The sequence below is a fragment of the Carassius auratus genome, chromosome 18 (genome assembly GCF_003368295.1).
Source record: "Carassius auratus strain Wakin chromosome 18, ASM336829v1, whole genome shotgun sequence".
NCBI lineage: Eukaryota > Metazoa > Chordata > Actinopteri > Cypriniformes > Cyprinidae > Carassius > Carassius auratus.
Genome location: NC_039260.1, coordinates 14,742,274 through 14,814,362, shown reverse-complemented (window position 1 = coordinate 14,814,362; position 72,089 = coordinate 14,742,274). Strand labels below are relative to the sequence as shown.

At 38.8% G+C, this 72,089-nt stretch overlaps 1 protein-coding gene, 1 long non-coding RNA gene and 1 pseudogene across 5 annotated transcripts; all 3 read left to right on the top strand.

Moving 5' to 3' along the window:
- The first annotated feature begins 2,526 nt into the window (after positions 1 to 2,526).
- On the top strand, positions 2,527 to 6,723 carry LOC113118817 (extracellular calcium-sensing receptor-like; annotated as a pseudogene).
- A 13,814-nt stretch (positions 6,724 to 20,537) lies between these two features.
- Positions 20,538 to 26,459, top strand: LOC113118815 (uncharacterized). Of its 4 annotated transcripts, XR_003294378.1 has the most exons (5): positions 20,538 to 20,694; positions 22,966 to 23,092; positions 25,383 to 25,562; positions 25,637 to 25,749; positions 25,985 to 26,459. It is a non-coding gene; the product is annotated as an uncharacterized LOC113118815 (long non-coding RNA). The 4 variants fall into 4 exon arrangements; XR_003294377.1 differs by having other exon boundaries at positions 25,383 to 25,749; XR_003294380.1 differs by having other exon boundaries at positions 25,383 to 25,753.
- A 16,830-nt stretch (positions 26,460 to 43,289) lies between these two features.
- On the top strand, positions 43,290 to 47,117 carry LOC113118814 (extracellular calcium-sensing receptor). The gene is made up of 6 exons (XM_026288224.1): positions 43,290 to 43,534; positions 43,655 to 43,946; positions 44,117 to 44,908; positions 45,109 to 45,336; positions 45,416 to 45,539; positions 45,984 to 47,117. The coding sequence occupies exons 1-6, from the start codon at positions 43,320 to 43,322 to the stop codon at positions 46,877 to 46,879; spliced, it is 2,547 nt and encodes an 848-aa protein (XP_026144009.1). The 5' UTR covers positions 43,290 to 43,319; the 3' UTR covers positions 46,880 to 47,117.
- The last annotated feature ends 24,972 nt before the right edge of the window (positions 47,118 to 72,089 follow it).

Below are 72,089 nucleotides of genomic sequence, written 5' to 3'. Positions count from 1 at the left end.
AAGCTGAGGAAAATGGGTCGTTCAAGACATTGTTCAGAAGAACAGCGTACTTTGATTAAAAAGTTGATTAGAGAGGGGAAAACCTATAAAGAGGTGCAAAAAATGATAGGCTGTTCAGCTAAAATGATCTCCAATGCCTTAAAATGGAGAGCAAAACCAGAGAGACGTGGAAGAAAACGGAAGACAAACATCAAAATGGATAGAAGAATAACCAGAATGGCAAAGGCTCAGCCAATGATCACCTCCAGGATGATCAAAGACAGTCTGGAGTTACCTGTAAGTACTGTGACAGTTAGAAGACGTCTGTGTGAAGCTAATCTATTTTCAAGAATCCCCCGCAAAGTCCCTCTGTTAAAAAAAAGGCATGTGCAGAAGAGGTTACAATTTGCCAAAGAACACATCAACTGGCCTAAAGAGAAATGGAGGAACATTTTGTGGACTGATGAGAGTAAAATTGTTCTTTTTGGGTCCAAGGGCCACAGGCAGTTTGTGAGACGACCCCCAAACTCTGAATTCAAGCCACAGTACACAGTGAAGACAGTGAAGCATGGAGGTGCAAGCATCATGATATGGGCATGTTTCTCCTACTATGGTGTTGGGCCTATTTATCGCATACCAGGGATCATGGATCAGTTTGCATATGTTAAAATACTTGAAGAGGTCATGTTGCCCTATGCTGAAGAGGACATGCCCTTGAAATGGTTGTTTCAACAAGACAATGACCCAAAACACACTAGTAAACGGGCAAAGTCTTGGTTCCAAACCAACAAAATTAATGTTATGGAGTGGCCAGCCCAATCTCCAGACCTTAATCCAATTGAGAACTTGTGGGGTGATATCAAAAATGCTGTTTCTGAAGCAAAACCAAGAAATGTGAATGAATTGTGGAATGTTGTTAAAGAATCATGGAGTGGAATAACAGCTGAGAGGTGCCACAAGTTGGTTGACTCCATGCCACACAGATGTCAAGCAGTTTTAAAAAACTGTGGTCATACAACTAAATATTAGTTTAGTGATTCACAGGATTGCTAAATCCCAGAAAAAAAAAATGTTTGTACAAAATAGTTTTGAGTTTGTACAGTCAAAGGTAGACACTGCTATTTTTTTGAACACACCCCTTTCAACTAATTGCCCAATTGCACAGCCTTAAGAGCATGCATATCATGAATGCTGGGTCTTGTTTGTTTTCTGACAATCTACTGAACCTACTGGTAACTTGTTTGCCACGTAGCAATAAAAAATATACTAAAACCTTGATTATTCTGGTTAGTCACATTGTACTGCTATTATTTTGAACAATACTATATATGTATATATATATATATATATATATATATATATATATATATATATATATATATATATATATATATATATATATATATATATATTTATTTATTTATTATTATAAATTAATATTATTATTAATATTATAATAATATTATAATAAATTATTTATTTGTGTTGTTGCAAATATAAGAATATAAGAAGTGTAGAATGAGCTGATGTGTAGGCTACATGTGTACCCCCTGTATTTCAAATATGGTCACTATAGCCCACTTTCTACCGCTATGTCTCTGATGTGGCTTTCTAGGCCAGTCAATTGAAAGTGTGTTGTTTCCACTTCGGTCCTGAAACTTTGATGGTCAGGAAACAGGAACCGGATACTTTATTGCAGAACCAATTACTTTGTAAAATGATTTACTGCTTCAAAGGACAGTGGGGACCTCTGCTGGTTAAAGCTGCTGAAAGGCAAGAATATTCCTTAGCATGTTCACTGTATTGTAAAAAATACTGTAAATGACATACTTTTCTATACAGTATTTATTCTTCTGTTCTATGTATACTTATACAGATACAGGTTCTATACAGACAAAATGGCAAGCATTCTATAGAAGAGTTTACTCAACTTTTATCAACTTAACTAAGTAAATGTATTTAGTAAATAAATAAAAAATAAAAATCAGTTCCAACACATTAAATACTGGCTCATATGTTCACTTGACATTGCTGCCACCTAACATTAAACCATAGTTTGATTGAATAAAGCATAGTTTGCTTAAGTTATTTTACTTTCAGAAAATGAAAAAAAGGGTGCTTGTTAGAATTCTATTGTCCCTGTCTGATGCCCCATTGACAAGTTGTTGTATACATTTTATAATTTTCTTTTTTCTTTCTTTTTCAGTGTTGATGAGCTTAAGAAATTCTCTAAAGCACTTATTTTAAACAAAGGTTTGTAAAAAGCCCTTTGTGAGCATCTTTCAAGTAGTGTTGCATGCTTTTGCTTGTCTCATCTGTAATATACTACTTGTATTAGCTAGTTTAATTAAAGATGGTATGATAATGGTGGTTTAAAGTTAACATCACACTCTGCATGTTTAAACAGATTTTTAACTATATAAATAATGCAGCTATATTATCATTTACAAATAATCCAGCTGTTACTTGTTTAGTATTTTAAGCTGCATATTCATTTTATTTCTCTGTGGTTTTGCAATTACTGATGTATAAGGAGGTTTGGGATTGGACCCATGAAGAACAAAGTTTATTGAACTATTTTTCTGTCAGTCATCTTAATTGCTTGTATTATTGGCCAGGGATGGTAAACATGCATTATATGAGGCAAAATGTTATAAACTGGGTTATACATCAACCAGTTGTATTCATCAACACAGGCTCAACTTCAGAAAGGCATTTACAGTATGTACTGCAGAGTCATGTTGTTGCTTGCAGCCATTATGATGATTATCACCTGCACTGTAAGTGCTGCACAACCAAAATGTAAAGCTTATGGGACAGATGAACTTCTTCATTTCTCAAAGGAAGGTGATATCTCTATTGGAGGCATTTTTTCATTCCACCAAATTCCAGTTGGTGTAAATCCAAAGCTCATGACCAATCCAGGAAGCATCCAGTGTAAAGGGTAAGATAGTGACAATACACTCATTTTATATGTGAAACTGGACTACAAAACAAAATTTTCAAATGATTTATTTACTGAAGAAATAAGCTTTCCACTGATGCGTGGTTTGTTACTATAGGACAATATTTGGCTGAGATAAAACTATTTGAATATCTGGAATCTGAGGGTGCGAAAAAAAAATCTAAACACTGAGAGAATCGCCTTTAAAGTTGTCCGAATGAAGTTCTTAACAATGTATATTACCAATCCAAAATTAAGTTTTTATATATTTATGATAAGAGATTTACAATATATCTTAATGGAACATGATCTTTACTTAATATCCTAATGATTTTTGGCATAAGAGAAAAATCGATAATTTTTCATACAACGTTTTTTTGGCTATGGCTTTTTTTGGCAGGGTCACATATTACCTAAAAAGAAATGCTAATTTACGAAGATTTTAATTTAATATAATGTAAGAATAACAAATAATGTGATGATTGACTTTGATGTAAAAAAAAAAAAAAAAATATATATATATATATATATATATATATATATATATATATATATATATATATATATATATATATATATATTATACAATTGTCACTTTTCAGACTTGATCCTGGAGAGTTACAGTATGCAATGACAATGATTTTTGCCATTGAGGAAATAAACAACAGCACAGATATTCTTCCTGGCTTTGTGCTGGGTTACCGTGTCTATGGCTCTTGCCCAAGCGTCCCTCTTTCTGTTGGAGCATCACTAGCTCTGATGAATGGGCAAATGGAAGCAGAGGATAGCTGTGTAAGTCCCTCTACTGTGCAGGCTGTGATTGGAGAAACTACATCAACATCCACCATAGACATTGCAAGGACCATGGGTCCATTTAAAATCCCTGTGGTAAAGTCAAATGTTTAATGTGTATTTATTATTATTATTATTATTATTAAATAAAGCATAGCAAAATCAGTTGGATGCAGTGATGTTTGAGACATTTCTTGAAATAGTAACAATTTACTGTGTTTATGTGTTTAAATTAGTGTTTATTTATTATTGTTTTATAATGATGTAATTGTTATTCTTAGTCTCCAGTATTCAATTATGTTAATCTTTATCCATGTTGAAATACCATAAACATTGCTGTCTTAAAAAAGCATCAAAAGCAGTTTTTATTCTACTTGTCTAGTTTCAGACATGCTTCCAGAGTTTCAATGGAAGCTTAATAATTTCAATTTCAATTTAAGTTATTATTATTGTTGTTTCTTCTTCTTCTTCTTTTTCAGCTTAGCCATTCAGCAACTTGTGCATGTCTCAGTAATAGACAACAGTATCCATCCTTCTTCAGGACTATCCCCAGTGATCATTATCAGAGCAGAGCTCTAGCTAAACTGGTCAAGTATTTTGGCTGGACCTGGGTTGGGGCTGTGAGAAGCAGGGGGGACTACGGCAACAATGGAATGGCCACTTTTATAGAAGCAGCCGAGAAAGAGGGCATCTGTGTCGAATACTCAGTGGCCATTTACAGAACCGATCCCAGAGAAAAGTTTTTGGAAGTCATAGAAATTATTAAAAAATCAACATCTAATGTCATAGTGGCTTTTGCAGATGGCAATGATTTGGATATTCTCATAAAAGAGCTTTACTACCAAAATGTAACTGGTTATCAGTGGGTTGGAAGTGAAGGTTGGATCACATACAGGTATGTAGCGACCCCAATTAATTATGTTGTGGTAGGGGGAGCAATAGGCTTTGCTGTGCCAAATGCATATATTCCTGGATTGAAGGAATTTATTGCGAGTAGCCGTCCCTCCTTGAGACCAGGTAACACAGGACTGGTTGAGCTGTGGGAAAATGTGTTTAACTGCATTTTAAATCCAAACACACACAATGCCTCCAAGATATGCAATGGAGAGGAATCTCTAGCAAACACAAACATACGTTTCACAGATGTGTCTGATTCTAGTCTGCTAAACAATGTCTACAAGGCAGTGTATGCTGTCGCCCATGCTATAGAAGGACTGCTGACTTGTGACAAAGGGAAGGGGCCATTCCCCAACAAGACATGTGCAGAAAAAGGGGAAATACAGCCTTGGCAGGTGTGTTCTTTTCAGATTCTGATCTTAAATTTTTTGTAATTTAAAACTGATATTAAGAGACCATGGGTATTATTATATCATTATTCTGTATAGGTGCTGCATTATCTCACTCAAGTGAACTTTACAACTAAAAATGGAGAAAACGTTTACTTTGATGAGAGTGGTGACCCAGTTGCACGTTACACTTTGGTTAATTGGCAGATAAACTATGAAGGAATAATAACATTTAACTCAATTGGCTTGTATGATGCATCCAGACCAGAAGGACAACAGATTCAAATGAAAGATAACATTGATCCAGTCTGGGCAGGAAATCAGAAAAATGTATGTATTTAGCTACATTATGTATGTATGTATTTAAATAAATAAATGCATACATATGTAAATATAGCAAGCTTTTGATTAATAGTTTTGTGCACACTAGTTCTTCTCAGACTGTTTATGTATAGTTATGCTTTGTGTGTGTGTGTGTGTGTGTGTGTGTGTGTATTTAAGGTCCCTCGTTCTGTATGCAGCAAGACCTGCTTTGCAGGCACTCGCAGAGCCTTTCTGAAAGGAAAACCTATGTGTTGCTTTGACTGCATTAACTGTGCGGATGGAGAGTTCAGCAACACCACAAGTGAGATGGAGAGTCCTCTATTATTAACAGTGACACCCATCATGCTTCTGTCTTGTCAGCCCAAAATCTGTGTGGTTTTGGGTAGACTGTAAGGCAATGTCTTAAAATAATTTTGTTTCCTCTTGTGAAATTGTCTGTGCTTTCAGATGCAGTAACATGTGTTCCATGCCCACTTGAGTACAAATCTAATGGAAACAGAACACGGTGTGAACTCAAAAACACTGAATTCCTGACATTTAAAGAAGTAATGGGTAATGTACTAGTGACATTCTCTTTGTGTGGTGGATGTCTCACAGTCACAGTTGGGTTGATTTTCTTCTACCACAGACATACGCCAATAGTAAGAGCCAACAACTCAGAGCTGAGCTTCCTGCTGCTCTTCTCACTCACGTTGTGTTTTCTCTGTTCTCTTACTTTTATTGGTCAGCCCACTGAGTGGTCATGTATGTTGCGTCACACAGCATTTGGGATCACTTTTGTTCTCTGTATCTCCTGTGTTTTGGGGAAAACAATTGTTGTGTTAATGGCCTTCAGGGCTACACTTCCAGGAAGCAGTGTCATGAAATGGTTTGGGCCTCCTCAACAGAGACTCAGTGTTTTTGCTTTTACCCTTATACAAGTGCTTATTTGTATGATTTGGTTAATAATATCACCCCCATTTTCCTACAAAAACATAAATAATTACGAAGACAAAATTATTCTTGAGTGTAATCCAGGTTCAGCTGTTGGTTTCTGGGCTGTACTGGGTTATATTGGCCTACTGGCAGTCTTGTGCTTTATTCTGGCTTTCCTGGCTCGAAAGCTGCCTGATAACTTCAATGAAGCAAAATTCATCACATTCAGTATGATCATATTCTGTGCTGTATGGATCACATTTATCCCAGCCTATCTAAGTTCTCCTGGAAAATTCACTGTAGCAGTGGAGATATTTGCTATTTTAGCATCAAGTTATGGTATGTTGTTTTGTATATTTATTCCTAAGTGTTACATAATTTTACTAAAACCAGACATGAATTCTAAAAAACTTTTGATGGGCAAAGCTTCTTCAAGGGTTCTCTGATTAAAATGACTATTTATTATTACATGTTGACATAGTAAAAAATATCCATGGACAAAACATAATAAATTGACGTTCTAAAATGCATAAAATATGAGCTGTCAGTGGTTGAAATTTCTTGTGAATCCACAGTTTGATTGAAAAAAGAATTAACATAATATTATTTACAATGAGATGTAAAATAAATTTTATATATATATATATATATATATATATATATGTATGTATATATCATGGTTTCTACGATATATATATATATATATATATATATATATATATATATATATATATATATACATATATATATATATATCGTAGAAACCATGATATATATATATATATATATATATATATATATATATATATATATATATATATATCGTAGAAACCATGATCAAGAAGGTGTGTCACCCTCAATTACTAAAGTTATTTATTAATTATTTATGGGTGCCCACTTTTAAGGAGTTTTTTTTTTTTTAAACCACTTAACTTTGATGAATCAAGTCTTATAAATGAGACTCAATTCGAAAATAAATAAATAAAAAATAAAGAATAAACTTTTTGTCCTTTATGGGGAAAAAAATGGACACCCTTACAAAATTTATTTGAAATACTATGTATAATTCAGAGCAATAAATCCAACACTATGCAGATTGTAAATACATACCTGAAGTGGTGAGCCAATATTTTCAATGTGGTAAACACTCATACTCCCACTCAGACACACACATACACATACACACCGAAAATCAAAGCATTATTTATTTACAAAAACTGTCAATGGCTGCATCCAAAACCAAATATTTCCCTCAAATTCAGTAGGCAAAAAGCAGTAGGAAAAGATTATGTATGAAAGAATCCTTAGTATTCATAAAATAGAAGGTGATGATTACCTGCATTGAGTACTAATGTTCGCAAGATTCGGACGTATGTATATTTAAGTATCTGAATATGCCTACTTACATTTACATTCAGTCATTTAGCAGACACTTTTATCCAAAGCGACTTACAATGAGAACGATGTACACGTGCTATATCAAGTCTCAGTTAACGTAACACAGTACACATAGCAAGGTTTTATTTAAATAATATAATAAATAAAAAGAAAACAGATAGAATAGAAAAAGAATAGAGCATGCTAGTGTAAGAGGACTTTTTTGCTTCTGTAAATTGTATAATAAATTAAAAGAAAACAGATAGAATACAAAATATATATCATTTTTAAATAATAGAATTAGAATAAAGAATCTAGCCATGGGGGTCAAAGTCCAGTGACTTCTGTGCCGGTCCCAAGCCCGGATAAATAGAGAGGGTTGCGTCAGGAAGGGCATCCGGCATAAAACATTGCCAAATCTAACCATGCGAATCATCAGTACGAATTGCATACCGGATCGGTCGAGGCCCGGGTTAACAACGACTGCCATCGGTGCCGTTGACCTACAGGGTGCTGGTGGAAATTGGGCTACTGTTGGTCGAAAAAGTAGAGAAGGGAGGAGAGTGCACAGACAGAGAGAGAAGAGGAAAGGTAAGAGTGTAGGACTGAGAATAGGAACTCTAAATGTTGGTACCATGACAGGGAAAGGTAGAGAGCTGGCTGATATGATGGAGAGAAGGAAGGTGGATATACTGTGTGTACAGGAGACAATGTGGAAGGGTAGCAAGGCTCGTAGTATAGGAGCAGGATTCAAGCTGTTTTATTATGGTGTGGATAGTAAGAGAAATGGGGTAGGTGTGGTCCTGAAGGAGGAGTTTGTGAGGAATGTCCTGGAGGTGAAGAGAGTGTCAGACAGAGTGATGAGTCTGAAGTTAGAGATTGAAGGGGTGATGTTGAATGTTGTTAGTGGTTATTCCCCACAGGTAGGTTGTGAATTAGATGAGAAAGAGAGATTCTGGAATGAATTAGATGAGGTGATGGAGAGTATTCCCATGGGTGAAAGAGTGGTGATAGGAGCGGATTTTAATGGACATGTTGGTGAGGGGAACAGAGGGGATGAGGAGGTGATGGGCAAGTTTGGAGTTAAGGAAAGGAACCTTGAAGGGCAGATGATAGTGGACTTTGCTAAGAGGATTGACATGGCTGTGGTTAACACTTATTTTCAGAAGAGGGAGGAGCATAGAGTGACTTAAAAGAGTGGAGGTAGGAGAACACAGGTAGACTACATCCTGTGTAGAAGAGGCAATCTGAAAGAGATTAGTGACTGTAAAGTGGTAGTGGGAGAGAGTGTAGCCAGAAAGCATAGGATGGTGGTGTGTAAGATGACTTTGTTTGTCTGTAAGAAGAAGAGGTCAAAAATAGAGAAGAAAACCAAGTGGTGGAAGCTGAAAAAGGAGGAATGTTGTGAGGAATTTAGACAGAAGTTGAGACAGGCTCTGGGTGGTCAGGTAGTCCTGCCAGATGACTGGGAATATACAGCAGAAGTAATCAGGGAGACAGGGAGAAAGGTGCTGGGTGTGTCATCCGGAAGGAGGAAAGAAGATAAGGAGACTTGGTGGTGGAATGAAGAAGTTCAGGATAGTATCCAGAGGAAGAGGTTAGCCAAGAAGAAGTGGGACATGGACAGGACTGAAGAGAATAGACAGGAATACAAGGAGTTACAGCGCAGAGTGAAGAGGGAGGTGTCTAAGGCCAAGCAGAAGGCATATGACGAGTTATACACAAGGTTAGACACTAGAGAAGGAGAGAAGGACTTGTACAGGTTAGCTAGGCAGAGGGATCGAGATGGGAAGGATGTGCAGCAAGTTAGAGTTATTAAGGATAGAGATGGAAGGGTGCTCACAAGTGCGGAGAGTGTACAGAGGAGATGGAAGGAGTACTTTGAAGAGCTGATGAATGAGGAAAATGAGAGGGAAAAAAGAGTAGAAGGGGTGAACTCTGTGGAACAGAAAGTAGATAAGATTGGAAAGGATGAAGTCAGGAAGGCTTTGAAGAGGATGAAAAGTGGAAAGGCAGTTGGTCCTGACGACATCCCGGTGGAGGTCTGGAAATGTCTAGGAGAGGTAGCTGTGGAATTTTTGACTAGTTTGTTCAACAGGGTTTTAGAGCGTGAGAGGATGCCTGAGGAATGGAGAAGAAGTGTGTTAGTGCCGATCTTTAAGAATAAGGGTGATGTACAGAGTTGCAGCAACTATAGCGGGATAAAGTTGATGAGCCATACAATGAAGCTATGGGAAAGAGTAGTGGAAGCTAGGTTAAGGAAGGTAGTGGAAATTTGTGAGCAGCAGTATGGCTTCATGCCCAGAAAGAGCACAACAGATGCAATTTTTGCTCTGAGAATTTTGATGGAGAAGTATAGGGATGGTCAGAGGGAGTTGCACTGTGTGTTTGTAGACTTGGAGAAAGCGTATGACAGGGTGCCAAGAGAAGAGCTGTGGTACTGTATGAGGAAGTCAGGAGTAGCAGAGAAGTATGTCAGAGTGGTGCAGGACATGTATGAGAGGAGCCGGACAGTGGTGAGCTGTGCTGTAGGTCAGACAGAGGAGTTCAAAGTGGAGGTGGGACTGCATCAGGGATCAGCTCTGAGCCCCTTCCTGTTTGCTATAGTGATGGACCAGTTGTCAAAGGAGGTCAGACAGGAGTCTCCTTGGACAATGATGTTTGCAGATGACATTGTGATCTGTAGTGAGAGCAGGGAGCAGGTGGAGGAAAACCTGGAGAGGTGGAGGTTTGCGCTGGAGAGAAGAGGAATGAAAGTCAGTCGTAGTAAGACTGAGTACATGTGTGTAAATGAAAGGGAGGGAAGTGGAACAGTAAGGTTACAGGGTGAAGAGGTGAAGAAGGTACAGGAATTTAAGTACTTGGGGTCAACAGTCCAGAGTAATGGAGAGTGTGCGAAAGAGGTAAAGAAGCGAGTGCAGGCAGGTTGGAATGGGTGGAGAAAGGTGTCGGGAGTTCTGTGTGATAGGAAAATATCAGCGAGAATCAAGGGGAAGGTGTACAGGACAGTGGTGAGACCAGCTATGTTGTATGGTTTAGAGACAGTGGCACTGAGGAAGAGACAGTAATCAGAGCTAGAGGTAGCAGAGCTGAAAATGTTGAGGTTCTCTTTGGGAGTGACAAGATTGGACAGGATTAGGAACAAGTACATCAGAGGGACAGCTCATGTTGGACGTTTGGGAGACAAAGTTAGGGAGGCCAGATTAAGATGGTTTGGACATGTTCAGAGGAGGGAGAGTGAATATATTGGTAGGAGAATGTTGGACATGGAGCTGCCAGGCAGGAGGCAAAGAGGAAGACCAAAGAGTAGGTATATAGATGGAATTAATGAGGATTTGAAGCTAGTGGGTGAAAGTGTTGAGGATGCAGAAGATAGGGATAGGTGGACAGAGATGATTCACTGTGGCGACCCCTGAAGGGAAAAGCCGAAAGAAGAAGAAGAATTAGAATAAAGAGTGCTAGAGTCAGAGGGTCAAATAAAGATAGAAGATATGTGTTTTAGCCGATTCTTGAAAATGGCTTAGGATTCAGATTCTCAGATTGAGTTGGTCAGGTCATTCCACCAGGAGGGAACATTTAAATTAAAAGTCCTTAAAGGTGATTTTGTGCTTCTTTGGGATGACACAATCAAGCAATGTTCACTTACAAAACAAAAGCTTCTAGAGAGCACACAATTCTGAAGTAATGAATTTAGGTAAAGGGGCGCAGAGCCAGGGTTGGTTTTGTAGGCAAACAGCAATTTATATTTATATACTTATCTACTATAGAGTAGGAGAAAACAGTATGCGAAGATAATAGTATGTCTGAAACCTCAGTATTCATAAAGGAGTGGGCAAGAAATCCCTCTATGTCCTATATGGTGTGATTATTATGTTTTTGTAATGGGGCTCTTTGAGAGAAAGGGACTGAGAAGAGCCAAGAGAGAGAAGAGGGAAAAACTATGAGGAGATGGGAAATACAAGTTTGGCAAATTAATTAACACGCTCAATGGTCCTGTTCTCTTTTGTTTTTAAATAAATGTATCATTTTATTCATAAGGATGTGTTAAATTGATGATGATGATGATGATTATTATTATTATTTTTATTATTATTATTATAATTATTATTATTATTGTCCTATATGGTGTGGATAACAGCAGAGGTTTGTGGGCTGCTAAAGACCGGAGATAAAGCATTCAGATCAGCAGATAAAGCAGCCCTCAAAACAACAAAAGCCAATATGTCCAGTGGCATCAAAAATGCAAAACAGTCTTATGCTCAAAAAATCACTTCACAGACAGCAGAGACACACGAAGCCAGTGGCCAGCCATTCAGACCATCACTGACTACAACTCCCCACCACAGGACTGTGATACTGAGACATCTCTCCCGGATGCACTCAACCACTTTTCTTGTTTTGACATGCAAAATGACACACCTGCACAAAAACAATGACCAGGGACTGTGTCTGTCTGTGGCTGACGTAAGAAAGACCCTATTTAGGATTAACCCACGAAAGGCTGTGGTTCCTGACCATAACCTGGCCATCTATTGAGAGTCTGTGCTGCACAGCTGACAGCTGTCCTAACTAGTGTTGTTACGGTACCAAAAGTTCAGTATTCGATAAAGATACTATTGAAAATCAATGGTTCTCAGTACCAAAGCAAAACAAAAGCATGCTAATTATTATTTATTTTTTACTATACTAACATTTAATCCAAACTTTGTACATATTTAATTTTAAAGGGCTTTTAAATTTTTAAAGGCAAGAATAACAACTAAGTTAGCTAAAAAAATAAAAATAAATAAAGCCCAGAAATATATATATATATATATATATATATATTAAGTCAAGTCAAGTCACCTTTATTTATATAGCGCTTTAAACAAAATACATTGCGTCAAAGCAACTGAACAACATTCATTAGGAAAACAGTGTTTCAATAATGCAAAATGACAGTTAAAGGCAGTTCATCAATGAATTCAGTGATGCCATCTCTGTTCAGTTTAAATAGTGTCTGTGCATTTATTTGCAATCAAGTCAATGATATCGCTGTAGATGAAGTGACCCCAACTGAGCAAGCCAGAGGCGACGGCGGCAAGGAACTGAAACCCCATCAGCAACAGAATGGAGAAAAAAAACCTTGGGAAACGAGGCTCAGTTGGGGGGCCAGTTCTCCTCTGACCAGACGAAACCAGCAGTTCAATTCCAGGCTGCTGCAAAGTCAGATTGTGCAGAAGAATCATCTGTTTCCTGTGGCCTTGTCCTGTTGGTTGTCTGAGACAAGGTCTTTACAAGGGATCTGTATCTTGGGCTCTAGTTGTCCTGGTCTCCGCTGTCTTTCAGGGATGTAGAGGTCCTTTCTAGGTACTGATCCACCATCTGGTCTGGATACGTACTGAATCCGGGTGACTGCAGTGACCCTCTGATCTGGATACAAACTGGATCTGGTGGCTACGGTGACCTCGGTATAAAAGAGAAACAGACTAATATTAACGTAGATGCCATTCTTCTAATGATGTAGCAAGTACATCGGGTGTTATGGGAAGTGTTCCCGGTTCTGGTTTACATAATTAATGCAGCCTAAAAAATCTTTAACAGATTTGGATATTAAAAGCATATTAGTATGTTATTTGTAAGTTAGGTAAAGAGATCAGGGGTAAAGAGTAAAGGTAAAGTAAGTTAGGTAAAGAGTCAAATAGGAAAAGGATTTGCCGCCCGCAGTTGATTTTGATATTCTTTTGAGTTTTGAGAACATAGCGGACGTAGATTATAATGTAAAAGGAGCTCATTTAAATACTGAGGTGCTAAACCATTCAGGGCTTTAATATGTAATAAGCAATATTTTAAAATCTATACGATGTTTGATAGGGAGTCAGTGCAGTGCTGACAGGACCGGGATAATATGGTCATACTTCCTGGTTCTAGTAAAAACTCTAGCTCCTGTATTTTGGACTAGCTGTAATTTGTTTACTAAGCATGCAGAACAACCACCCAATAAAGCATTACAATAATCTAACATTGAGGTCATAAATGCATGGATTAACATTTCTGCATTTGACATTGAGAGCATAGGCATATTTTTGAGATGGAAAAATGCAGTTTTACAAATGCTAGAAACGTGGCTTTCTAAGGAAAGATTGCTATCAAATAGCACACCTAGGTTCCTAACTGATGACCAAGAATTGACAGAGCAGCCATCAAGTCATAGACAGTGTTCTAGGTTATTGCATGCAGAGTTTTTAGGTCCTATAATTAACACCTCTGTCTTTTCAGAATTTAGCAATAAGAAGTTACGTTATCCAGTTTTTTTTATATCGACTATGCATTCCATTCGTTTTTCAAATTGGTGTGTTTCACCGGGCCGCAAAGAAATATAGAGCTGAGTATCATCAGCATAACAGTGAAAGCTAACACCATGTTTCCTGATGATATCTCCCAAGGGTAACATATAAAGCGTAAAGAGTAGCAGCCCTAGTACTGAGCCTTGAGGTACTACATACTGCACTTGTGATCGATATGATACCTCTTCATTCACTGCTACGGATTGATGGCGTCATATAAGTACCATTTAAACCATGCTAATGCACTTCCATTAATGCCAACAAAGTGTCCAAGTCTATGCAAAAGAATGCTTGATAACAGCCAGTTTGAAGGTTTTGGGGATCTTTAACTTCTGGAAGTGTCATGATTCTGCCCTTATGTCCTGACTTTTCTCTAGTCTTGAGGCAGGATCATGACAGATCCGTGTTTTGTGTACAAGCACATGGCCTTGTCTTTGGGCCATGTGCTTGTGTTGTCTCGTTTCTTTGCCCCGCCCTCCTTGTTATCCTAGTCTTGCCGTGATTGCCGTATCTGTGCCACCTGTTGTGTCTTAATTAGTTCCCCTATTTAGATCCTCTAGTGTGCTCTGTCTTTCGTCGGTTCATTGTCTCTTTATATGTGTTTCTACTTGTCAGCCTCATGAGAGAGTGTGTATCCTTGTCGCCCCTTTGAGAAGTCTTTGTATATCCGTGAGTGTTTATTTGTAGTTAGTGTTTTGAGTCTTTGTTTATCATGTCAACATAGTCCTGTTAAGTTATTTTGAATCTGCCCTATTCCTTGTTTTCCCCCTCGTGGGTTTTGTTTTCCCCTTTTTGTGTTTAATAAACCCTTCGTGTTGTGATTCCTGTCTGCATTTGAGTTCCTCCTTGCTGAACCATGACCGGAAGCACCTCCTTTAGGAGCTTAGATGGTATAGGGTCTAACATGGATGTTGTTGGTTTAGATGATTTAACAAGTTTATACAATTATTCCTCTCTTATGGTAGAGAATGAGTGGAACTGTTCCTCAGGGGGTCTATAGTGCAACTGTAGCTGACGGCTGAATGGTTACAATTTTATCTCTAATAGTATTGATTTTAGAAGTAAAGTGATTCATAAAGTCATTACTGTTGGGAAATTGATGTTGGGAAATGTCAACACTTGTTGAGGCTTTATTTTTCGTTAATTTAGCCACTGTATTGAATAAATACCTGGGGTTATGTTTGTTTTCTTCGGATCTAGCAGTTTTTAATGCTTTTCTGTAGGATAGGTTACTTTCCTGCCAAGCAATACGAAATCCTTCTAGTTTTGTTTTCCTCCAGCTGCGCTCCATTTTTCAGGCTGCTCTCTTTAGGGTGAGAGTATGCTCATTATACCATGGTGTCATGCTGGTTTCCTTAACCTTCCTTAAGCATAAAGGAGCAACTGTATTTAAAATGCTAGAAAAGAGAGTCCATAGTTTCTGTTACATCATCAAGTTGTTCTGAGGTTTTGGATATGCTAAGGAATTCAGATACATCAGGAAGATAACTAATAAAGCAGTCTTTGTGGTAGAAGTGATGGTTCTTCCATACTTTTAACAAGAAGTAGAATTTACCATTTTGACTATATGAAGTTTGCACAAAACTAAATAATGATCTGAGACATAATCTCTTGGCTGCATAATTTCAACACTATCAACATCAATTCCATATGAAAGTATTTAATCTAGAGTATGATTTCGACAATGAGTAGGTCCTGAAACGTGTTTTCTAACCCCAATAGAGTTCAGAAATTTCTATAAATGCTGTTCCCAATGCATCTTTTTCAGTATCAACATGGATATTAAAATCACCGACTATTAAAACTTCATCTGCAGCCAGAACTAACTCGGATGTAAAATCAGCAAACTTTTTAATAAAGTCTGTATGGTGCCCTGGTGGACTGTATACAGTAGCCAGTACAAACATCACAGGGGATTTATCATTAACATTTGTTTCTCTGTGTTACGAATGACTAACTAAAAGGTCTACTCAAAGACCTAATAAAAGTAACCCGTAACAATTAACAGGGATCCCTCTAGGAAAGATCCCTGGGGTCCCCGCTCTCATCCCCGTTAATCTCAACCACCACACAGGAATTAAAGAGTAGATAATAAATTTATTCAATTAGATAAACAAAAGAAACATCATAACTTCGGGAGGGGGAATATGCCAAAGTAAATTACAATAAACAAAACTAATTTTATATTCAAACTAACCTGAAAATCAAATAACAAATAAAACACAAATGCTTACCTCCCTGCCAACATAAACAGGAGAAAACGAACATAACAAACAGGCAGCCACCTCCCTACCAAGCGCCACTTAAACATGGAGGGGGAGCGAAACACCGGACATAAAGCAATATAACAATCAAGCCACTATTTGAGTGAATGGTTGACAACAAATGTCTACAACAGTGATCTATCGCTAACACGGATCACACCGCAAGATCAACTATAAAAACGCCAGGAGAGCGGGGAGCCAACTTTTCCTTCCGCCGGGTGGCTTAAATACTGCCACGATCCTTCCAGTCACCAACCAGCTCAGTCCCAATCAGCGACACCTACAATCAATTAAAGAGACAGCGGGAGAGAGAGAGAGAGAGAGAGAGAGACAGGGAGACACAGACAGGAAGATAACCTACACACACGCTGCGGATTACCCTGGCAACATGCGAATCTATTCGTAACACCTCCACACCAAAAAGATACAAACAAAAAGTTTGTATCACAATACAAAATCTTACACTTCAGCACCATGAACTCTGGACAGCGCATCGGCAACAATATTCTGCGAGCCCTTCTTGTGTCGGATATCCAAAAAAAACTCTTGCACCATTAATGACCAACGCATTAATCGTTTATTCGAATTACACATTCTAGCCAAGAAAACCAGAGGATTGTGATCAGTGTAAACAACAATTGGAGAAACACTTCCACTCAAATACACCTCAAACTGCTGCAATGCTAAAAGTAACGCAAGAGCTTCCTTCTCGATCGTACTATACCTGCACTGACAGGGCGTAAACTTCTTCGAGAAGTAACACACTGGAAACGTTGCCGGGAATTGACTAACAAGCTCCCTATCACAAACAGGAGTACTTGTCACAATCGGACAAGGAAACACCTTGCCACCAGCCAGGTCGTTTCCTAAAATTAAACTCACACCTTCTACAGGTAGTCTTGAACGTACTCCCACTTTTACAGGACCTGAAACTAGATCAGACGTCAGGAACACAGTATGAAGTGGGACCTTTAAACAGTTCAACTCTATTCCACGGACCAAAACATCCGTCCCTGTATAGGTCTCATTTGAAAAAGGTAACGCACCTTCAAGGATGAACGACTGTGCTGACCCTGTATCCCTCAAAATAGAGATGGATCTCACTGTAGAATCAGGAGAAACTGCTACATTACCCTTAAATACAAAAGGAGTAAAAGCAGATACATTCGAAGAGTCCTCATTCTGAACATTAACCATTGGTTCACAAACAACATTGGCAACACTTTTAGGTTTCGATGCAATGTTTTTCTTCTTCCAAGCTTTGCAGTCGACAATCAGATGACTAGGATCTTAACAATAAAAACATACTCTTTTATTCTTAGAACTCTTACCCTGTTCCTTATGCTGCTCTGCAGAGCGCGTCACAGGTTTCATAAAATGTGAAAAAGGTCTGTCGGTATTTGAAAACTTTGACATACCATAACTCTGACCTGTAGCAGAAGAAAAGGCAGTCTTGTGAGTGAGCGTGTATTCATCCGCTAATACTGCGGCAGCTGAAAGAGAATTCACTTTTTGCTCATTTAAGTAAGTCACCAAATTATCTGGCAAACCACTCTTAAAATCCTCTAACAAAAACATTTCTTGCAATTGATCAAACGTAGTCGTTTTAGATGCAGCACACCATTTATCCAACAACATTCTCTTATCGCGTGCAAAACCAACAAACGTTTGCTTCGTTGATTTGGTGTAATTACGAAACTTCTGTCTGTATGCTTCGGGAACAAGTTCATAAACTCTCAACAGCAGCTTTTACTACATCATAATTTAGAGAATCTTCAATGGGTAAAGCAGAACATACCTCTTGTGCCTTACTTACTAGACTACACTGCAGCATTAACGCCCACATATCTCTCGGCCAGTTAAGCTTAGTTGCAATTCGCTCAAATGCAATGAAGTAAGCGTCAACCTCTGACTCGCGAAACGGAGGTACAAGCTTAATGTGTTTACCAGGGTCAAATGGAGTACAGCAGCAGGTCTATGTACAACATCTTCTGCAGGCTGATCAATTTGAGACACACTTAGACGCGTAGGTGAAATAACAGTTCGCGCATATTCCCTTTCTTTATTTTTTTCTTCATAAAGCATTTCAAGTTCACGCAAATGTAGTCTACTATTCTCATGCTCTTGTCGTTTAATCTGTAATTCTAGCTCTTTTAATTTAAAAAGAAGCATAGGATCTGATTTAGATGAAGTAATATCAATTGCTCCAGCCATTTCAATTCCATCACTTTTTCCCTTTTCACCCTCTAAATCAGCTTCTGCAAACAATAAACCTTGTTCAACAAGTTTAGCGTACACTTCAGTTTTAATTACTTTTTTAGCTGCAGCACTTGATACAGAAATGTTCAAAATTTCAGCAATTTGCAAAAGATCTTTCTTACGAAATGCATTAAATTGCTGTATAGTAGGTTTGGAAATAAACGCTCCGATATCTGGCTCCATACTGACTAATGCTCTTTACGTTTTTACCAACAAGATAAACTATATATTTTTTTTTTTTTACCCACTGAAACAGTTAAATCACGGTCCTTTTTAGACATTCGTTAAGAATTTGTTCAAAATAACAAAAAAACAAAAAAAACGGACGAGCCCCCATTTGTTACGAATGACTAACTAAAAGGTCTACTCAAAGACCTAATAAAAGTAACCCGTAACAATTAACAGGGATCCCTCTAGGAAAGATCCCTGGGGTCCCCGCTCTCATCCCCGTTAATCTCAACCACCACACAGGAATTAAAGAGTAGATAATAAATTTATTCAATTAGATAAACAAAAGAAACATCATAACTTCAGGAGGGGCAATATGCCAAAGTAAATTACAATAAACAAAACTAATTTTATATTCAAACTAACCTGAAAATCAAATAACAAATAAAACACAAATGCTTACCTCCCTGCCAACATAAACAGGAGAAAACAAACATAACAAACAGGCAGCCACCTCCCTACCAAGCGCCACTTAAACATGGAGGGGGAGCGAAACACCGGACATAAAGCAATATAACAATCAAGCCACTATTTGAGTGAATGGTTGACAACAAATGTCTACAACAGTGATCTATCGCTAACACGGATCACACCGCAAGATCAACTATAAAAACGCCAGGAGAGCGGGGAGCCAACGTTTCCTTCCGCCGGGTGGCTTAAATACTGCCGCGATCCTTCCAGTCACCAACCAGCTCAGTCCCAATCAGCGACACCTACAATCAATTAAAGAGACAGCGGGAGAGAGAGAGAGAGAGAGACAGGGAGACACAGACAGGAAGATAACCTACACACACGCTGCGGATTACCCTGGCAACATGCGAATCTATTCGTAACACTCTGGATAATGTTAAATGAAGCATCATTACTTCAAACGAGTTATACTTGAAACCTGGCCTCTGAGAAATCCTGAAAACATTGTTATAAATTGAAGCTATGCATCTCGTCACCACGGTAAGCAGGGAGGGGACCAGAGCATATTACAGTGTCTGACATCATGCTTGCAACTTCATACACCTCTTTAATTTTATTTTTAGTGATCTCTGACTGGCGAAGTCGAACATCATTAGCGCCGGCATGAATAACAATATTACTGTATTTACGTTTAGCATTAGCCAGCACTTTTAAATTTGCCAAGCTGTCACGCACTCTGACTCCCGGTAAACATTTGACTATGGTGGCTGGTGTCTCTAGAAAGTGATAGTAAGATAAAGATTCTAGAGAAAAAAAAAACAGCTACATGGAGCTCTGATCAGCTACAGCAAGGGCAGCAGACCAACAGGAAGTGTACAAACATTTCCAAAAGTTTGTACATTGTAACATTGGTGCTGAAACCCGGAAGGAAGGAGGGACACTCTGCCAAAGATTCACCGCTGTGGTGAATCCGCGGTGCCATCGATCATGGCGGAGCAGTCTGCCGCCGTGGACACTCGAGGCGGTCGGCTGGAGTGAGTTGCTGGGGGGACGGACAAGCTCGCTGCCGGCTGCCCAGTATGTGGAGGGATGTTTTTTTTTATTTATGCGAGTTTGAAAATCTTAGCATCTGCAAAGTTGGGAGGTGTATTTTTGAGCCATCGTGACAGTGATTACATCATCTGGTAAGTTATAATATCAGTTAGCCTAAGTAAAATAATCAGAGAAGCATTATAATTCTTTGCTGCCTCTGTCACGGTCTACACATCTTTGCATTCATTCATGTTTGTTTTGTCTGTATCCTTGTCACATGTTGGCAGTGCTTGTTGCTGGGGCAATGCTGATCAGCTGATAAGCTAATCAACTCAGTACACCTGAAACTCACCAGGACTGCTATTTATGTGGAGTGTTTGCTCTTGTCTTTTGTCAGATCGTTTGGTGTTCTCACCTGCTGTTTTTCTGTTCCATCCAGTTGGCTCTCCGGCTTCTTGTGTTATGTTTTGTTTCTATTTGCCGTTCTCTCTCTGGATTTCCCGGACATTTGCATCAGCAGTCATCGGCCAGCCCATTTCAGTCTCCTCACTGCCAAGGTCTGCTCATCCATCTTAGACCCACAATTCTGACCATCCTATCTATTTACTCTCTGCCTTCATTCAATGAACTGTCTACTGCATTTGCTGCTTGATTCAGAAATTATTTCCTGACATAACGTTCTGACCAAGATGAATCCAGCGAATGCTTCAGAGTTGAGATAAATTATTTCTAGCAACAATGATAAAATGGAAAGACAAGAAGAGTAGATCTTTGCCATCGGACGTGCAGTCCAGACATTGGTAGCGCAGGTATTCAATTCAAGTTTTTGTAGAGCGCTTTTTACAAAACAAATCGTTACAAAGCAACTTTACAGAAAATTATGTTTCTACAATATTTAGTAGTAGCTAGTAGTTTGTGCACATTTGACAGGATTTTAGAAAAAAAAAATATTATTATAATAATAATAATAATACAAGACGTAGTCAGCTAGACGATGAACTATCAATATTATTAATTAAGTTATTATATGATTCAGTCACCCATTTAGCAATAATTGTTAGTTCTGTTTGTTGATTCAGGGTTAGCATCATCTGAGGTCCTCTGAGGGTCAGCATCATCTCTTCTCAGGTGTTCTGGATCCAGATTGGAGCTTGTGTAAATCGTAGTTACATAGAATAACATAGCGAAACATAGAAACAAAATACAGACATCATTAGCATAGCTGCTGATCCAACAAAGTAAAATTAGTTTAACCCAAGCTAATGAATAAAAATGCACCTTTAATCAGATGCAACTACACTCACAATTTAAAAGATACATTATTCGAATGCTTGGCGAAAGAGATGTTTTTAATCTAGATTTAAACAGAGAGAGTGTGTCTGAACCCCGAACATTATCAGGAAGGCTATTCCAGAGTTTGGGAGCCAAATTTGAGAAAGCTCTACCTCCTTTAGTGGACTTTGCTATCCTAGGAACTACCAAAAGTCCAGCGTTTTGTGACCTTAGGGTGCGTGATGGGTTGTAACGTGGTAGAAGGCTAGTTAGGTATGCAGGAGCTAAACCATTTAGGGCCTTATAAGTAAGTAATGATAATTTGTAACTGATACGGAACTTAATAGGTAGCCAGTGCAGAGACTGTAAAATTGGGGTAATATGATCATATTTTCTTGACCTCGTAAGGACTCTAGCTGCTGCATTTTGGACTACCTGTAGCTTGTTTATTGACGAAGCAGGACAACCACCTAGAAGTGCATTACAATAGTCCAGTCTAGAGGTCATGAATGCATGAACTAGCTTTTCTGCATCAGAAACACATAACATGTTTTGTAGCTTGGCAATGTTTCTAAGATGGAAGAATGCAGTTTTTGTAACATTGGAAATATGATTTTCAAAAGACCAATTGCTGTCTAATATAACGCACAGATTTCTGACTGTAGAGGAAGTAACAGTACATCCGTCTAGTTGCAGATTGTAATCTACAAGATTCTGTGTAGTGTTTTTTGGTCCAATAATTAGTATCTCTGTCTTATCCGAATTTAATCGGAGAAAATTATTTGTCATCCAATCTTTTTACATTTTTAACACATTCTGTTAGCTTAGATAATTGGGAAGTTTCATCTGGTCTCGTTGAGATATATAGCTGAGTATCATCAGCTTAACAGTGGAAGCTAATTCTGTATTTTCTAATAATATTATCAAGGGGCAACATGTATATTGAAAATAGAAGGGGACCTAGGACGGATCCTTGTGGCACTCTAAATTTTACTTATGATAAATGAGATGACTCCCCATTTAAGTAAACAAAATGGTAGCGATCGGACAGGTAGGATCTAAACCATCTTAGAGCCTGCCCTTGAATACCTGTATAGTTTTGTAATCGATCTATGAGTATGTCATGATCTATGGTGTCGAACGCAGCACTAAGATCAAGTAAGACTAGAAATGAGATGCAGCCTTGATCTGAAGCAAGGAGCAGGTCATTTGTAATTTTAACAAGTGCAGTTTCTGTGCTATGGTGGGGCCTAAAACCTGACTGAAATTCTTCATACAGATCATTTTTATGCAGGAAGGTGCTCAATTGAGCAGACACAACTTTTTCTAAAATTTTAGGCATAAATGGAAGATTTGAAATAGGCCTATAATTTGCCAGTACACTAGGATCTAGTTTTGGTTTCTTAATAAGAGGCTTGATAAACGCCAGCTTGAATGGTTTTGGGGGGATAACGACGAGTTAATGATATTGAGAAGTGGTTCTTCGGCTACAGGTAACAGCTCTTTCAGTAATTTAGTGGGTTCAGGATCTAATAAACATGTTGTTGGTTTAGTAGGTATCCAGGTTAACTTCCCAGCTGCAGCAGATTAAGACTGAGGCTGCAGTGTCTCCCACTTTGCCACTGTTCCTTCCATTACAGAACACGCCATTTGTCATCTAAAGCTGCATCTACCAACATTCAGGTGAGCCACATTTATGTAGATAATTTTTGGCTAATTGCTCTGTTTTTTGCTCCCCAGCCATTAGCATTTCCTAGAGAGCAATCTAAAGTGGCGTTGTTGGTCATGCTCTTGTCTGGTCGAGCGGGACTTTAGGGAATGGCAGTGTGGGAAAATAAGTATCCATGTTGCTTGTCATTTCAAGCATTTTCTGATGAACTCAAAGTGTTAGACTGTGCATTCGTGAAGCGGCTTGCATGCTGGCGGATCTGAAGCAAGGAAGTCATTCTGTCACAATGTAAGGGAAACTGGTCAGTTTAGCTCAAAGGGAATCATTTAAGATTTTAAAGGGAATTTGAACAGAATCACTGTTTCATGGCTGATCACTGAGATGCCCTGCGATTTACTGAATGAGCCGTTTAACATCAAATCTGCGCAGGATATTAATATCCAAAGTATAGTGAAAACACTATCAATTAGAACAGTAACAAGATCGGCAGTTTAAGACATTAACTTGTAAGCACAAAACACAAGATACTTCTCTTTTCAATATGAGTAAGGCTTTATTAGATAAATCTAACATATAAACGAATCTAGCACATAAACGCACGCACTCACACATTCACACAAGCAGGAAGATCGAAAGTTATGGAAAGATGAGTTTAAGAGAATGGAAATGTGGAATCCCAAGTTTACAGCAATACGTGAAATTGCATAGACATGAACAACCATCAATCACTTAATTAACCCTCGCATTGAGTTCCTCAATGAGGTTAAAATTATATTAAATTCACCAGTACAAATGTCTGAAGGTACATTGCCTGTGTTCCCGTTGTTGTCGTTGAAAGGTGTTTTTCCCGATGTCGCTGATTGGCTGGAAGTTCAGTAGTCGCTGAAGTGACGTCTTGGGAAGCCCGTGGTTGGGCGTTGGCTGAAGACGGGGTTGTGTGGCTGGTTGAAGTTGAACGGGCACTCGAGGTCAGACGTCGGAGACTCGACGTTACAAAACTTAACTCCGAACACTAAACTCTCAAACGGAAAAGAAAAGAAGTAAAGTTTGACGAGACTAGGTGGTGTTTCTTCTCATTGTGGCTAAGTAGCAGCAGGTGCAGCCCACACAATTCTGCGTCTTCAGCCAACGCCCAACCATGGGTTTCCCAAGACGTCACTTAAACGACTACTGAACTTCCAGCCAATCAGCGACATCGGGAAACGACAACTTTTCACAGGAGACACATGTAGTACCTCCAGACATTTGTACTGGTGTATCTAATATAATTTTAACCTCATTGATGAACTCAATGCGAGGTTTAATTAAGTGATTGATGGTTATTGATCAAATACTTATTTTATGCAACAACAAAAAAGGAAATTAATAATTTAAAAATTATACAATTATATTTTCCTTTTTCATATGAATATTCATAAGAAAATTAATGTATAATAAAATGTATTTATTTGAGGTTATAGCTTTTAAGAGTATGATGATTTAAAACACACAATGAACATGTTGCATCCTTATGTAACAATGGATTATATATAGTTATAATGTATTATAAATCACATATCTTGCCATGTTACTTATGTTACTTTACATTTAAGCAGCAAAGACATAAATATCACTCAAGGTCGAACTCTGAGACACGGCATTAAGCAAAACGTAACTCAGAACATAAAACTCTCAATGGAAAAGAAAATAAAGTAAAAGAATAGAAGTAAAGTTTGACGAGACTGGGTGGCGTTTCTTCTCATCGGGGCTAAATAGCAGTGGGTGTGCGGGTCAAAGCATGCTGGAACAACGCTCAAAGAACAAGAAATATAATGACAAAAAGCATGGCTAAAAGATAAAAAGCTAAGAGCAAAAGCTAAGAGCTAAAAGGTAAAGCTAAGAGATAAATTTGATGGTGTCCTGAGTATTTTAACTGGGCTGTGGGACACCTCCCAAATGGTGTCTTAACCAATTAGATTTTGTCTTTGCTCAGGGCATTGTATATTTCTCCACATGTTTCAACCATGCTTCTTTTGTGAATGGTAACCAGAGGAGAGGCTGATGGGCCGATGACCCCTAGCAGATGGAAGAAGGCCTTCCACACATGGGAGATAAATTGAGGGCTCCCGGTCAAAGACTATATCTTCGGGTATTCCAAAATTCCTAAAGACGTGGGTGAACAGTTGTTCCACAGTTTCGAGGGCTGTTGGTAACCCAGGAGTTAACTTGCAGGCTTTTAAGAAACAATCCACTGCCACTTTGATCCATGTGTTACCATCAGATTCAGGTAGGTCAGTTACAAAATCAACTCCTATATGTGACCAGGGCCGAAGAGGAATTGGTAGGGGTATGAGCTTGCCCACTGGAAGGTGATGAGGCATTGATGACATGGCACAGATTGAGCAACTGTGGATATGATGGTTGACATCACGGGACATACTGTGGCACCAGTACTGAACTTGGAGGGGCAAGAGGGTCCATTGGCTGCCTGGATGTCCAGAGCCGGTATATTATGCACTGAGCCCAGCGGAGCAGGTTCGGCCTGAGTGGCAGCTCTGATGTCTTTGTCGATATTCCAGAGGATGGGACTCACTATGGGGGCTGGAGAGAGAATTGGTCCGTGATTTGATGGGTTGTCGAGAGAACGGAGGCAGGACAGGACATCAGCCTTACAGTTTCTGTTTCCTGGGTGGTAGGTAATGATGAAATTAAACCGGGTGAAAAATAGAGCCCAGCAGGCCTGTGTAACAGTTGGTAAACCATGGCCTCAGAATTTGCACTGTGGGTGGAGTTTGTGTGTGTCTCGCATCAGCACTGATTGTTTCATGTGGGCGTCTACGTTAATTGTTCATCTACACCAGCTGTTACTCATTACCCGATCCCTAATTATTGCCTTACTGTATTGTCTTTCATCTTGTGTTTGTCAGAGCATTGTTTGCAGTCCCCCGTGTTAATGCCTGGTCTCTCGTTCCTGTTCTCTGTGTTCTTCTTGTTGTTGGATCATCTTTGTCTTTGGAATCCCATCCACTCCTCACCTCCCACGGATTGTACCTTTCACCCCTCGTCTCGTTCATCTCAGTTCCTGTGTCACACTCTCCTGCTGCCATTCCTAACCGCCACTTCTTGGATCACCATCTGACATTGTTACTCCCTGGATCGCCATCATACTTTGCCTCATCCACCGGTTATCCTGGTTTATGTTACTTGTGTGTTTGACTGAGTTATTAAATATCCATTTACTTGCACTTGCTTCCTCACCATCTTTCACCATTACAGCTTGCCAAGGATTGAGTCTCTTGGAAAGGTCCAGTTCTAGGGCCAGTTTTATGGCCATCAACTCCTTGTTACCGAAATTTTAGTGTCTTGGAATAATATGCGAAAGGCTGAAGGCATGGAGGCTCACCGAAGGGTCCACTGAACGACATCTCTTAGAAAACATTTATTAGAGCTGGATGTGTTTATGACTCATTATTATGATGAATCTGTTATGTTCTACTTTTAGAATATGCATGTTTTAATGAGTACTGCTAACACTAATTTAGCAAATACATTCCTTATAAGCTTTCCATTGAAAAACAGCAATCTGTCGTGAATTTGTTGAGGCTTAGACTTTTAGAATTATTATTTATATATATATAGTGTGTAAAGATTAATTGTGTCTCGTTTTTATTTAATCTATTCATAAACAATCACACATGCAAACAAAGAGTGTTCATTCCTGATATATTGAGCCCTATAATGCACCCAATGCAATGCGACGCAAGGCACAGCGCAAGGTGCTTGCTAGTTTCAGTCCGGCGCTGGACACATTTTCCCATCCAGCGCCACGTCGTTTAATTAGAAAATGCATATGTGGTCATTTTTGCACCCATGGACATGCTGGTCTAAAAAACAGGTGTGTTCAAGCGCATTTCTGGCGCAATGCTTTTTATTAAGTCTTAAGTCTGGCACAATGTTTTTTATTTGTTATTTAAAGAGCGGGTTAGTATAGGAAGGTCCACAACGCATGTGCAAGATGCTTATTAAACACAGGGACGCACAGCAGCACACAAACATGCCAAATATAAAAAATTAAACCATTGCGATGCATAATAATTTTTTGTAGATTAATTAAATTCCGCCCTGTAAATAGCAAATCCGTCATGGGACAAGCACAACTGGCTCTTAAAGGGAATGGAAGATGAGACTCTGATTGTTTTATTGCACGTTACACCCAAAAAACACTCATCACTCATTAAGAGAATAAGGACAACTCGTTTAGACCATGCACCCGGTGGCGCCAACCGTTTTTCCGTCGTTAAAATAGCAAAAGTGGATTTGGACATGCCCTGAGTGCACCTGAGCCGTGCGCTTTACACAGTTTGCATTTAGATCATTAAAATATGTCCCATTGAGTCCTTGCTCCACCATGACAGAACGAACTGGAAAACATGAAGACTCTTAGAAAGAAGAGTTTGCATCGTCAACCAGCCTCCACTATCTCCAGCCCCCACTACCAACAAGACAAGTCACCTTTATTTATACAGCGCTTTAAACAAAATACATTGTCAAAACAACTGAACAACATTCATTAGGAAAACAGTGTTTCAATAATGCAAAATGACAGTTAAAGGCAATTCATCATTGAATTCATTGATGTAATCTCTGTTCAGTTTAAATAGTGTCTGTGCATTTATTTGCAATCAAGTCAACAATATCGATGTAGATGAAGTGACCCCAACTAAGCAAGCCAAATGATTGGCAGCGGCAAGGAATCGAAACCCCATCGGTGACAAAATGGAGAAAAAAACCTTGGGAGAAACCAGGCTCAGTGGGGGGGGGGGCAGTTCTTCTCTGACCAGACGAAATCAGCTGTTCAATTCCAAGTCAGATTGTGCAGAGGAATCATCTGTTTCTTGTGGACTTGTCCTGGTGGTCATCTGAGACAAGGTCTTTACAAGGGAACTGTATCTTGGGCTCTAGATTTCCTGGTCTCTGCTGTCTTTCAGGGCTGTAGAGGTCCTTTCAAGGTGCCGAACCACCATCTGGTCTGGATACGTACTGGTTCCGGGTGACTGAAGTGACCCTCTGATATGGATACAGACTGGATCTGGTGGCTACGGTGACCTCGGAATGAGACCGAAACAGACTAATATTAGCATAGATGCCATTCTTTAAATGATGCAGCAAGTTCATTGAGTGTTATGGGAAGTGTTCCCAGTTCCAGTTTACCTAATTAATGGATTAATGCATATTAGTATGTTATGTGTAAGCCAGGTTAAAGAGATGGGTCTTTAATCTAGATTTAAACTGCAAGTGTTCTGCCTCCCGAACAATGTTATGTAGGTTATTCCAGAGTTAAGGCGCCAAATAGGAAAAGGATCTGCCGCCCGCAGTTGATTTTAATATTCTAGGTATTATCAAATTGAGTTTTGAGAACGCAGCAGACGTGGAGGATTATAATGTAACAGGAGATCATTCAAATACTAAGGTGCTTAAACATTCAGGGCTTTAGAAGTAATAAACAATATTTTAAAATCTATATGATGTTTGATAGGGAGCCAGTGCAGTGTTGACAGGACCGGGCTAATATGGTAATACTTCCTGGTTCTAGTAATAACTCTTCCTACTGCATTTTGGACTAGCTGTAATTTGTTTACTAAGCAGCAGAACAACCACCCAATAAAGCATTACAATTGCTTGAGGTCATACAAACAAACCTTGAGGTCATAAATGTATGGATAAACATTTCTGCATTTGACATTGAGAGCATAGGCCGTAATTTAGATATATTTTTTGAGATGGAAAAATGCAGTTTTAGAAATGCTAGAAACCTGGCTTTCTAAGGAAAGATTGCTATCAAATAGCACACCTAGGATCTTAACTGATAACGAAGAATTGACAGAGCAGCTATCAAGTCTTAGACAGTGCACTGTAAAAAATGTACTGTAGAATTTACAGGATTTTACTGGCAAAAAAGTTGCCAATAAAATCCTGTAAAAATGATGTTAATTGCTGTAAAATGATTACAGGACATTACTGCAAAGCAAATTGCAGTTAATTGCTGTATGTGAAATACAGTAGTTTGTAGTATTTTTTACAGTAACATTGAATTTTACAAGTAGTTTATTTTACAGCAATATTTTGTAAATTCACTAAAGTACAGTATTTACCTGGCAAAAAAGTTGCCAATAAAGTCCTGTAAATATATTTTACAGCATTTTGTTGTAATTTCATTAAATTACAGTATTTAACTGGCAACAAAAGTTGCCAATAAAATCATGTAAATACCCCTAAATACAATATGATGTTGTAATATTTTTTAACAATGAAACTGCTTTAAAGAATAATTTTAACAGTAAACTATAAAATACTGATATAAATGCATTATCATGAGCTCTATCTTAATACATTTACAAATGAATGAAAACCAAGTCAATGATGATGCAAATAAGTATTTATTAAAACTGGCAGAAACACATTGTAAGGCTTTTACTGGTCAAATAAAATTTTTCAGTCTTTCAACAGTTAAATCTTATCATAAAAATAGCATAGCATCACAAATAACTGTTTAAAAAAAGCCATATTCAGAGTAGAGCATTAACTTTCTATAAAAATAAAGGTCAATCAACATAATTTGTATAATTTTTTTAAACATTTAAAAATGTAAAAAATATATGTTTTAAAGAAAAGGATTCAAATAAAATGCTGGAATCAACATTAAATCACAAATTCTGTTGTTTGAGCTTATGTTCTATTAAATTAAGAATATTCCTGCAAAAGACAATTTAATAAATACATACTGAAAGTCCATCAACTTTATGAGATGAGCACACACATGAGGGTTGTCCCTCTTCTGAGACTTTTCCACTTGTTTTGCCTCTATGTGTCCGTCTTGTATCCAGGGAGTGTAGTGATTCCAAGAAAACATCTGCACATAAAAACAAGCAAAAGCATCAGGATAAAGTTAAGTATCAAATGAAACTAGCTCAATAAAATAAATGTCCAAATGCCACTTATACAATACAATCAGCATCTACCAGTACTTAAAAGGTTACTCCACCCCAAAATGAAAATCTTGCCATTAATCACTTACCTCCATGTCGTTCCAAACCCATAAAAGCTTTGTTCGTCTTCAGAACACAATTTAAGATATTCTGAATGCAACTGAGAAGATTGTGACTGTCCCATAGACTCTCCAGTAAATACCAATATCAAGGCCCAGAAAAGTATGAAAGACATCATCAGAATAGTCCATCAGTGGTTCAACAGTAACGTTATGAAGCGACGACAATACTTTTTGTATGCAAAGAAAACAAAAATAACGATTTATTCAACAATTCGCCTCCTCTGCGTCAGTGTAGTGCCATTTTTGGAGAGTATCTGTTGGGCACACACTACATAGCCTGTTCTGTGTCAGCTGGGTCACATGGACACGCTTTTTATGTTTATTTACGCTTTGATTTGAACTAAAACTGCTATGATAATGACTTTGTTGAATAAAGTTGTTCTTTTTGTTTTCTTTGCATAAAAAAAATATTCTTGTAGCTTTGAAAAATTACAGTTGAACCACTGATGGCAGATGGACTATTCTGACAATGCTTTTCATACATTTCTGGGCTTAGACATTGTTAATTGTTAACAGTTAACAGTGATGAATGACTACATTTCATTTTGAATAAGTAACCTTTTTCGCAAATGAAATTACTTAAGTAAAACTTTTTACCTTTGAAAAAATTAATGTGTGCAAAAGATGCCTGCTCCCGGGACACACAATGTTGAGGTATGAATTCACAACCATCTGACCCTCAAATAGTCAAAAGCCACTGGGTGGACCTGAAATGAATAAATATAAGCAATAATGTAACCTACAATGCAGTATTTCAATATAAAATGTAATCTAAATTACAAGTTTATCAAATTATTTAAATAATTAATATATTACCTAATAAAATCAGCTTCAGAGTCTTGAAGCATCGAACATTTCTCCACATCAGCTGCTATTCTTTGCACCTAAAAGACATAAAGAAAATAATCTTGTGATTTCTTTAAAGCATTATGTACTGTAAATGAGACCAAAATTAATACCCCAAAAGGCATATATATTAGAATAAACAAACTATTATAAATTATATAATTTATAATTATAAATTGTAATATTACATTGTATAACTGTACCACCAATCAAATTAAATAATTAACAGTGCAAAATACAATTAATAAATGTTGGAAAAATGCAATGCCACTTATTAAACCTGAAACTAATCCGCCATTAGGTGGCAGTAAATAACTTAATGAGGGAATCAACTGAGTCATTAATTGAACCGATCTGTTCAAAATGATGAATCATTTAGCTCAAGTTTGGAGAGTTTTGATTTGAGAATGAGCAAAATAGTTTTGCTTTGGTGTTTGTTTGGAACTATATGCGTCGGTGAAATACAACAACAGTTAATATTGTGTATAAAAAAGTAAGTAACTTGTTGACTAATTGTTTATTGAACTATGTATTTGCAATCGTGATACTCAGCAAAACAGCTCACTTGTGATGCTTCTTATATGTTATAAATAAACTCAACAGTTGAACATTTAACTTACCTCATGAGTTTATGTGTGCTGTTAAGCTTTTCTGATGTTGAATGAAACATTGATATAATCAGAATCAGTCTTGCATTTCGTTGCTTCCTCAGTCTTTTTTTTTTTTTTTTTTTAAATCAGGCTAACTCGTCCAGTCGGGCATATAAAGATGTCTTTCACTTATTATATTAAGGCGTCAAGTCAATATGGGATAATTGAACACATATAAACGAATGAAATTTCAAATGTTGCTGTTCGTCAGTTATTTAGATAGATATTAATGTTAGTTACTATGACAGTCATTCACATTAGGTTAACACTACTTTTAAATGCTCTCAGTAAGAACATTTTACTTCCAAAAATCAAACATTTGGCATTCTTATCTTCAATCGTTCTCGGGCTGCTCCAGTCGGCTGGGTTTCTGAATTTGAATGATGCGCGCGCAATCCCATAATGCCACACTACAGTAAATTAGTGTAGGAAACACCTGCTTCTTGTAAATGAATTACAGTTGATGTGGAAATATACTATTAACAACTGTAAAACCTTATTTGACCCATAATGCATTGCGAATTACAGCTGCATTTTGTAAAATGTTTATACAGTAAAATTCTGTAAAATTGTGCTGTAGAAGCTACAGCAATTTTTTACAGTGTGTTCTAGGTTATTACATGCAGAGTTTTTAGTTCCTATAATTAACACCTCTGTTTTTTTCAGGATTTAGCAGTAAGAAAGTACTACTCATCCAGTTTTTTATATCGACTATGCATTCCATTAGTTTTTCAAATTGGTGTGTTTCATCGGGCCACAAAGAAATATATAGCTGAGTATCATCAGCATAACAGTGAAAGCTAACACCATGTTTCCTGATATCTCCCAAGGGTAACATATAAAGCGTGAATAGTAGCGGCCCTAGTACTGAGCCTTGAGGTACTCCAAACTGCACTTGTGATCGATATGATGCCTCTTCATTCACTGCTACGAACTGATGGCGGTCATATAAATATAATTTAAACCATGCTAATGCACTTCCATTAATGCCAACAAAGTGTTCAAGTCTATGCAAAAGAATGTTGTGGTCAATTGTGTCAGACGCAGCACTAAGATCTAATAGAATGTCTCTAGGTTACTTATGTAACCCTAGTTCCTCAAGGGAACGAGACACTGCATCGAAGCGCTATGGGGAACGCGTCTAGCGTGAGCGACTCTGAATATTGCATGTAATCAGTCCAGTGGAAGAACGTGACGTCATGGGCGGGGTGACGTAAGTGACTAGGAAGCTATAAAAGCATGTGCCACACAGCTGGCGTCAGCTTCGAGCACCAGCAAGTGCTGGCAGGGGTGCTGGGGGTATGGCCTCGAGACGCAGCGTCTCATTTCCTCAAGGAACTAGGGTTACATACATAATCTATAGATGTTCCTTTTCAGGAACTCGAGCTGCGTCAAAGCGCTACGGGGAATGATGAACCCACGCTGCCAGACGACCACATCCCCGAAGAGCACAGCTTAGGATGAAAGGAATGAATCGCCTGGAGTCACTGGCATATCTAAGCCATAGAACTTTGCAAAAGTGGAAGGCGTGGACCATCCCGCAGCATTGCAGATGTCCAGCATGGACACACCTGCTAGAAAGGCCTTGAAGGCTGCCATACCCCGTGTAGAGTGAGCCTTGGCTCCTGACAGCGGGGGAAGACCAGAGGACTCATAGGTGGCATTGATAGTCTCAACTATCCAACGACTAATACTCTGCTTAGAAGCAGGAAAGCCCCTCTTGTGGCGACCCTAGCATACAAGCAATTGGTCCATTTTTCTCCACAGGGCAGCTCTGTGGACGTATTTGTCCAGCACTCGAACTGGACACATACAATTTAGCTTCTCTTGGTCAGGCTCCCGAAAGGGAGGGGGACAGAACGCCAGTAGCATTACAGGTTGTGGTGTGATAGAGGGAACCTTAGGATCATATCCTGCTCAAGGGTATATGAACGCTTTGGTCATGCCAGGTGCAAAATAAAAATAGGTAGCGGCCACTGAGAGGGCCTTTAAATCTCCTTCTCTCCTCAGAGCTGTAATAGCCAACAGAAAGGTGGTTTTAAGGGTCAGATGTCTGTCTGAAATGTCTTGAATTGGCTCCAATGGAGTTTTGCAAAGAGCCTCTAACACCACAACCAAGTCCCACGGGGGAATACGGGATCGTACTGGAGGTCTCAGCCTCAGCGCACCGCGGAGAAAACGTGTAACTAAGGGGTGTCTTCCCAAAACTGACCATTGAGAGGGACATGGTAGGCCACAATGGCCACCACGTAAACCTTCAGCGTGGAGTGGGTCAACCCTGCAGAGAGCCTGGCTTGTAGAAACTCCTGAACTGTACCATCTGGGCAGTTAGCTGGGTCAAGCCGGCGGTCTCTGCACCATGAGGTGAAGAGTTTCCACCTCAGGGCTGAATGGTTACAATTTTATCTCTAATAGTATCGATTTTAAAAGTAAAGTAGTTCATAAAGTCATTACTGCTGTGATGTTGGGAAATGTCAACACTTGTTTGAGGCTTTATTTTTCATTAATTTAGCCACTGTATTGAATAAATACCTGGGGTTATGTTTGTTTTCTTCTAAAAGAGAAGGTAATCGGATCTAGCAGTTTTTAATGCTTTTCTGTAGGATAGGTTACTTTCCCGGCAAGCAATACGAAATACCTCTAGTTTTGTTTTCCTCCAGCTGCACTCCATTTTTCAGGCTGGTCTCTTTAGGGTGCGAGTATGCTCATTATACCATGGTGTCAGACTGGTTTCCTTAACCTTCCTTAAGCGTAAAGGAACAACTGTATTTTCAAATGCTAGAAAAGAGAGATTCCATAGTTTCTGCTACATCATCAAGTTGTTCTGAGGTTTTGGATATACTAAGGAATTCGGATACATCAGGAAGATAACTTGACCCTCTGGAGTCAATTAACGTGTATACGCATTATGAGTCATTTTCACCTGATAACCCTGAAAAGAACTTAAATTACACTTTCAGTTTTAATTGTACAGATAAGAGCAATACATCAATCGAATCTGTAAAGGGTCTACTTTTTTTGAATACAGACATAAGAACAACAGAACTTTGTGCACTTATAAAATAAAGATAACAAACAAGGTGTGCTGTCTGCAGTCTTTGTCTGCACTGATCTTCATTTACAAACACGTCATTAAAATAAACTGTAACGAAGAGAGATGAGAGAGATATCTATAGAAAGCCTGACATGTCTACTTTTAAACTAAATAAGTGCTGCCAAAAATTCTGTGATAAAGTAATCCATATGAAAACAACGCAATGTCCGTTTTTCACGTCTCCCTTCATTATATCTAATGTGACCATGCCCCTGCGCTGAACGCTGTATTCAGATTCAAACTGAAGCGCGCGGCTTGAATACGCCCATAACATAAGACAATGCAGCGAGACTGTTCTTAAAGTTATTTTTATTTTACTGTTTGCTTCGCAATGAGAGACATAATTAACCCCGAAAAGATGTGATGTGGTGAGGATTTGAGATTTGGATTTCCTCAGAAAAAAAGGATGAAGTGCTTTATTCAGCAGAGCAGTCTCAGTATTCATTCTCTTTTTATTTATTTATATACTTGTACTAGTTTTCACATAACGTGTAAACATTTTACTAGTTAGACTTTTTCCAAAGACTTTTTCCAAACTATAATTCCTGACTAAATGTATAATCAACATTATGAAGTTTCAGTAACAATATACAATACTTTACAATTCAAAAGCTTGATGTAAATAATATAAATGTAACAAATAAATGTAACTGTAACAAATGTAATAAACAATGCTGTTCTGTCAATTCCCCCCCCCCCCCAATAAACCTGAACAAATATTCTCAGCTATTTTCAACATTAATAATAATAATAATAATAATAATGATAATAATAACAATATATATATATATATATATATATATATATATATATATATATATATATATATATATATATATATATATATATATATTTTTTTTTTTTTAAATAAGATTGTTTAAAGGATTTCTGAAAGATTGTGAGACTGGAGTACTGAAGCAAAAAAATCAGTTTGAAAGTCAGCTTTGTTCCTAATAAACTGTTTAACTGCTCCCCCAAGTGGATATTAAATTATGTTGTGGGATAATTAAATATACTCTAAATAAACTACAAACATAAAATTATATAGACTTATTTTGTCCTCACATTCTTTCTTGTAACTCCTCCTTTTCAGTGGCACAGATGACTGAAAGGCTCATTATGCAGCTCATTATGCAGGCCTTTGTCTTCTCAGGTGTAAATCACAATGATATTCATGATAGTTGACGCCTACTCCCATATGACTTTTACAAACAAAAAGTGTCTTAGAAAATTTAAATCAATATATTGTTTTCTGTAACTGAGTAAACAAGATGGTTTTCACATAATTAAAAAAAAAAAAATTAGGCTACAAGCTCCAGTTCTCAAAAATCCCGGGAACCAATGTTCTGTATATGTTTTTATTGCCTTATTCAAGTGATTTAATTATTATTATTATTATTATTTTTTTTTTTTTGATTACAGTGAGATTAGACTTTAGCCATTTAGGTATTTATATGAAACTGAAAAAAAGCACAAATGTCAGGGCATGGCGAAACTTCTCCAGGCCCCAAAAATACCCTTAGACTCCAGAGGGTTAAAATGCAGTCTTTTGTGGGAGAAGTGATGGTTTTTCCATACTTGAAACAGGAAGTAGAATTTACAATTTTGGCTATATGAAGTTTGCACAAAACTTATGCACAAAAAATAATGATCTGAGATATCATCACTTGGCTGCATAATTTCAACACTATCAACATCTATTTCATGTGACAGTATTAAATCTAGAGTATGATTTTGAAAATGAGTAGGTCCTGAAACGTGTTGTCTAACCCCAAAAGAGTTCAGAATGTCTATAAATGCTGATCCCAGTGCATGTTTTTTATTATCAACTTGGATATTAAAATCACCAGCTATTAAAACTTTATCTGCAGCCAGAACGCACTCGGATGTAAAATCACCAAACTCTTTAATAAAGTCGGTATGGTGCCCTGGTGGCCTGTATACAGTAGCTAGTATAAAAATCACAGGGGATTTATCATTAACATTTGTTTCTCTGGATAATGTTATATGAAGCACCATTACTTCAAACGAGTTATACTTGAAGCCTGCCCTTGAAATCCTGAAAATGTTATAAAACCACCCCCTTTGCCTTTTAGACGCGTGTTTATAACAATAATCTTGGGGGGTGGGCTCATTTAAAATAATGTAATCATCAGGTTTTAGCCAGGTTTCTGTCAAACAGAGTGCATCTAGATTATGATCAGTCATCATGTTATTTACAAAAAGTGTTTTCCTAGAAAGGGATCTGATATTCAATAATCCAAGCTTTGTCATGTGTTTATCAGTATTGCATCTATTTTTTGTTTGTTGAACCTCAATTAAATTGTTACTCTTAACTTGGTTTGGATGTTTTTTTTTTAATATATTTTCTAGTGCGGGGAACAGACACAGTCTCTATAGTGTGGTATCTAGGTAAAAGAGCTTCTATGTGCTGAGAATTAACTGATCAACACATGCTCCAATTTAAGACTTTGAGCTGTCGCCATCAACAGGGGACTGACGTGAGGGATTTTGCCCTGGAGTTCAGCTGTGTTGCAGAAGGGTTGGGGTTTAATGATGTGGGCCTCAAGGACCTCTTTAATTATGCCTTTTAAGAGCACCTCAACTGGTGGAGAATGAGGGTGCTAGAACACCTGACATTTGGGGGATTTGTGGAGTTCTTGGCACATCCCCCAGCTAAAGAGGCTGCAGTACTGCCAGTGGTGGCTGACAAAGCTGCAGCACCCCCAAAGGTGACTGACGTCACTGCAGCACATCTAGTGGCAGCCGACAATGCTTCTGCACCCCAGAGGTGGCAGCACCTCTGCAGCACCTTGCTCTCGTAATTGGAAGAAGGGGAGGAGTAAGAATGGGTCCCCTAGAGGCAACTGAAGATGATGTAGGTCCCCTAGAGGTGTCTCATGAGGCTGCAGCACCCCCAGCAAGGCCTGATGAGGCTGCAGTGCCCACAGTTGTGGCCGAAGAGCCCCTGTCAGGGTTCCAGATCTGGTAGAGTATGCTTGGTCTGTCCCTCTGGCCCCGTCTCTGTGTTTTTATTTTTCCTGTTGTGTGTTGTCTGTTGTTGTATCTCAGTCTTGTGTTGTCATGTCATGTTCCTGTCTTGATTTTGGTGTTCCTCGTTCTAGGGGGCAGTGTCAAGGTTATGTCACTTCAGTCTAGTGTAATTCATGGTTTTGTTTCAGAGCCCTGATGTTCCTGTCATGCTATTGTTTTCATGTGAGTGTGCGGCTTTGAGAGTGATCAAGCCATGCACTCTCGTCTGTGAGTCCTGTTTCATGGTAGAGCATGGTGTTCAGATCCCGGCACTTATTGTCTTGTTGAATATCAGTTGTGTATCTGGATCCGGACATTCCTGGTTGTGTGACATGTCTGGTTGTGGAAGCATGAGGTTGAACCCACAATCTTTCGCCCTGCTAATGCAATGCTCTACCACTGAGCCAAAGGAACAATGTAATATGCTTTGTGTTTATCCGCATGCTTTTCTTGTTGTCTTGTGTTGTTGTTGCATGCAGCTTGTGTTATCGGCTGTTTGCTTTCATGTCCTGTTTTGTCTTGTGCATAGTAGCATGCAGCTTGGTTTTCACTGGCAGCGTGTTGTCTTGTCTAGTGTGAACACATGGCTTATGAGTTCTTTCATTAGCTGTGTGCTTGTGTCTTGTTTTGTTCAAGCACATGGCTTTTGATTGTTTTGCTGGTCATGTGCTTGGGTTTTTGTGTGAGCACATTGCTTTTAGGTATGCTTGACTTCACGCAGCACTGTGCAAACCGATCGCAAGTTTAAAATTACTCTTTAAACTTATTTAAGTCAATTATGGACAGTGGTTCCACACAACCAAATTGTGTTTTGATAACATTAATGGAATTTTTTTAATCTAAGCAAACTCCTTGTGTTGTGACAACACAATTGAATGAGGTAGAATCTATGTGAAATAGTAATGTCCAACCAACTCAATTTATTCACTTTGCTTCAACTTAAACCAGTTAAGTTAACTCAACATGTTTTGGTTTATTACAATCTAACCAAATTTGTTTCACTCTATCAACATAAGGAGGTTTGTTTCAAATTACTCATTTCAATTATGGACAGTGGTTCCACACAATTAGTTCTAGTTACTTTAACACAGTATTTTCTATTTAAAGTTACTCACTTCAACAAAGCATTTTTTGTGTGATTTGTCTTGTAATGAGACAAAAGACAAGATGTCACAAATGATCAAAGTGTATTAGTTGAACAAGCAATAAATAAGTACACACAGCAAAATACAGTTTAAACCACATTACAAAATTACACAAAATAGCAAATAAAATTCTAATTGGTATTCATGGGCAACCAATCAAACCTTATTCCAGGAACAGGAACTGGCTCCAGAAATAACTTCTTCAGTATTCCAAATGTGTACCTGAATTCGGGAGGGTTGCTCAAGTTCAGTCCATATATCAGTCCCATATATAACATGGTTTTGCAGACTGTAAACTGCTATAGGTCCTGAAGAACTTTATCCTTTAACACTCCAACATCTGCTGGACTGTATTCAATGATGGAGCTTCAGATAGATTCCCACGAGTCTTCTGGATCACCTCCTGATTGCTGGCAACGTCTTTAAACTAGAAGTATTTAAAAGCATGGAGAACTCAAATTAACTTAAACAAATCATTTATTAACCTTGAAAAAAAAAAAAAAAAACTCACCATATACTCCATACTGCTAGGGTCTTCATTGGATACTTCAATTTCATTAGTCTGAAGATGAAAACAACAAAATTTAGACTTTGCTTTTTTTTTCTAAAATTACATGGAAAAAAAGTCAGTCATTCATCTTCTTATGGGAAATACAGGCAAGCAGTCAAGATGGGATTCTAACAAACATTACAGTGGAAAATGGTACACACATCTGGACCCTGCACGATAAGCAACAGAACTGGAATGTTCCCAGACCCAGAAACATAGTAAGGACATCAGTAAAACAGTCCATGTGACACCAGTGGTTCAACCATAATTTTACAAAGTAAACAAAAATACTTTTTTGTGCAAACAAAACCAAAACAGCAACTTTATTCAACAACTCAAATCGCATCTTCCACCATTATCAACAGCACATAAATAAATCATGTGCATGGTGCTGCTGACCTAGAACACACATGCGCTGAGCCTTGATTACACGTAGAGGAAAGCAATTTTCATGCCTCTAGTTACTCTCCATAATGGTGGCATATGTGATTTGGAGAAGAATTGTTGAATAAAGTCGCTATTTTTGTTTTCTTTGCACAAAATGTATTCTTGTACCTTTGTATAAGTGTGGCTGAAGCATTGATGCCGCATGGACTGTTTTACTGATGTCCTTACTATGACTCTGGGAACATTTCAGTTCCATTGCAGCCTTTATTGAGGTTCAGAAATCTCTCGCATTTTCATACAAATAATAGGGATGCAGCAATTGACCGGCCATAAATCGGAAACCGAACGTTTTTGCTTAAAATATGCGATTGGTAATTGGCCGGTCTTTGGAATTTTTTTCGGCCGATTTTTCCGCAAGTGCGCCCGTGTGGTCCGACTACATTACTTCTGTGTGAAAGCAAACACGTCCTGGGATTGATTCCAGCATTGAACCCGGATTGGGGACCTAGCAACATTGCTGGGTTCAATCCCGGGACAAGCGCTGTGTGAACAAAAGCCAGATCTAATGCCGTGTCTAAGTGATGACGCACGTTATCATGCGACTCTTTTAGCGGCTGTTTTGAAGGAAGATCAACGTTCACTGAAAAAAAAAGTGCAAACTGTATGAAGCAGAGATCACTTAGTTCCTCACTTTCCACGGTGACACCGAGATCGTTCGCCAGATTCAGTGAAAGTATTACCTGCCTAATATTTTCGACTCGTACATTACACGCCACGCCCTGATGTCACGTGTCGTTACGGGACCGGTATTTGCCGGAATCGCAGTGTGAAAGGGGCTTTATTGAGCTTTTCCTCAATATTGGACTGTAGACTGTGGACTGTCCTTCCTTCTTGTTTGTTGCTTAAAGATTAAAAAAAAAATAGAGTAATGACATGTTTATTTTTGGGTGATCTAGCAATTTAAACACACCTGAACCAGCTAATCAAGGTTCTTGGGAATTTTAAAACAAAAAAGTCTTACCTGAAGTTCCAGGCAGGTGTGTTAGAGCTGAACTCCACAGAGCACTGGCTTTCTTAGATCAGGTCTGGACACCCCCGCCTTGCATTAAAATAAATCTATCAGTTTATAGTAATACCACATATTTTGTTTTTATTGTATTAATAAACCTTATCTTATTCTATCTGTCTTGTTTTGTCAATTTCCAGTGGCCAGTGAGAGAATAATGTTTTAATACAAGGTTGTGTTGAGTGCAGCTGTTCTTACCTGTGTAGTGGGCACCAAGAGGGTTTCTTTATTTGTCCAAGGACTCTTCTTCAGTATGCAAACATCTTCGTAAGTTTTGCAGTCCGGATCAAGTTTGGCAAAGATTGTTGATTCTGATGGGCCTATGGTAATTCTGTATGTCTCAAATTCTGCACAAATCTGTAAACACATGAAGTGCAATGTGTTACAAAAAAAATTTTAATCACTCACCATGTGTGAGTGATGAATAGTGTCATGTTTACCATTCCAAAAGGGAGGACCTGATTACATATCTGGAGCATTTGTATAATGTGATCAGCTCAGAGTAGTGTCCGGTTTAAAGTCATTGTATGACCACACTGCCATGTTCATAAACAAAGCTTCAAATACTTTCACTGTGCTGAGCCAGGGCTCAAACTCGGTCAACATCTCATGGTTAGACATTTATTGATTATATATCTTTTGCAATTAGTTAAAATATACATATTATAACAAATAAAGGTAATTACTTCCACTTTTGAAAGTCATTATGTATTACTAATAGAATTAATTTATACAAATATATTATTAATTATATTAATTTATTAATATAAATAAATATATTACACACAAAATAAGATAAGAGAGAAACTCCTATTCGCCATTTGATTAGTTATATGAGGAAGTAGCTGGTTTTAATAAAGTCTGTATCTTCCTGCAATATATTGAGTCCTCGTGACATCCTTCATTCCAGATCCTGACAGGCTTACACATAACACCCTAGCACATTTATAATATTCAAATCCATTAAAGGATTTTTAGGCTGCATTAATTAGGACAACTGGAACCGGGAATACTTCTAATATTCACACAGTGTACTTGCTAGAATGGTTTCTACGCTAATATTAGTCTGTTTCTTTCTTATTCTGAGGTCAACATTGCCACCAGATCCAGTCTGTATCCAGATCAGATGGTCACTGCAGACACCCAGATCCAGTACGTATCCAGCCCAGATGGAAGTTTAGCACCTAGAGATGACCTCGACAGCTTTGAATGTCAGCGGAGACCAGGACAGCTAGATGACACTATTTCCCTAATTAATAATGTAAAGTGTTCTGACACAATCTGTATTGTTAAAGGCACTATATAAATAAAAGTGACTTGACTATGAGTTCATAATATGTGTAGTATACTTAAAGGGTTAGTTCACCCAAAAATTATGTCATTAATAACTCACCCTTATGCTGTTCCAAACATGTAAGACCTCCTTCTATCTTCGGAACACAGTTCAAGATATTTTAGATTTAGTCTGAGAGCTCTCAGTCCCTCCAGTGAAGCTGTGAGTACGGTAAACTGTCCATGTGCAGAAAGGTAAGCAAAACATCATCAAAGTAGTCCATGTGACATCAGAGGGTCGTTTAGAATTTTTTTGAAGCATCAAAAATACATTTTGGTCTAAAAATAGCAAAAACTACGACTTTATTCAGCATTATCTTTGCTTCCGTGTCTGTTGTGAGAGAGAGTTCAAATCAAAGCAGTCTGGATATCCAGTTCGCGAACGAATCATTCAGTTCACCTAATTGAACTGAATCGTTATAAACAGTTCGCATCTCTAATACGTATTAATCCACAAATGACTTAAGCTGTTAACTTTTTTAATGTGGCTGACACTCCCTCTAAGTTCAAACAAACCAATATCCCGGAGTAATTCATGTACTCAAACAGTACATTGACATTTTTGGGTGAACTAACCCTTTAAAATGGATAGATCCATGGATAGATCCATGCATTACAGCAGGCAGAAAAGCTAAGTGTACCCCAGGCTTCAGTCCTCCTCTGCTATTCGCATTACAATTGAAAGTGGCATGTGGTGACCCATACTCAGAATTATTGCACTGCATTTGTCCCTTCCAAAGTGCACACACACCCTGAATACACACCCGGAGCAGTGGGCAGCCATTTTTTGCTGCAGCAACCCGGGGAACATGTATTTATGTTGTTTATATTTAGCGTTTTGACCATAAAAAGCAAACATTTTCACACAGACACACACCAACGCAAGCAATTCACTCTGATCATGCAAAACGTAGCACCTCCTTCAAATGAGGTCAACATATGTAATTTCCCAGCAGATTAAAATATATCTATAAAACCTCAAAGTCCTTCTATTAGCTAAAATATCAGAGCTGATACAATTGACATATGATAGTTTCCATTAAATGGGTGAATGGAGCCACTGGTTGCACTGCTACATATGATAATATCCATCATGACCTTCTCTAAAGCTAACAAAATGGTTTGTACTCTGCGAGGGGAGCCTGTTCACCCTGAGCTATGGAAAGATGGGGCTATTATAGTTGGAGGGGTTTTCTCTTTCCATAGCAGCTGGGAAATCAGGCAACAGACATATTCAATTCTTCCACCTCCACTGAAGTGCATCAGGTATGTAAAAGCAGAGATATTGTCTAATAAGATTTTGTAAATACAAGTGCTACGCTAAATGAATTATTCATAGTTTCATTACATACTTATTTTATTTATTTATTTGTATTTTTTCACAAGTCTTAATTTTAGAGACTTCCAGTACGCACAATCCATGCTCTTCGCAATAGAGGAAATTAATAACAGTTCCACTTTGCTACCTGGGATCTCATTAGGCTACAAGATCTATGACACGTGTGGATCAGTGGCAGCTGGGGTTCGAGCAGCTATGGCCCTTGCAAATGGGTATGAGAAAGTGTCTGTTGAAGGGCCCTGCACAAAGCATGCTGAAGTGCAAGCAATTATTGGGGACACAACTTCTTCAGCTTGCATGGCGATATCAAAGGGTATTGGACCATTCAAGCTTCCATTGGTATTATTTTATGTCACAATTTATCACAATATAGTGTTTTAAAATGATATGAAAATGTAAAATTGTAATCTATGTTTTAAATAAATAATAGATGCTGCTGAATGCAATTAATGTAATTTTACTGGATGTTATGCCTAAACATATTACTTCTGTATATATTAATCTCTTAGATCAGCCACTATGCCACCTGTGAATGCCTTAGTGACAAAGTCAAATATCCCTCATTTCTTCGAACTATTGCAAGTGATCACTATCAGAGTAGAGCACTGGCAGAACTGGTTAGACACTTTGGCTGGACCTGGGTTGGAGCCTTAAGAACAGATGATGATTATGGTAACAGTGGGATGGCCACTTTTACTAAGGTAGCTGAACAGATGGGTATCTGTTTGGAATATTCTCTCCCGTTTTTCAGAACCTACCCTGAAGATAAAGTAATAAGGATAATTGAGCAGATTAAAAGCTCTACTTCACGAGTAATTGTAGGATTTCTTGCTCATTGGGACTTGGAGGTTCTGCTGCATAAATTTGTTGAACACAATATTACTGGATACCAGTGGGTAGGGACCGAAGCTTGGATATCTGATTCAGTCATTGCCAGTATGGATAAGCACCACATTCTACAAGGAGCAATTGGTCTGGCTATACCCAAAACACAAGTGACAGGTCTGCAAGAATTCATTCTAAAAATAAAACCACTGAAGTCTTCGGGAGGTGTCATTTTTACTGAGTTCTGGGAAGAACTGTTTCAGTGTAAATACTCAACTAAGAATGATTCTGTGTCCATAACTCCCTGTACAGGCAATGAGGAACTGTCTCAAGTGCAAAATTTATTTACAGACATGTCACTCATGCCCATCTTCAGCAATGTGTATAAAGGAGTGTATGCTGTTGCTCATACACTTCATGACCTCCTGGGATGCAAAGAAAAATGTGACTTAAATAAACAGCCTGATCCTTCAACAGTGGGTTAACACTAATTTATTCCACTGCTATATACAATTCAGTATTCTCTAATGTTGTACATATGGACACAGTATATTTGACAATTTATTATTTGTACTGTATGTACTGTACAATACATATGACATTTTGTTGAGACTGTTTGCCTTGTCAGTCATTTTAGTCAACGATAATTTTTTTTTTGTCTTTTTTTCCCCTTCAGTTTCTGAAGCACCTGAGAAAGGTGCATTTCAAAACGAAAGATGGTGAGGAGGTTTATTTTGATGAGAATGGTGATCCAGTGGCAAAATATGACATTATAAATTGGCATCCAAGTAAAAAACAACACTATGAATTTGTTACTGTTGGGCTTTATGATGCTTCTTTTCTGGGGATAGATCGATTAGCTGTCAATATGCCATCAATTTTATGGGCAAATAATTCCACAAAGGTGAGGGAAAAAAGGAAACTTATTTTCTGAATATCAGTTTCTATAAGTAAATGACAATGCCTATATATATCTGCCACAGGTACCAGTGTCTGTGTGCAGTGAGAGCTGCCCCCCTGGCACTAGGAAGGGTGTGAAGAAAGGAAAGCCCATATGTTGTTATGACTGCATACCGTGCACAGAGGGAGAAATCAGTAACACTACAGGTAAAATCACTATATCCATAAAAAGAGAAAACAAGACACACACACACATTTGTTTTTGTGAAGAGTGGGGACATCCCATAGGTGTAATGTTTTTGTTTTTTTTTACTGTACAAACTGTATATTCTATGGCCCTAAGCCTAACCCTCAAAGGAAACTTTGTGCATTTTTACTTTCTCAAAAAAACTCATTCTGTATGGTTTATAAGCGTTTTGAAAAATGGGGACATGGGTTATGTCATCATAAGTCACCATCTCCTTGTAATACCTGTGCTATACCCATGTCATTATACAGAGTGAGTTGTGTCCTGATATGTCACAAAAACAAGAGCACGCACACACACACACACACACACACACACACACACACACACACACACACACATATATATATATATATATATATATAATATCTCCTGTTATTAATTATTACATCCATTAAATACAGATTCTGTAACATGTCTGCGGTGCCATCAAGACTTCTGGTCAAATATGCAAAACGATGGATGTGTTAAGAAGGAAACAGAATTTTTGTCTTATGAGGAAATCATGGGGATTTTGCTCACAACTATTTCACTTGTTGGTGCATTTATAACAATAATAATTGCAGTCATATTTTTCCGATATAAAAATACCCCAATAGTGAAAGCCAACAACTCGGAACTGAGCTTCCTGCTCCTATTTTCACTGATGTTGTGTTTTCTCTGTTCACTTACTTTCATTGGTCGGCCCACTGAGTGGTCCTGTATGTTGCGTCACACAGCATTTGGGATCACTTTTGTCCTCTGTATCTCATGTGTTCTGGGGAAAACAATAGTGGTTTTAATGGCTTTCAGGGCAACACTTCCAGGAAGTAATGTCATGAAATGGTTTGGGCCTCCTCAACAAAGACTCAGTGTTTTTTCATTTACTCTTATACAAGTGATTATTTGTGTGCTTTGGTTAACAATATACCCCCCTTTTCCATTTAAAAATCTTAACTATTTCAAAGAAAAGATAATACTAGAATGTAATGTGGGATCGGTTGTAGGTTTCTGGGCTGTGTTAGGTTATATTGGGCTGCTTGCTATTCTATGTTTCTTTTTGGCTTTTCTGGCTCGGAAACTCCCGGATAATTTTAATGAAGCCAAATTTATCACATTTAGTATGCTCATATTTTGTGCTGTTTGGATTGCTTTCATACCTGCTTATGTTAGTTCTCCTGGAAAATTCACAGTGGCAGTGGAGGTATTTGCCATTTTAGCCTCCACATATGGAATGTTATTTTGCATATTTATTCCTAAATGCTATATCATTTTATTGAAACCAGACAAGAACTCTAAAAAACATTTAATGGTCAAATAACACCCAAGAGCTACGTGAGTTTAAAATTTTAAAGTATAATAATAGTGTAGATGAAAATAAAACATACTATACACTGTTATTTTTACCATCCTGTACTTTTACCATCCTATTTTAAGTTATGTTGATTGTTATCACCATGATGGCGCTTTTCTTACTAAACAGTGTATGTTGGACCATTACATGATGAAATTAACAACATCTCTGTTTTGCCTAATAAAGTTAGAAAACATAAATGGTGAATACTTGATTGAGTAAATTGTGAATTGTTCATTCACGTACTCTATTATTGACTTACTATGGTAGCCAAGATAGCTCAATGATGAAATGACAAAGTATTTTTTTTCAGTTAGCACAGTGAATATATATACACACACACACACACACACACATTGTTTGCTTTGTTTAATTTTTCATTATGTTCTTGTGGCATACAATCAAGATGAAACTGAAATGCAGACTTTAAGGTTTAATTCAAGGGGATTAAAATAAAATACACAATTATTATGCATAAAAATGACAAATAAATACAATCATACATAACGTTCATTTTAATATTTTGGTGATAATCCTTTGCAGTCAAGGATAGTCTGGAACTCATGGACATCACCATGGACTTGGTTACCTCCTTTGTGATGGTTTGTCAAGCCTTTACTGTAGCTGACTTCAGTTGTTGCTTGTTTGTGGGTCTTTCTGCCTTTAGTTTTTCTTCAGCAAGTGAAATGTATGCTCAGTTGGTTTGACAACAGGATATCAGAATCAGAATCAGGGTGGTTGTTCTGCATGCTTAATAAGCAAACTCCAGCTTTTCCAATATATATATATATATATATATATATATATATATATATATATATATATATATATATATAAATGTTTTTATGTAAAATTAACTTTTAAAAGACCAACATCTTTAACTTTCATTCATGGGGATAACATGGATAATTTGATATTTGCCTATCTTTTTTTTTTCTTTTAATGTTCCTTTTACCACTAGATAGCTGCAGAGCTCCATTATTTGCAATTAGCTATTTGAATTTTTTTTAGTTGAGTTCATATCTACATATTCTGAAATCACAGTTATAACAGTAGAAATGTATTTATTTGGTACTGATATTTTTTTTTCCAATAATGTTAGAGTATGATTATAGATCATTATTATAGAACCTGAACAAGATATTACAAAGAGAAAAGTTGAGTCTTTAGAGTTTATATCAATTATCTATTTTTCGATAACACTTTATAATAAGTGCATGCTATTAATCATTAGTTAAGCATTAGGAAACAGTTAATTCATTATTTATAAAGCATGAATAGACATTTGTAAGCAGTTTATAAATACAGATATAAATGCTTTATACCTGATTTAAGAGCATATCTATAATGTATTTAATAATTGGTTTTTCATACTTTATTAATGATCAATTTATCATTTCTAAATTAAGTATAGCATTATTTACACACCAGTTATTAAGGAGTTGTCAGTGGTTCATAAGAAATTGTAAGTAAATGTGACGGCCCGAGTGGTGGCCGCACAAGAGCGGTAAAGTGGATGTATCCAGCGCACACACACATGCATACATATATTTATACAAAGGACATTCATTTCAGAATGAGCTTTATTTAAACTTATTCATTTTCATTTGTTTCAGTATGATTGCATAAGTAACCACAGGAAACACAATTCATTCATTCTCTATTTATTGTTAGGTTTGCGTAAGTTTATATTTACCTTTACAATACACGGCTTACTCTTTCCTCTGGCTGCAACAAACACATCCGCCAAAGATGCTGCTTCCGCTGCGGTTCTAGGATCTCTCTCTCGAATCCACACCTGGAGTTCAGGAAATCATCATTCTGGAGCAATATCTGAGAATGCTGTCCCCTGAACTCCAGGTGTGGATTCGAGAGAGAGATCCTAGAACCGCAGCGGAAGCAGCATCTTTGGCGGATGTGTTTGTTGCAGCCAGAGGAAAGAGTAAGCCGTGGGCTTGGAAACCTGTCAATGAGCGCCGTTCTCTCGACATGCCTCACTTTCAGCAGAGGAAGTCGGAGGGGTCCGGTAAGCCCTACATGAGGAATCCTACTTCAGCCAAATTGAATTTTGCTCCTAAACGACCTCCCATATGTTACCTGTGTGGTCAAGAAGGGCACACTAAGCCAAATTGTCCGAAGATCTCCGCTCAGCTTACACAGCTATGTTTTGTGCCAAGGAGGGAGGGAACCAAATCCCCAAGCTCTTTGAAAACTACAAATGTGGAGATAAATGGTGAGAAATTGACCGCTTTGATTGACACCGGCAGTGATCAGACTCTGGTAAGAAGAAAGTTCATATCACCCTCTTTGATCAGTACAGTCAAAAAATTGCCTATTTGCTGTGTACATGGAGATGAGAGACTGTTACCAACCGCCAATGTTTATGTTAAAATCGAAGAACAGACTTACCTGGTGGAAGTGGGGGTTGCTGATAACTTGTCTTTCCCTGTGATTCTGGGTCAAGATATACCAGTGCTGCTGGAGTTGTTGTACCCGGCTCGACAGTGTAATGTGGTGGTGACCAGAGCAAAGGCGAATCAGTCAGAGGGGATTGAACACACACTAAGTACTTTACCTTTCTTCAATGCAGAGATTGAAACCGGGGTGTCGAAGAGGAGAAAGTCCAGAAGAGAAAAAAGGCAAGAAAAGGTAAAATATGCTGCTCATACAGAGAGTGAAGATTTAGCCTGTGACTTACCTGTGAACTTCCAGATGCCCACCAATATCGTTCAGATGCAGCAGGAAGATGCTAGTCTCACTGAGTGTTTTGCTAGAGCTGCAGAGGTAAGCGAGAAGCCTATAGATGACAATACAGCCAGATATGGGATCACAAAGGGAATACTCTATCGGGAGATCAGAGACCAGAAACAACTTGTGGTTCCACAGTGTGTTCGAGAGATGGTGTTACATCTGAGTCACTCGATTCCTTGGGCTGGCCACCTGGGGAAAAACAAGACCACTGCAAGAATCAAGAAGTGGTTTTTCTGGCCTGGTTTGAAAGTAGATGTGGCCCAATTTTGTAAAAGCTGTCCTGTTTGTCAGAAGGTATCCCTCAGACGTCCGTCAAAGGCACCACTACAACCTCTTCCTATTATTGATACTCCGTTTGAGAGGCTCGGAATGGATGTCGTTGGACCTGTGGAGAGGAGTCGCTCAGGGAACCGTTTCATGCTGGTGATAACGGACTACTCCACCAGATACCCAGAGGTATTTCCATTAAAATCTGTGAAGGCGAAACCTGTAGCTACTTCCTTGGTCCAGTTATTTTCCAGGGTCGGATTTCCTGCAGAAATTCTAACCGACCAGGGCACTAATTTCATGTCTACCTTGTTGAAGCAGGTTTACCAGCTCTTAGGAATTAAGAGTCTGCGTACTACTCCTTATCATCCCCAAACGGATGGGTTGACTGAGCGATTCAACCAGACTTTGAAGCAGATGTTGAGGAAGTTTGTCAGTGAGAGTGGTCAAGACTGGGATCAATGGTTGCCCTATCTTCTATTTGCTTATCGGGAAGTCCCTCAGGCTTCCACAGGCTTTTCTCCTTTCGAGCTGTTGTATGGCCGTGATGTCAGAGGCCCATTGGCTCTGCTCCAGGAGATGTGGGAAGGGAGTCCTGAAAAAGAGCCCACCAGTGTTGTTTCCTATGTTCTACAGATGAGGGAACGTTTGCAGAAGATGACCGGTTTGGCTCAGAATCATTTGGCAGAAGCCAGAGAAAAGCAGAAGACGTGGTATGATCCTCTGGCTCGAGAAAGGGACCTGGAGGTCGGTACAAAGGTACTTGTCATGTTGCCCAGTCGAGAGAGTAAACTACTAGCGAAATGGCAGGGTCCTTATGAAATCAAGAAACGCCTGGGTCCTACAACTTATGAAATCAGTATGCCGGGTCAAGATCGATCTAGTCGGGTTCTGCATGTCAACCTGTTGAAAGAGTGGGTTCCTCGTCCTGAAAAGGCACAGTCACTGATGATTCGCTGTGTTGAAGAGGAAGAATCTGATGAGCAGTATCTACCACAGCCAGTTTTTGGAGAAATCGGGCTAGATCATCTAACAGCTTCCCAGCAGTCCCAAGTACAAGTTCTCTTCACTTCTAAGGTATTTTCTGAATATCCTGGGTTTACCAACTTGATTGAGCATGGTGTGATACTGAAACCTGATGCTGTCGTGAAACGCCAGAGCTATAGGATACCGGAAAGATTGCAGGTGCCCTTGCAGGAAGAGGTAGACCTTATGCTCCACTTGGGAATTATTGAGCCTTCGAACAGTGAGTGGTGTCACCCCATAGTCCTTGTGCCAAAAAAAGACGGGAGTATAAGGTTCTGTATAGATTTCCGATATCTCAACTCCGTATCACAGTTTGATTCCTATCCTACCCCTCGCATAAGTGACCTAATTGATCGTTTGGGCCAATCCAAATATCTCACAACAATGGACCTTTCTAAAGGCTATTGGCAAATTCCACTGACTCCACCCTCACGGCCCTTGACTGCATTCAGAACACCAAGGGGCCTTTTCCATTTTAAGGTGTTACCTTTTGGCCTTCATGGGGCTGTGGCGACGTTTCAGAGATTAATTGACCAAGTTTTACGTGGCTTACCTTTTGCTGCTGCATACCTTGACGATATTGTCATTTACAGTAACACCTGGGAGGAACATGTGCAACATCTCGCAGAAGTCTTGCAGCGTCTTCAGAATGCCGGCCTAACGGTCAACCCCACCAAGTGTGCTATAGCTAAACAGGAGACCGAATACCTGGGTTATGTCATCGGCCAGGGTGTTGTGCGACCGCAGGTGAAGAAAGTTCAAGCTTTGGAGAGGTGTGCGGTACCCCAGACACGTAAGGACATGCGATCATTTTTGGGGATGGCTGGATTTTACCATCGCTTTGTCCCTAACTTTTCCAGTAGGGCTGCTCCATTAACGGACATGGTGGGGGCACGTTGCCCGAACCAATTGCAGTGGACTGAGGAGAGATTGAAAGCCTTCCGAGACATCCAGGGAGCTTTAACAACCAGCGCTGTGCTACACAATCCTGATTTTAGTCGTCCTTTCATTGTACAGACTGATGCCTCTGAGAGGGGAGTAGGAGCCGTTCTATTGCAAGGACCACCAGAGAGTCGACAGCCAGTGGCTTACATTAGTCGCAAACTGTTTCCGAGAGAAGTACGTTATTCAACGGTGGAAAAAGAGTGTTTGGCCATAAAGTGGGCGTTGGATTCCCTACGATACTATCTACTAGGCCGTGAGTTTACCCTAGAGACTGATCATAAAGCATTGCAGTGGTTGGAGAAAATGAAGGAGTCTAATGGGAGGATTACAAGATGGTATCTCGCCATGCAGCCCTTCAGATTCAAGATACAACACGTTTCTGGAAAAGTCAACGTTACTGCTGACTATCTCTCCCGCTCTACTGGCGAGATTCCTGAAGGGGGGGAAATGTGACGGCCCGAGTGGTGGCCGCACAAGAGCGGTAAAGTGGATGTATCCAGCGCACACACACATGCATACATATATTTATACAAAGGACATTCATTTCAGAATGAGCTTTATTTAAACTTATTCATTTTCATTTGTTTCAGTATGATTGCATAAGTAACCACAGGAAACACAATTCATTCATTCTCTATTTATTGTTAGGTTTGCGTAAGTTTATATTTACCTTTACAATACATTGTGACTGATTTGAAGTGCACACAAATTAGTTATGTTGTATCTGTTATTTATATTTGTTTCTATTTTGAGTTTAAGTTTACCGGTGATCAACTTCAGCCATGGTCTGTTGCAGCCGCATCCTGGTGTGACGGAAAACAAGAGTCCGGCAGGAACACCATATTTAAGCTTATTGGTTCCGTCTGGACGTACCATTCACTGGGAGTTTCCGGGGGGAGGAAGGAACGTTGATGTGTTTATTAATTGATTGATTTAGTTGTACATTTATGATATTTGATTACATTTTGCTTTCCTTATCTTTATTTACAATGTATCTCTGTTTGATTTGATTTTGATTTATGTAAGCTTATATGTTGTATGTAAAGTTAAATTGTTTCCCCTCTTAATTTGTAATGGGCCCATCCCTTCCTTTATAAACTGTTGCTTTGTTCATTTGAGCAGGTCAGTTTTAGTTTGTTTGTTTGGTTTTTGTCCAATTGTTTTGATCTCGGTTTCTGTTTGTTTATTTTTGTTGTAAGTGTGTAAAGTTATTTTGTTTTGGGGTTCAAATAAAGACCCATTTGTTGCGCAACGCTTGTGTTCCTTGTTCTTGGCTTCTCGGTCCCTCACAGTAAATGATTAATAAACTATTTAAAAGTGCATTCATACATCTTTTTATTCAGACATATAGTAATAGTTACTTATAGTGTTAATAAATGGTTTATTAACATGTATTTCTACTGTAATTCAGGGTTAATTCAGGTAGTTATAAAACATATGTAGTTGTTAGTTAACTATTTTTGTGAGCTCATTTAAAGTGAGGACTATTTATGCCTTGTAAAGCTTTTACAAATGAGATTTAAAGGCTGTTAATATTTCTATGTTCTGTATCACTGTGTGGTGTTTGTTTCCGTTTTTTTGTTTAGAAGATAACCGAGCCTTTAAATATCCTTTATAAATGCTTTACAAGGCATAACTAGTCCTCACTTTAGATGAGCTCACATAAATAGTTAACTGTCCACTACTATATGCTTTATAACTACCTGAATTTACTACATTTCTTGTGATCTTATGAATCACTGGCAACTCCTAAATAACTGGTTTGTAATGCTATACTTCATTGAGAAATTATAAATTGATCATGAATAAAGTATGAAAATAAAATTATTAAACACATTACAGATATGCTTTTAAGTCAAGAATAAAGCATTTATACCTGTATTTATAAACTGCTTATTACTGTCTATTAATTCTTTATAAATTATGAATTATCTGTTTACTAATGCTTAATGATTAATAGAGTGCAGTTATTATAAAGTGTTACCTATTTTTCATATAATTCTGCAAATTGAATCTAAATTTCAGTTACTAACTGTAAAATAAAAAAAAAAAGTAACAGAAATGAACAGTTATATATAACATATTTAGTACCAATACATGAAATGAACATCAGAATGCATCCTTTCATCTCTCTCTCTCTCTGTCTGTGTGTACATTGTCCATGTGTCAGTGTCACCAATTTATGTTTGTGGTGTCTCTGCATTTTTGGTTTTATTTTATTTGACAAATTATAAGAACAGTTTATAACATGCACGTGCATGTGAGCATGATCATTTTGAATGAATATGTAGATATCAATCTAACTAATATATACACACACACACACACACACACACACACACATACATATATATATATATATATATATATATATATATATATATATATATATATATATATATATATATATATATATATATATATATATGTATACAGAGTAGCTCAGGTATGTTAAATCCACTAGCCAATTTTCATTGGCTATCAAAATCACCAAGCCAAGACTTTAACAAATGCACGAGGGTAGAACCAATCCGAGGTTGATGCAGGAGCTGTGCACGGCGACTGACCTCACCCTTCCAGGCGACGGAAGTCAAGTCAAGTCACCTTTATTTATATAGCGCTTTAAACAAAATACATTGCGTCAAAGCAACGAACAACATTCATTAGGAAAACAGTGTGTCAATGATGCAAAATAATAGTTAAAGGCAGTTCATCATTGAATTCAGTGATGTCCTTTCTGTTCAGTTAAATAGTGTCTGTGCATTTATTTGCAAGTCAACGATATCGCTGTAGTTGAAGTGACCCCAACTAAGCAAGCCAGAGGCGACAGCGGCAAGGAACCGAAACTCCATCGGTGACAGAATGGAGAAAAAAACCTTGGGAGAAACCAGGCTCAGTTGGGGGGCCAGTTCTCCTCTGACCATACAAAACCAGTAGTTCAATTCCAGGCTGCAGCAAAGTCAGATTGTGCAGAAGAATCATTTCGTTTCCTGTGGTCTTGTCCTGGTGCTCCTCTGAGACAAGGTCTTTACAGGGATCTTTATCTGGGGCTCTAGTTGTCTCATCTGGTCTGGATACATACTGGATCCGGGTGACTGCAGTGACCCTCTGATCTGGATACAGACTGGATCTGGTGGCTACGGTGACCTCGGAATATGAGAGAAACAGACAAATATTAGCGGAGATGCCATTCTTCTAATGATGTAGCAAGTACTTAGGGTGTTATGGGAAGTGTTTCCGGTTCTGGTTTACCTAATTAATGCAGCCTAAAAATCCTTTAACGGATTTGGATATTAAAAGCATATTAGTATGTTATGTGTAAACCAGGTTAAAGAGATGGGTCTTTAATCTAGATTTAAACTGCAAGAGTGTGTCTGCCTCCCGAACAATGTTAGGTAGGTTATTCCAGAGTTTAGGCGCCAAATAGGAAAATGATCTGCCACCCGCAGTTGATTTTGATATTCTAGGTATTATCAAATTACCTGAGTTTTGAGAACGTAGCGGACGTAGAGGATTATAATGTAAACGGATCTCATTCAAATATTGAGGCGCTAAACCATTCAGGGCTTTATAAGTAATAAGCAATATTTTAAAATCTAAACGATGTTTGATAGGGAGCCAGTGCAGTGTTGACAGGAACGGGCTAATATGGTCATACTTCCTGGTTCTAGTAAGAACTCTTGCTAATGCATTTTGGACTAGCTGTAGTTTGTTTACTAAGCATGCAGAACAACCACCCAATAAAGCATTACAATAATGTAACCTTGAGGTCATAAATGCATGGATTAACATTTCTGCATTTGACATTGAGAGCATAGGCTGTAATTTAGATATATTTTTGAGATGGAAAAATTCAGTTTTACAAATGCTAGAAACTGGTCTTTCTAAGGAAAGATGGCGACCAAATAGCACACCTAGGTTCCTAACTGATGACGAAGAATTGACAGAGCAACCATCAAGTCTTAGACAGTCTTCTAGGTTATTTCAAGCGGAGTTTTTCCTATAATTAACACCTCTGTTTTTTTCAGAATTTAGCAGTAAGAAATTACTCGACATCCAGTTCCGACTATACATTTCATTAGTTTTTCAAATTGGTGTGTTTCACCGGGCCGCAAAGAAATATAGAGCTGAGTATCATCAGCATAACAGTGAAAGCTAACACCATGTTTCCTAATGATATCTCCCAAGGGTAACATATAAAGCGTGAAGAGTAGCGGCCCTAGTACTGAGCCTTTTGGGTACATACTGCATTTGTGATCAATATGATACATCTTCATTCACTGCTACGAATTGATGGTGGTCATATAAGTACCATTTAAACCATGCTAATGCACTTGCACTGATGCCAACAAAGTGTTCAAGTCTATGCAAAAGAATGTTGTGGTCAATTGTGTCAAACGCAGCACTAAGATCCAATAAAACTAATTGAAAGATACGCACGATCAGATAATATGAGCAGATCATTTGTAACTCTAAGGAGAGCAGTCTCAGTACTATTATACGGTCTAAATCCTGACTGGAAATCCTCTGGAGTCTAAGGGTATTTTTGGGGCCTGGAGAAGTTTTGTCATGCCCTGATATTTGTGCTTTTTTCAGTTTCTTATAAATATCTAAATGGGTAAAGTCTAATATCACTGTAATCAGCACAAACTGGGCTATGATAATATGTGAAATGCATGCATGTACATGATTGTATTTTTGAGAAAAAAAATGTTATGCATGGTTAGTGAAAAACTAAATATGTTAAATCACTTGAATAAGGCCATAAAACACATACAGAACATTGGTTCCAGGGAATTTTGAGAACTGGAGCTTGTAGCCTAGAATTTTTCTTTCTAAATTATGTGAAAATCATCTTGTTTACTCACTCACAGAAAACAATATATTGATTAAAATTTTCTAAGACACTTTTTGTTGGTAAAAGTCATATGTGAGTAGGCGTCAATTATCATGAATATCATTGTGATTTACACCAGAGGAGACAAAGGCCTGCATAATGAGCTGCATAATGAGCCTCTCATTCAGCTTTGCCACTGTGAGTGAGGAGTTACAAGAAAGAATGTGAGAACAAAATAAAAGTATATAATTTTATGTTTGTAGTTTATTAAGAATATATTTAATTATCCCACAACATAATTTAATATCCACTTGGGGGAGCAGTTAAACAGTTTATTAGGAACAATCAAAGCTTACTTTCAAACAAAATTTTTGGCATCATTACTCCAGTCACACAATCCTTCAGAAATCATTTTAACAATCTTATTTTCTACCGAAAAAAAAAAAACAAACAAAAAAAAAAAACATTTTATTATTATCATCATTATTATTTTTTATCATTGTTAATGTTGAAAAGAGCTGAGAATATTTTTCAGGTTTTTTTTAGGGGGAATAAACTGCATTGTTTTTACATTTGTTAGAGTTATCTCTATTTGTTACATTTATATTATTTACATCTAGCTTTTGAATGGTATAGTATTGTATATTGTTATTGAAACATAATGTTTCACTTGATTATACATTTAGTCAGGAATTATAGTTTGGAAAAAGTATTTGGAAAAAGTCTAAGTAAAATGTTTACACGTTATGTGAAAACTAGTACAAGTATATAAATAAATAAAAAGAGACTGGTCCCACTTTATATTAAGTGGCCTTAACTACTATGTACTTACATCAAAAAATAAATACATTGTGTTCATATTGTATTGTTAATTTGTTTTGCTGCTATTGAGGTGGGAAACAGGTAAGGTTAGGGGCAGATTTGGTGGTATGGGTAAGTTTAAGGGTGTGTTAAGGTATGAGGGATGGGTCAACCATGTAATTATACATGTAATTACAGAAATTAATTACAGATGTAATTACGTGCAGATATTTTTCAAATATAAGTACAATGTAAAAACATGTATGTACACAATAAGTGCATTGTACCAAATTAAGAATTTAAATGTAAGTACATAGTAGTTAAGGTGTAACGGATATGCAGATCATCGATTCATGTGTTTAATTCAGATTTTCCAAATGAAACCCTTTTTGCACTAAATGCCTGGGCCTGGCGCCAGCCTGGCTGGACTTAAATTATTTACGATACCCATGCGAGCTTCAAAGGAGACCTGAAAACCCCCCCAAATTCCTCAAACACACTGGAGACAAAGGAAACCTTTCGTAAAGTTCCTTACTTTTGTAAGTCCTTATTAATATGTATTTTTAATGTTTGTGTATTGCCTAAAAATGGTTAATCCTGGGTAAATGGTTATAAAGTGCTGACTTATAAGTGGAAATGTTCTCCTCAGCCTAGCTCTTTATCAAATAGTCATGTGTATGTAACCCCCACCTTTGCAGGTCGTAAAACTTTACGACCACCCTGGACAACAGGAGAGGAGAGAAGCCAAATCACTGGTTTCTTCTCCCCAATGCATTCTATGGAATGTATTCATTACCTTTTTGTTTTTATGTTTTATAAATGTATTACGTATTCCTTTTTGGTACATTAGATGTTTCCCATATAAATTGGGACTATCTGGGTTTTAGCAGTGTGTGTTAATCTTTAATGTGTGTAATTCTGCATTTAAAGGTACCTTCGTGTTTCTATCTGTTATATATATGTACTGTTTGGTGTTCTTCGAATCGTCATGTTGTGACCGACCCATTTATCTATAGCAAAGTAATGAAAAATGTATTTTAATCTGGAATTACGAACTTGCTAGAATAATCCCTGGAAATTGGACAAGCCCTAGATCACCAGGGGGTTGTCTCCACAGAGACAAAGGAACTTTTCCCTCCGCTTCAGATCGCGGACGTTCATTGGCTGTTCCCTCGAAAAAGGGGCAGGGACCATCTCAAGCCATAAGAACGACCGAACAAGGTCCGCTTTCGCGCTTCCTCTCTTCTTCTCGTTCTTGGTCCTCGGACACGCTGCTCTCCTGTGCGACCCTCTGCGCGGCCTCGTGCCGCGCTCATTTCAGCCCCCCCTCAGCACGGGGACTGAGAGAAAAAGCCATTTTAATGGCTCCTTTGGAAGCTTTAGTTTTTGTTGTTTCTTTTCTTTTCTTTACTAAGTTTATTCAACTATTCGCCTCTCCACACAAGGAAGACGAATTCTGGAACATTGTTTGTTGAACCTTTCAAATACCGCACGAGGACAGAACAAAGGACCACGTGCTACACGCTCACGCCAAGATCAAGCGCAGCGTGCACACGCGTCACATGGCCTCCAGGACCACGCACGCTGTTTTCAAAAGGAACAGCGCGCAAAGCTCACACGCTCGACGCCGATCTCACGCCACGCACACTGGGCCATGCAAGTATCAGTTTTCTATGGAGATTTAAATGCTGCTTTAAATTGTTGCTATGATCTGATTGTTGTTGGCTTCCAAAAGTTACTGACTATGATTTCCATACCTGAGCTCCTTATGTGATCTCATTCTATTTTCTCTCTCTCTCCCTCTCTCTCTCTTATTTGGATTCTGTTGTGTCTTGTATAAAGCTTACTGTTTGTATTGTCGTACGCATATTTACTCTGTGTGATTTGTAGTTTGATGTATTATTAGTTGATTTATTAAAAACCCATATACTGACGATTGGCTTGGACTCCACCCCACTTACATTACGAGTCACTGAGATGTCTGATCTTTAGCTACAAGCTTTAAATTTAGAAACTAAATTTATCATAAGGATAGGATAATGTTTTCATGGCCAGAGAATATTTTTCCTTGAATTATAATAAGTGATAACTTTATTGGAAATTGATAGGTCAGTCTGGTTTGCTGGTCAAACCACTGTTTGATTTGCAGTAATTTACAGTAAGGCATATCACAACAATTGATATGGAGAATGGAATATTGACATATTAATGAGTAAATTACAGTGTCCTGTGATTATTTATTGGTATATGCAATTGAGCTATTTTTCATAATCAATCAAATTTAATGTAACTGTCATCTGAGATATAAATGAATCATATTCCTGATTAATTATTCAAATTCCTTATATATCATTTGAGGTAATTATTCTCTAAGACTCGTTGTTACATTATGGTGGAGAATGCGGGCATTTCAAACTTCGTTTTGTGAGCAATCAATCTGTGTATATGGTTTTTAATAATTTCTGCACATGCGCTATGAAATTATGTAACGTTACTTGTGAGATAAGTCGCAAGACGCGAACTCACTCAACTGACTGAGGCAAAAAGCTGGTCAGTCAGCGCGCTAGATATTTGTAGAAACTTAACAGTATAGTCACTGTTATTTTTAATGAAAGTAAACTGCAGTATAATGTTAAAAGTATCCTGTTAAGAAAGACCAAAATCTTTTTACAGTGATTTTTACAGTAATTAAAAGATAAAGAAATCTTTTATTAGTTGCAACATGTAAATCTGAACATGAGCGATGTTCCTCTGATTCAGTTAAAAAGGCCTTGCTTATTAAATATCGTTATTGAATTCGTGGTAAACCACATGATATTCAAAAATATAAACGGTAAAAACTCCTGGTCTAAAATTGGCTTAGCTACCTGATTTTTAAACCTAAAACATTTAAATCATAAGTGCTATTTTGATAAATGTTTATTGGAGTCAACAGATGGAAAATTCCTGTTTTTGTTCTTAACATTTGTGTTGTGGAAGTGAACGGGTCCTTCCTTCACCCTATGTCAATATAGCACCTCAGAGATTAAAACCTTTGGTTTGTTACTTGTGATTTTTGATGCAGAAAATCAGCCTGACAAACAATCAGATAATTTCTAAGTCATATTAAAATTGTAATTCCGATATCTAAACACCAGAGGGAACGTGTGGGTTAGAAATTTCAGGTTACGCCCTGCTTTCTGATTCCAGCTTGCATGAGTGCAAAGTTGCCATCCCGTGGCCGTTTCAGATAATGCGCTCTAATTGCTAATCTTTCCCCTTGATGTATTTGAATTAGATTTCTAAATTCTCGATACATATTTGCATTTACAGCTTTGCTCGTGCGAATATTATTACAGAGAAACAAAAGAATGTTCCCTGCCTTTGATTGTTTACATTTACTTTGAGTTTGGTTCAAACATGATTTGAATTAAAATGTAATTGTTAATAGTGGAAATCTAGATGTGTCAGGTCAACTACGGTTTGACCCACTTAGAAGGTAAGCCATCTAGTGGCAGTCTCCTGTTAAATCGATTAACAGACCTCTGTCTTTTCCATTCTGTTTTGAATTGCATGTCCACTTTTACCCTTTTTGATTAATCTCACCCTGTTTGATTAATTTCATGATCATTAATGATAACTTACAAGCTATCATGGGTCATTATAGGATATTATTCAGATTTTCCTTTTAATTCATACATGCTTATTTTAAATTTTTATTTAAACCAGTTTTGAATTTTTAATTTGAATTAAGTTTTCTGCTCAGCAGGTTAAAGACAGAGAAAACCCGATTTGAAAACCCACAGACTTTCTGTAGTCAGCTACGAAAAGCCTACTTCGGAGCATGCAACGAACCAGGTATGGAACAGGATGTCAACTTAAAAACTCTGTTCCTCCTAAACCTACATGCCAGTTGGAGTTTTCATCTCAGAGTCCCAGCGTGTCCACGTAACAGGACTACACAAGAGTTATGGAACCTAGCCCACAAAGCTTGCACCAAGCAAAAGACTATTTGTGAAAAGACTGTAAAAAAACCCCAAAGTCTCTGTCTCTGAGCACTGCTTGGAGTTAACCCTAGATGGCGCCCTATAACACCACAGTCACAGACATTTTTACAGAGAGTCAATACCGTTCCAAGCCAGCAGAGGGCAACACAGTGCAGCCATGTCTGAGACAGCAGAGATCCTGAGGGTGCTGAAAGATCTTCTTCACATGAAAACTCGCAAGGAAGATGAGCCAAGCACCCAGAACACTGCCCGTCATCTACAGACCACAGAGCTAACTGTTACAGCACAAAGTGACAACAACACCCAAGCTCCACAGTCAACAGCTGCACACCCTGAACGAGACAGCACAGGTCCTTACACCAGGTACCACAAACACAAGGTACCAGAAAATGCTGTTTTGACTACCTGCCTTCGCAGCGAGCTACACAAGACCGGTCCTCACCACCCACCGATCGTCACACCTGCCCTGATGCCAACATTCCTGGGCAGCCTTGTCAAAAAGGGGGTGGGCCAAAAAGGAGTCAACAGGGAAGACCTGATCGACACAGGATCAAAACTGACGGTGATCTCATCTCACCTTTTCAAAAGACTCCAATTTGAAGCTAAGAGACAAGATCGAACTCTTACACCTCAAACGTATGAACTGAATGTACAGGCGTACAGACAGAATGACATCCGGTTTGAACACGTTGTCTCCATTCACCTGACATTCGTTCTGATGGGTCTAGTACATCCCATGTATGTCCCACCAATGAACACTCATACATTGCTCATCGACAAAGACCTGCTAGAACACTTTGACCCTTTTCTGAACTTCAAACAGCTAAAAGACTTTGCTCAAGTGCGAGAACCTTTTTCTCTCCAGCCACACAGGTTGCTAGAGCCAGACTGTCAGGTCGCAGAGGTCACGGGAACTCCCACAGAGCCAGACGGTCAGGTCACAGAGGTCACGGGAACCCCAGCAGCCAGCCATGAGTACAACGCCCTAACGACAGGCCCAAGTTCAAGCCTCTGTACCTTAGTCAACAAACAGGGTACGGTGGTACCAGCTTACACCAAAGGGGTCGCTGTTCGGCTCAACCTGCAATGTGATCAAACCTTACACCACACGCTGGGTTTCTTCCAACCCTCACCTGAATGTGTACAACTCGGACTCACACTTGCAAACAACAAGCATGTCAAACACCAACACCTGTTCCAGCAAGGTGATAACATCACAAAAACATACAATGTGATCGGGTACTGGAAGAAGGCAAAAGGACACTCGAAGTTACCAAGTCTAGACAAGGACTTTGAAGATCACACTGACACCCTTGCCAAAACTGGCACACTAAACAACATTCTGTGGTCACTCCCAACCCACCCACACCCACATTCAAGGTTGAAGTGATTACACACAGCATAAGAACTTTACTAGCTAAACTGCCTACCTCAGAATCACTTACGCTGGCTCCGTTGTCTACACAGACCAACATAGCGGACATGCGTGCTTCTGAAAACTCGATAATGAGTTTGCTTTACCACATCTCAGACCCCTCCATCCACCCTGGCAACCAGTCTACAGTCACTGACGACCAAAGCCCCAGACCACTGCATGATACACAAACCATGCTGCGTGCACAGAACAATATTGTGGGTTGTGCACCGTCTGACATCACAATGCCAGGGCTTATAATGCCACGGAGCAAAAGGGGGATAATGCCAATATATTTCCATGATGCAGCATGTGCTGCACCACGCAGCACCAGAGCCACTGACAAAACACTGAAGCAAGCGTCATGCCAGCAGCAAGATGTGGCAAAACATGGGCGAGGGCGAGCTAAACCCAGTCGTCGCCCACTAAGCAAAGAGACTGTCCTGTCCAACCAAAGACAGGCCTTGTTTGTTTATTTCTCCCCTTTCTCTCTCTCTCTCCCTATTATCTGTACCAGGATGCTGCTGTGGTTTGCCGTGCTGTCAGCCAAAGAGAGGACAGCTGCCACCGAGAAGACCGCTGAGACTCCTGACCACCGATGACAGGGCACACTACCCCAGCTCTGTAACCGAATACAGCTGTACAAGGTTCCGATGGAGAGAGGACTCCCTCACTCACACTGAGGCCGATGTCAAACACATGTTCAGCCAACATGAGAAAGTGACTGTTACACAAATGGAGTTAAGTGGACACCACCACCGCTCCAAACAGTTCCCGGGAGCTTTGCTTAGAGCCGCTGCCGCCAGAATGTTTAACATTGTTATGTCCAGTGTCAATGCAGCGAACCAGAGCGAACTCCTTGAAACCACTGTTTACTGTCTTCCAGAAGGACTTTACCCAGACTTAGCTGTTTACAGCATTAACAACAGACATGCTGTGGGAGGTTAGCTCCTCCAATGAAAGCCTAACCACGAGTAAAACCCCACCATACATGATAACCCTTAAGCCTTGTGTTAACTGTGCCATCTTACGCCATCACCATGCCAGCTGACCTGCGACAAATACACCTGGCCAACTCTCTGGATAGCGCCTTCCTACGGCACGTCAACCCCAAACAGAGAGAAGTGAATGGGCTCCTGAACCAACTCAATTCAATTCAATTCAATTCAAGTTTATTTGTATAGCGCTTTTTACAAAATAAATCGTTACAAAGCAACTTTACAGAAAATTATGTTTCTACAATATTTAGTAGTAGCTAGTAGTTTGTGCACATTTGACAGGATTTTAGAAAAAAAAATAATAATAATACAAGACGTAGTCAGCTAGACGATGAACTATCAATATTATTAAGTTATTATATGATTCAGTCACACATTTAGCAATAATTGTTAGTTCTGTTTGTTGATTCAAGGTTAGCATCATCTGGGGTCCTCTGAGGGTCAGCATCATCTCTTCTCAGGTGTTCTGGATCCAGACTGGAGCTTGTTTAAATCCTAGTTACCACGGGATGTAATTCCCGTGGCGAAACATAGAAACAAAATACAGACATCATTAGCATAGCTGCTGATCCAACAAAGTAAAATTAGTTTAACCCAAGCTAATGAATAAAAATGCAACTTTGAACAGATGCAACTACACTCACAATTAAAAAGATACATTATTCGAATGCTTGGCGAAAGAGATGTGTTTTTAATCTAGATTTAAACAGAGAGAGGGTGTCTGAACCCCGAACATTATCAGGAAGGCTATTCCAGAGTTTGGGAGCCAAATGTGAGAAAGCTCTACCTCCTTTAGTGGACTTTGCTATCCTAGGAACGACCAAAAGTCCAGCGTTTTGTGACCTTAGGGTGCGTGATGGGTTGTAACGTGGTAGAAGACTAGTTAGGTACGCTGGAGCTAAACCATTTAGGGCCTTATAGGTAAGTAATGATAATTTGTAACTGATACGGAACTTAATAGGTAGCCAGTGCAGAGACTGTAAAATTGGGGTAATATGATCATATTTTCTTGACCTCATAAGGACTCTAGCTGCTGCATTTTGGACGACCTGTAGCTTGTTTATTGAAGAAGCAGGACAACCACCTAGAAGTGCATTACAATAGTCCAGTCTAGAGGTCATGAATGCATGAACTAGCTTTTCTGCATCAGAAACAGATAACATGTTTCGTAGCTTGGCAATGTTTCTAAGATGGAAGAATGCAGTTTTTGTAACATTGGAAATATGATTTTCAAAAGACAAATTGCTGTCTAATATAACACCCAGATTTCTGACTGTAGAGGAAGTAACAGTACATCCGTCTAGTTGCAGATTGTAATCTACAAGATTCTGTGTAGTGTTTTTTTGGTCCAATAATTAGTATCTCTGTCTTATCCGAATTTAATTGGAGAAAATTGTGTGTCATCCAATCTTTTACATTTTTAACACACTCTGTTAGCTTAGATAATTGGGAAGTTTCATCTGGTCTCGTTGAGATATATAGCTGAGTATCATCAGCATAACAGTGGAAGCTAATTCCGTATTTTCTAATAATATTACCAAGGGGCAACATATATATTGAAAATAGAAGGGGACCTAGGACGGATCCTTGTGGCACTCCATATTTTACTGATGATAAATGAGATGACTCCCCATTTAAGTAAACAAAATGGTAGCGATCGTACAGGTAGGATCTAAACCATCTTAGAGCCTGCCCTTGAATACCTGTATAGTTTTGTAATCGATCTATGAGTATGTCATGATCTATGGTGTCGAACGCAGCACTAAGATCAAGTAAGACTAGAAATGAGATGCAGCCTTGGTCTGACGCAAGGAGCAGGTCATTTGTAATTTTAACAAGTGCAGTTTCTGTGATATGGTTGGGCCTAAAACCTGACTGAAATTCTTCATACATATCATTTTTATGCAGGAAGGTGCTCAATTGAGCAGACACAACTTTCTCTAAAATTTTAGACATAAATGGAAGATTTGAAATAGGCCTATAATTTGCCAGTACACTAGGATCTAGTTTTGGTTTCTTAATAAGAGGCTTGATAACCGCCAGCTTGAATGGTTTTGGGACGTGTCCTAAAGTTAACGACGAGTTTATGATATTGAGAAGCGTTTCTTCTGCTACAGGTAACAGCTCTTTCAGTAATTTTGAGGGTACAGGATCTAATAAACATGTTGTTGGTTTAGATACAGTGATAAGTTTATTTAGCTCTTCCTGTCCTATGGTTGTAAAGCGCTGCAGTTTATCTTTGGGTGCGATGGATGAAACTGAAGTGTTAGACGCTGTAGAATCTACATTCGCTATTGTATTTCTAATGTTATCTATTTTATCAGTGAAGAAATTCATAAAGTCATTACTATTTAACGTTGGTGGAATATTTGAATCAGGTGGCATCTGGTAATTTGTTAACTTAGCCACTGTGCTAAATAAAAACCTAGGATTGTTTTGGTTATTTTCAATGAGTTTGTGTATATGCTCTGCCCTAGCAGTTTTTAGAGCCTGTCTATAGCTGGACATACTGTTTTTCCATGCAATTCTAAAAACTTCTAAGTTAGTTTTTCTCCATTTGCGTTCAAGACTACGAGTTAATTTCTTGAGAGAGTGAGTATTACTGTTATACCATGGTACAGTACGTTTTTCTCTAACTTTTTTCAATTTGATTGGGGCAACAGCTTCTAATGTATTAGAGAAAATAGTGCCCATGTTGTCAGTAATTTCGTCTAATTCGTGTGTATTTTTGGGTACAATTAGCAGTTGAGATAGATCAGGCAGGTTATTTGCGAATCTTTCTTTGGTGGCTGGAACAATAGTTCTGCCCAGACGGTAACGCTGCGACATATAGTTAATATCAGTTATACGCAGCATGCACGATACAAGGAAATGGTCTGTAATATCATCACTTTGAGGTACAATATCTATAGCAGTAAGATCGATTCCATGCGATATAATTAAATCTAGTGTATGATTAAAACGATGAGTGGGCCCGGTGACATTTTGCTTGACTCCAAAGGAGTTTATTAGGTCAGTAAACGCAAGTCCTAATGTATCATTTGCATTATCAACGTGAATATTAAAATCTCCCATGATTAGCGCCTTATCAACTGTAACTAGAAGGTCTGAGAGGAAATCTGCAATTTCTTTCAGGAATTCTGTATACGGCCCTGGTGGTCTATACACAGTAGCCAGAGCAAGAGATACATTAGATTTCTTTTGCATGTCTGACAGAGTAACATTTAGCAGAAGTATTTCAAAAGAGTTAAACCTGTATCCTGTTTTCTGGGTAACATTGAGAATATCACTATATATTGTTGCAACACCCCCGCCACGACCAGTCTGACGGCGCTCATGCTTATAACAGTAGTTTGGTGGAGTAGACTCATTTAGACCAAAATAATCATTTGGTTTTAGCCAGGTTTCAGTCAAGCAGAGTAAATCAAAACTATTATCTGTGATCATTTCATTTACAATAACTGCTTTTGGTGCGAGTGATCTAATATTTATGAGCCCAAACTTTAAAAATTGTTTTTGTTCATTTATTTTACATTTTTCTGGTTTAATTACGATAAGATTTTTTCTAGATCCTACATTATATTTATATTTTGACCTCACTATTTGGGGAACAGACACAGTCTTAACAGGTTTTACAGCGCAAGTACCTTTAGCATTTAAGCGGTTAGAACAAAACTCATCATAATGGTTATTTGAGAATTGTCTTACTAGTCACATGGAGCGAAGTGTCCTGGAGATGTTGTCAGAGAGAAGCTCCGCTCCAATTCTGCTGGGGTGTAATCCATCAGCGCGAAACAGTCTAGGACGCTCCCAGAAAAGATTCCAGTTATTAACAAATAGCAGTTTCTGTTCTTTACACCATGACAACAACCATTCATTTAAAGCAAAAAGTCTACTGAACCTTTCGTGTCCTCGTCGATACGTGGGCAGTGGTCCTGACACGACGATCGTCGCCGCGGGCGTCGTGCTGCGAACCGTCTCGATCAGGCTCCTGAAGTCCCTCTTCAGCGTCTCCGTCTGCCGCAGCGTGGTGTCGTTAACCCCGGCGTGAAGCACGACCACTCTGGGGCTCTCGCCGTCCTTCAGGATCGCGGGTATCTGCGCAGAAACATCGAGAACACGAGCACCAGGCAAACAATGAGTGTGCACTTTACCTTCGGCTAACGTAGCACTTACGTGTCGGACGATGGAGTCTCCGATGATCACAGCGTCGCGTCCTGTCTCGCGGAGGGGAGCGAAGCGGTTCTGGATGGAGAGCTCGAAGGCAGGAGGGGGAGAAGTAGTCGCCCGGGACCCGGCTCGCGTCCTCCGCTGTGGATGCACCCAGGGTCCGTGGTGTCCCGGCGTCGCAGTGAAGGACATCTGGGAAGATCGCGACCTGGGTGCACCGGGCCTGCGCAGAGAAACACACGGAGTAGACGTGGTGGGACTGTTAACAGCACGCTGTATACTTACCCCGGACTTGTGAGCGTCAGCCCGGGATGATTCCAGCGCGGCTCTCCGCTCTCTCAGCTTGGCCTGCCTCTGTTCCAGGTCGCGAATCTGCTTCCCCACGGCTTCGAGCTCGAGCTGCACAGAGTGGAGACATTCATCCGCCATTAAAGCAAGTAACAGTGAGTACAGCAGTGGTAATGTGTGAGAATAGAGTATTAGCGATGTAAGCGCAGTTAGCAGCAAACACGCTTGCTAATGCTAACTGGCTAAAAGCTAATAGCGGACCCGGGAGATCAAAATAAAACTAGTGATAGCGAGGCGCTCTGATTGTTTTTGTTGTAGAATACAATAGAGGATATATTCACGCGTTATATAAACGGAAACAATGATGTATAAAATTGATTTTTAAGTTAAAAATAGTCAATGAAAAGAATATAGTGACGGAGCTCAAACGCAGTACAGCCGTCAACAGCAAACAGCAAACAGGAAGTTTGCGACTCATCAGTGAGTCAAGCCAAGTCTACAGACCTAAAGACATTGTCAGTGTCAGGATGTGGAAAAGCAACACCCACACCAAAACACACATTCCAAATGTGGTGGCCTACCATGACAGCGACACACAGCTGTACCTGGCCCCAAACATGCACATGTGTGCTTTGTCCAAAGACATTCATTATCTCTGCCTTAGCAAACCCTTCCTCAGACACAACTCTGAAGGAATCTGCAAGCTGCAACCCTGGGTCAGTGATACGCGCTGCCCTGCCGAAGCCAAGCCTCGTACACAAGTCACAGAAACGCAAGCAGAGATTGCGGGTAACAGATGGCTCGTCAACACTCCTGTGCGCTCAGCTATGCTGACCTACGACCAGCATGACACTGCCACCCGTGCCAACCTGCTTGACCAAGTACTGAAAGGTACCACCCAACACATTGACATTACTCCTGTCGACACAGCCCTCCAAGCACAGCCTCGAGAGCCCGTTCTGAACCAGTCATCTGTGGTCCGAGCCTGGACTGCTGCGGACACTGCACAGTGCATCTCCACCGTCATTGGTCCTGCCCTGACTCTTGGCGTGACCTTCATCCTATACAGGATACTCAACGAGATGCAAACCTCTACAGCCAAACTCACGACAACTGTGGCTGGAGGTCTCCGATGGAATCCCCGGAAAAGGGACGCCAAGTCAAAGACAACACCGAACCTCATCAAGCTGAATCCTCAGCTTCAGGAACCACCTGCCATCATGACCCACCTGCTACATGACCATCACGATTCACTTGTCATCTGCCCATCCTGATGATTGCCGTCCGATGATGTCCACACAGGGACTTCATCTGACGTAAAGGGGGAGGTGTAACGGATATGCAGATCATCGATTAATGTGTTAAATTCAGATTTTCCAAATGAAAATCTTTTTGCACTAAATGCCTGGGCCTGGCGCCAGCCTGGCTGGACTTAAATTATTTACAATACCCATGCGAGCTTCAAAGGAGACCTGAAAACCCCCCCAAATTCCTCAAACACACTGGAGACAAAGGAAACCTTTCGTAAAGTTCCTTACTTTTGTAAGTCCTTATTAATATGTATTTTTAATGTTTGTGTATTGCATAAAAATGGTTAATCCTGGGTAAATGGTTATAAAGTGCTGACTTATAAGTGGAAATGTTCTCCTCAGCCTAACTCTTTCTCAAATAGTCATGTGTATGTAACCCCCACCTTTGCAGGTCGTAAAACTTTACAACCACCCTGGACAACAGGAGAGAAGAGAAGCCAAATCACTGGTTTCTTCTCCCCAATGCATTCTATGGAATGTATTCATTACCTTTTTGTTTTTATGTTTTATAAATGTATTACGTATTCCATTTTGGTACATTAGATGTTTCCCATATAAATTGGGACTATCTGGGTTTTAGCAGTGTATGTTAATCTTTAATGTGTGTAATTCTGCATTTAAAGGTACCTTCGTGTTTCTATCTGTTATATATATGTACTGTTTGGTGTTCTTCGAATCGTCATGTTGTGACCGACCCATTTATCTAGAGCAAAGTAATGAAAAATGTATTTTAATCTGGAATTACAAACTTGCTAGAATAATCCCTGGAAATTGGACAAGCCCTAGATCACCAGGGGTTGTCTCCACAGAGACAAAGGAACTTTTCCCTCCGCTTCAGATCGCGGACGTTCATTGGCTGTTCCCTCGAAAAAGGGGCGGGGACCATCTCAAGCCATAAGAACGACCGAACAAGGTCCGCTTTCGCTCTTCCTCCTTCCTCTCTTCTTCTCGTTCTTAGTCCTCGGACACGCTGCTCTCCTGTGCGACCCTCTGCGCGGCCTCGTGCCGTGCTCATTTCAGCCCCCCCTCAGCACGGGGGCTGAGAGAAAAAGCCATTTTAATGGCTCCTTTAGAAGCTTTCGTTTTTGTTGTTTCTTTTCTTTTCTTTACTAAGTTTATTCAACTATTTGCCTCTCCACACAAGGAAGACGAATTCTGGAACATTGTTTGTTGAACCTTTCAAATACCGCGCGAGGACAGAACAAAGGACCACGTGCTACACGCTCACGCCAAGATCAAACGCAGCGTGCACGCACGTCACATGGCCTCCAGGACCACGCACGCTGTTTTCAAAAGGAACAGCGCGCAAAGCTCACACGCTCGACGCCGATCTCACACCACGCACACTGGGCCATGCAAGTATCAGTTTTCTATGGAGATTTAAATGCTGCTTTAAATTGTTGCTATGATCTGATTGTTGTTGGCTTCCAAAAGTTACTGACTATGATTTCCATACCTGAGCTCCTTATGTGATCTCATTCTATTTTCTCTCTCTCTCTCTCTCTCTCTCTCTTATTTGGATTCCGTTATGTCTTGTATAAAGCTTACTGTTTGTATTGTCGTACGCATATTTACTCTGTGTGATTTGTTTGATGTATTACTAGTAGGGGTGTGACGGTTAGTATATAACCGTGAGACCGGCGGTTATAGTTGAACACTGTCATTAGAACTCTATAACCGCCAAAACCGTGTCATTAAAATATTTTTTTACAAACATTTTTTAGCAAAAATTATTTTCATTTTTTAGATAGGATCATAAGATGCGCAATATATCGGGAGACATGGTTTTTTCCACTTAATGAAGTTTTGTAAATCGTCAGACATGATATTTACCACTTCATAAAATTTTGCTTTGTAGAAAACTTTTCTTAAAAACGAATTTCGTTTTGTACAAATCTTATCTTAATTTTAATAAATGTTTCATCAACCAATTGCATGTATTTTAATAAATAAAAAGCAAATATAGCAGACAATGATAACCGACATGGAAGCACCAGCGCGCCGCGTTCACTTGGACTGCACTGTGAAGTAGAGCGCATCTCATCGTAAATGAAACTCAGCGTAGGCCTATGCCTCATTAGCATTAAATATATTTGCTGCATCCTTTCTAGAACAGACAATGGCTTTTTTTTGCGGCTCGCATCAGCAAAGCATTGCATCGCCATAGACCGCAAAATAATCAGCGGATGGCGGGCGGGTGCGGCTTTGAAATTTGCTCTATGATTTCCGCGAAGCAAAAAACGAGGACGGAATCTCGAAATCCAGTCATGAAAATGAAAGTTGCATTTTAATCTGGACAGTCATGGAATTTGCCAAAGTTAGCATAAAATAATCAAATCAAATCTCCATATGGACCAGTATTTGTAAATGTTAAGCCGCAAAAG

Excerpts from the sequence above, each read along its gene's own strand:
- LOC113118814 (XM_026288224.1), top strand. The coding sequence starts at position 43,320 with ATGGAGCCACTGGTTGCACTGCTACATATGATAATATCCATCATGACC. Across the intron at positions 43,535-43,654 it reads CCTCCACTGAAGTGCATCAG|TCTTAATTTTAGAGACTTCC; the intron begins GTATGTAAAAGC and ends TTTTTTCACAAG. Across the intron at positions 43,947-44,116 it reads GACCATTCAAGCTTCCATTG|ATCAGCCACTATGCCACCTG; the intron begins GTATTATTTTAT and ends TTAATCTCTTAG.